Source organism: Rhinolophus sinicus, linkage group LG09 (assembly GCF_036562045.2).
Source record: "Rhinolophus sinicus isolate RSC01 linkage group LG09, ASM3656204v1, whole genome shotgun sequence".
Taxonomy (NCBI): Eukaryota; Metazoa; Chordata; class Mammalia; order Chiroptera; family Rhinolophidae; genus Rhinolophus; species Rhinolophus sinicus.
In genome coordinates this window covers 54,156,125-54,228,213 of record NC_133758.1, presented here as the reverse complement: position 1 = coordinate 54,228,213, position 72,089 = coordinate 54,156,125, and the positions used below count along the sequence as shown (strand labels likewise).

General features: G+C 37.2%; 3 protein-coding genes and 1 pseudogene across 9 annotated transcripts in view; 2 read left to right on the top strand and 2 right to left on the bottom strand.

The window, feature by feature from the left end:
- Positions 1-2,411: 2,411 nt before the first annotated feature.
- On the bottom strand, positions 2,412-5,127 carry LOC109434429 (putative E3 ubiquitin-protein ligase IRF2BPL; annotated as a pseudogene).
- An 11,786-nt stretch (positions 5,128-16,913) lies between these two features.
- On the bottom strand, positions 16,914-33,412 carry PSMG2 (proteasome assembly chaperone 2). Its single transcript, XM_019711342.2, has 7 exons — positions 33,279-33,412; positions 30,074-30,245; positions 27,269-27,327; positions 24,017-24,135; positions 22,936-23,109; positions 18,188-18,308; positions 16,914-17,356 (listed from the first exon to the last, which is right to left on the bottom strand). Exons 1-7 carry the CDS (start codon positions 33,333-33,335, stop codon positions 17,264-17,266), a joined length of 795 nt encoding a protein of 264 aa, XP_019566901.1. The 5' UTR covers positions 33,336-33,412; the 3' UTR covers positions 16,914-17,263.
- On the top strand, positions 33,334-54,647 carry CEP76 (centrosomal protein 76). 3 transcript variants are annotated; one of them, XM_074340404.1, is made up of 12 exons: positions 33,334-33,612; positions 35,049-35,204; positions 36,209-36,290; positions 36,907-37,131; positions 38,140-38,325; positions 39,748-39,845; positions 40,209-40,337; positions 45,484-45,672; positions 49,156-49,322; positions 50,380-50,713; positions 52,837-53,054; positions 53,469-54,647. In XM_074340404.1, the coding sequence occupies exons 1-12, from the start codon at positions 33,334-33,336 to the stop codon at positions 53,605-53,607; spliced, it is 2,202 nt and encodes a 733-aa protein (XP_074196505.1). In that variant the 3' UTR covers positions 53,608-54,647. The 3 variants fall into 3 exon arrangements, with proteins under 3 accessions (XP_074196505.1, XP_019566899.1, XP_019566900.1); XM_019711340.2 differs by lacking the exon at positions 33,334-33,612 and adding an exon at positions 33,675-33,993; XM_019711341.2 differs by lacking the exon at positions 33,334-33,612 and adding an exon at positions 34,036-34,499.
- A 14,671-nt stretch (positions 54,648-69,318) lies between these two features.
- SPIRE1 (spire type actin nucleation factor 1) overlaps positions 69,319-72,089 on the top strand; it is a 246,510-nt gene continuing 243,739 nt past the window's right edge. Inside the window, exon 1 of one of the 5 annotated variants that reach the window (XM_074340400.1) lies at positions 69,319-69,453. Coding sequence is in view for 4 of the 5 variants with exons in the window: in XM_074340396.1 (XP_074196497.1) it covers positions 69,918-70,257 (340 nt within the window). In the remaining variant the exon portion in view is untranslated. Of the gene's footprint in view, positions 69,454-69,489; positions 70,258-72,089 lie in introns of those variants that run through there. The other 4 variants (XM_074340396.1, XM_074340397.1, XM_074340398.1 and 1 more) reach the window with 4 other exon arrangements.

Here is a 72,089-nt window from a genome sequence, read left to right as displayed (position 1 = left end):
TTGTACAACAGATCTCTAGAACCTTTTCATCTTGTGTGACTGAAACTCTATACCCATTGAACAACAACTCCTCCATTCCCCCTAACCCCAGCCCCTGGCAACCACCATTCTACTTTCTTTTTCTATGAGTTTGATTACTTTAGATCCTTATATAAGTAGAATCATGTATTAATAGTATTTGTCTTTTTGTGATTGGCTTACTTCGCTTTGCATAATCTCCTCAAGTTTCATCCATGTTGTAGCATATGACAGGATTTCCTTCCTTTTAAAGGCTGAATGATATTCCAGAGTATGTATAGACCACATTTTCTATATCCATGCATCCATCCATGGACATATATGTTGCTTCCACTTGTTGGCTATTGTGCATAATGCAATAAACATGGGTGTGAAAAATACCTCTTTTGGGCCGGCCTGGTGGCTCAGGCAGTTGGAGCTCCGTGCTCCTAACTCCAAAGGCTGCCGGTTCGATTCCCACATGGGCCAGTGGGCTCTCAACCACAAGGTTGCCGGTTCAATTCCTCAAGTCCTGCAAAGGATGGTGGGCTGTGCCCCCTGCAACTAAGATTGAACACAGCACCTTGAGCTGAGTTGCCGCTGAGCTCCCGGATGGCTCAGTTGGTTGGAGCACGGGCTCTCAACCACAAAGTTGCCAGTTCAATTCTTCGAGTCCCATAAGGGATGGTGAGCTGCGCCCCCTGCAACTAGCAATGGCAACTGGACCTGGAGCTGAGCTGCGCCCTCCACAACTAAGACTGAAAGGACAACAACTTGACTTGGAAAAAAAAAGTCCTGGAAGTACACACTGTTCCCCAATTAAAAAAAAAAAAAAAATACCTCTTTGAGATCCTGTTTTCAATTCTTTTAAGTATGTACCCAGAACTGGACTGCTGGATCATATCGTAGTTATATTTTTGATATTTTTAGGAAATTCCATACTATTTTCCATAGTAGCTGCCCAATTTTACAACCCACCAACATTGCAAAAATATTCCAGTTTCTCCACATCCTCACCAAAACTTGTTATTTTCTAGGTTTTTTTCTTTTTAAGATTTTATTGGAGAAGGGGAACAGGGCTTTATTGGGGAACAGTGTGTACTCCTGGGACTTTTCCAAGTTGGAAGTTGCAGGGGGCGCAGCCCACCATCCCTTGGTGGGAGTCGAGGAGTCGAACCAGCAACCTTGTGGTTGAGAGCCAGAGCTTCAACCACAGCTCCGTTGCCCAGTTGCCCAGAGCTCACACTCTAACCAACTGAGCTACTCGTCCATCCTCCAGGTTTTTTTGATAGTGGCCATCTTAATGGATATGAGGTGACATATCTCATTGTGGCTTTGATATGCATTTCCCTGATGACTAGAGACATTGAACATCTTTTAATATGCTTGTTGGCTATTTGTATATCTTCTTACGAGAAATGTCTATTCAAGTTTATTGCTTGTTTTTAAAAATAGAGTTATTTGCTTTTTTTGATATTATTTTTAGGAATTCTTTATATATTCTGGATATTAGCTTCTTATTTGATATATGGTTTGCAAATATTTTCTTATTCCATCGATTGATTTTTAACTCTTGCTTGTTGCACAGATTTTAAGGTTGATATAGCCCTGTTTGTCTATTTTTGCTTTTGTTTCCTGTGCCTTTTGTGTCATATCCAAGAAATTATTCCCATTCCAATTTCATGAAGATTCTCCCCATCTCCTAAGAATTTCTTTAAATATCAGTTGAATTTATTACAAGTTACTAAGCTCCAAGGTACATTACAGTGTTCTGTTAGCTACAGAAATGTATAAAGGACAAACAGATCACATTCTCCGTGTCTAGTATTTCGCTCTACTGTTCAAAAGCATCCCTGCATCAATAAAGCAAAAACAAAACAACACGTGAAAATTCAGCACATTCACTTCAGTAGAAACAAACCCAAATATTTTCCCCCACAAACTTGCAACAAAAAAACACCCGGCCCCCTCCCAACATCCCCCTTACCATTTTGCAAAGAAAACAGAAAAACAAAACAAAACAAAACAAAATAAAGTGAAGACTTCAACACTTGGGGCTGTTTAGAAAGAAGCTGTCACCATTTCATAGCATCATTTTTTAGGCAGCAACACTGGCTTTGGGGGGAAAAAAAGTTATTTTCTTTTTGTGTGTTTTTTTCCTTTCAGAGAATGCATAACATTTACACAAATACACACCACCAGCAGCAGTCGTTGCTAAGGGTTATTAATTGTGTACCTAGGCAAACACTCTGCCACTAAATAAATGCTAACAAATACGATGAAAATGACCCAACCAATATTATATGGTTTAACACAAACCAGTTTATCCTTCAAATGAAGTTACATACCTTTGTTTCAAACTATGGAAACATACGACGAAAATAATGTCTATACATAAGACTAACTTTTTGCAGTTTGTTATATTCACAATTCTACATCTTGGGGGTGAGGGAAGGGAGGGTCGATGTGGGCAGGGAGGGGCCCTCTGGATTGGAGAGAAACTAGTCTGGGGCAAAGGAGGTGGCTGTCTTGTTCAAGGGTCTCTCTCCTTTTTCACTTTAACATCCCTAGCTAAGATAGTCGCGATTTCACCCTGCATGAAAGCCCAAGGTACGTTTGACCCTACTAGGGGTCATTTCTTGACGCTGGGGCAGTACGCCTTCCAGTGACCCCTGGGCCTTGATAACTCTTTCTAGAGCAAGGCAAACAGAATTTGTGGCTGGAGACGGATGGGCACTGAACGAAATGCGTGTCCTCCAAACGTTCGTGGCAAATGGTAAAGCAGAGGGGCCCGCTTGGCCACAGGGGAATCCAGAATGTTTTGGGGGTGCACTTGGTCCATGCCTGGGTGGGTGCTAGGTGGCGGGGGGTGCCATCTGCAAATTCAGGTCCCTGTTCCGTGAGGCCACGGCGCTGCCCGGGCACAAAAGCCGGCGATACTGGGCTGCTGTTGTACCACGCGGTCGCAGTGGTGGAGTGCACGGAACTGCCATCCTTGGGCGAGTGCGCGGTGCCCAGAGTGCTGCGGCCGAAATGAGGGCGGACCTGGGGGATGGACCGTTCTGAGGGCCGACTCGGGCAGGGTGGTTCGGTTGGAATAGGGTCCTAAGGGTTGGGGCGGTGGAGACCGACCCCCGGCCGTATGCCCCGGCGCCACCAAGTCCCCTACCAACATGGTGAGCTTTAGTGCCTCGCTCTGGTTCGCCATTCACTGCTGCCTCTGCAGCTACTTGCCCAGCTTCAGCTCGCCCTCGGTGGAGTCCGGAGGCTCGGGGTGCGCCTTTCTCTTAAGCAGGTTGGCGGACCCGAGGGGGAGGCGGGCTGCAGGGCCCCAGTCCCCGGATGGGGCACTGAGGGCGTGGCTTAGACTCACCAACGCCGTGGGCAGCACCCGGCAGCTGCTGTCCAGGTAGGGCTGCGGCAGCATGTTGGCGCCGGGCACGCCCTTCTTGAAGAAGCGCAAGGTCTCGGGCAGCAGTCTCCAAGTAGGCGCCAGTTTCCGGAGCCGTGCTTTTTCTCGTACTCCAGATACTTGAAGCCGGAGGACAGACCCCGGCCGAAGTCCTTCATACAGTCCTGGTACATCTGCTTGGCTCCCCCAGATGCCCTGGAGTGCATGTTGCCCGAGCCCAGGGGGTACTCAATGAATAACTTCAATTCGTAGTCCATGTCGGGCTTGGAGACAGCGTCCAAGGCGAAGACGCGGCCCAGCAGCGAGTGGTCCATGTTGAAGCGAACCTCGTAGGATGCGCAGCCAGCCAGCGTGAGCAGCGTGTCGCGGACCATCTTGGGCTTGTTGGCCCACTGCTCCGCGCGACTGCGAAGGCTGTCGCTCAGCTCGGCTGGGTTCTCGGCGTTAGGTTGCTTCTCCTTCAGCTCACGCTGCTGGTCGATGTTCGACACCGAACCGGACCTTTTGCCACCAGCACCCACACCCACCTCGGCCACCGAGGACAAGGTCGAAGACTACGTGGGGGACGCCCAGCGCGCCCCCGAGACAAGCGGGCCCTGGGGGGAGGGCGCTGGGGGCGCGGGCGTCGGGGGTCCACGGCTGCCCAGGTCGTAGGGCGGCGGTAGGGGCAGCACTGAGGCGCAGGCCGGATCGTTAAGCAGCGTCTGCAGCAACAAACTGGTGGTGGGGGGGACCATGAGTTAGGGGCCTCTGCCACCCCCCTGGTTGGGCAACACCGTCACTAGTCCACCGTACGTCCCGCGCCAAGACGCCACCGACGCTGACGCCGAAGACGAGTGGGGCTCGGGGGGTTCAGCTCTGGGGGCCCCTCCTCCAGTGCAGGTCTGCGGAAGCCATTGGGGGCCACCCAAGCCATTGGGCAGCCGTGTGGCGTGGCTGCTGCTTCCCAGGCCTACAGGCGGTGGCGGATACTGGAAGCGGCCGCCCTGTTCCACCGTGGCGGCGGTGGCGGTAGCGTTCAGGCCGTAGCGATCCAGGCCGGATGGGGTCGCCAGCACCGCAGGCTTGCTGGAACCATCGACATGGTTAAAGTGTTGTTGCTGTGGCTGCTGCTGCCGCTGCCTCCACCGCCACCGCCACCTTACCCCGCAGGGCCACCGTCTTGACCCCGACTGGAGGCGGCGATGGGGTGGGAGTGGGGGAGCGGCAGTCCTGGGAGCAGCCAGGTACCCGCTTCAGCTGGCGCGTGGTCTTGATTACAAACTCTAGGCGATCGGTACCCTTATAGTTGACACAACCGTGGCATACGGGTTGGGAGAAGACCCAGATCATGGCCCAGGTCATACCGGGCAGGGCAGGTCGCAGGACTGTCTCCGAGAATAGGACACTTGTGCAGGAGACTTGTTGCCAGCCCTGAGGAAGGTAGACCACCTGCTGATCTGCTGAAGGCTGTCTCCACAACACCTTCTCTGCGAAGACTGGCTGGCTGGAGAGCGAGTCCGGCAGCCAGGGAACGGGTAGGGTGAGAAGAGTTTTACAGTGTTAAGTGGTGGGTTTAGTTCTTTAATCCATTTTGAGTTAATTTTTGTATATGGTGTTAGTTAAGGGTCCATCTTTATTATTCTTTCACATGTGGATATCCAGTTTTCCCAATACCATTTATTAAAGAGACTATTCTGTTCCCATTGTGTACTCTTGCCACCCTTATTGAAGATCATTTGGATCAAAATGGCGGGGTGAGGTGAGCCTCTGTAAATCTCCCCTGGAATTTACAACTAATCGAACAATTATAACTCCACAAAGGACTGCCTGCACAGCAGACAGGCAAGACAAAGAGGCCCACCAATGAATTCACTTAAAGGTGGGCGAATTGCATGAGCGGAGGACAAGGGAAGGGAAAAGTGAGGAGACAGAGCTGCGCGGGCACGGGACGCAGACCTAGCTCAGTGCTCCGAGCTCTCTGCATCCCAGAGCTACCACAGCTGCAGGAGAGGAAAGAACTCGGACTGCTAGGGCTCGGCTTATGGCCCACAGGGCTGAGGGGACAGCATATAACACTGCTGAACCCAACATTCACGGCAGAGATCTCGGAGAAAAGACTGAGGGAAGAAGGCTGAAAACAGTGGTTTAAGCCCTCACTGCCGAGCTGAGAATGGAAGCCTTAGGCCCTGAGACTAGCCGCCCCCTCCCTACCCTCCCAGAACTCGCCTGCCCCCACCTGCCCGGTGCTAGAAACGGAACAGTAACGGTGTCAGATCACAAGAACAGAATGTTTGCTATTCTGAGAACTGTGGTCTTCAGACAGAGATTCGCAACCCAACTAGTTCCGGCAAAGGGGAGGGAGCTGTGGAAGCAGGACCCGCTGTGGTGGTGGTCGCAGCCATTGCTCTGGGCCACCTCTCACAACTGACGCTGCCCCTCGCCCCACCTATCTGGGCGGATCCCCGCAGGAGTAAACAGAACTGCTGAAACATATGGGCATTGAATCTGGTGCAGGAAGAGCTTTGGAACTTCAAAAGCTCTCCACATACCCACACAGACACTGCGCCCTGTGACCCAGGCGAACTATTAACAGAGGAGAAGCCCATCTCCCAGGGAATCACCCCATTGTGTGAGAAGCTAGAATAGTGCAGAGAAAACATAGCACTACTGTGTGAGAGAGAAAAACAGGCTGCAGTGGGAGAGAAAATAAAACATTCTAACAACAAGTACTGGAAAACAAAAGAAAGACCTCTTCCTATCAACCTGTTGCAGAAGCCATTCCTGTAGATGTATAGGAAGAGAAATAATAAATCAGTAATTGCCATGAATAACCAAGGCAACAAGACAGCTCAGAAAGAAAGTGAAAAGTCTCCAGAAAAGGAACTTAAAGATGTGGAAATATGTGACTTAAATGACAGAGAATTCAAGATTGCAGTTCTGAGAAAACTCAACGAGATGCAAGCAAACTCAGAAAGGCAGTTTAATGAACTCAGAAACACAATCAAAGAACAACATGAGCATTTTAAGAAAGAGATTGAAATTTTAAAAAGAACCAAATAGAACTTCTGGAGATTAAGAACTCAATAGAAGACAATTAAGAATGAAATAGCCAGCTTAGGTAGTAGAGTTGGCCAGATGGAGGAAAGAATCAGTACCATCGAAGATAGAAACCTGGAAATGACACGGATGGAAGAAGAAAGAGACTTGAGACTTAAAAGAAATGAAAGAACTCTACAAGAACTTTCTGACTCCATCAGAAAGAGCAATATAAGAATAATGGGCATACCAGAGGAGAAGAAAGAGAGAAAGGAACAGAGAATATATTCAAACAAATTGTTGATGAGAACTTCCCAAACTTGTGGACAGAACTGGATCCTCGAATCCAAGAAGCAAATAGAACACCTAATTACCTCAATCCCAACAGGCCTTCTCCAAGGCGCATTGTATTGAAGCTGTCTAAAATTAATGACAAAGAAAGAATCCTCAAGGCAGCCAGGGAAAAGAAGACGGTAACCTACAAAGGAAAGCCCATTAGATTATCATCAGATTTTTCAGCAGAAACTCTACAAGCCAGGAGGGAGTGGAACCAAATATTCGAACTATTGAAAGAGAGAAATTATGAGCCAAAAATAATATATCCAGCAAAGATATCCTTTAGATATGAAGGAGGAATAAAGACCTTTCCAGACATACAGAAGCTGAGGGAATTTTCTAATACACGACCTGCACTACAAGAAATACTAAAGGAGGCTATTCGACCACCATCAACAGGGACAATTTGTGGCAACCAAAACATAAAAAGGGGAGAGTAAAGGCCTGAACCGAATATGGGAATGGAGAAAGTAAGCGTGCTGAAGAAAATGGAATACTCTAAATATCAAACTTTCTTTTACATAAACTTAAGGGTAACCACTCAAAAAAATCCAGAACTGAAATATATACTGTAATAAAAGAAGAAACAGAGGGAAACATCATAGAATACCACCACACAGAAATAATAGACAACAACAAAAGGCAAAGAAACAATGGAGACACAGCCTTACCAGAAAACTAAAGATAGAATGACAGGCAATCCTCACATATCAATAATCACCCTAAATGTAAATGGACTGAACTCACCAATAAAAAGGCACAGAGTAGCAGATTGGATCAAAAACTAAACCCAACCATATGCTGTCTCCAAGAGACACATCTCAGCTACAAGGACAAGCATAGACTCAAAGTGAAAGGGTGGAAATTGACACTCCAAGCAAATGGTACCCAGAGAAAATCAGGTGTAGCCATAATGATATCAGATGAAACAGACTTCAGGGTGAAAAAGGTAACAAGAGACAAAGATGGACATTTCATAATGGTAAAGGGGACTATACAACAAGAAGACATAACAGTCATCAATATTTATGCCCCCAATCAGGGAGCACCGAAATATACCAAGCAACTACTAACAGAACTAAAGGGAGAAATTGACCAAAACACAATTATACTAGGGGACTTAAATACATCATTGACAGCTATGGATAGATCATCCAAACAGAAAATAAATAACGAAATAGCAGCCCTAAATGACACATTAGATGAAATGGACATAATTGACATATATAGAGCACTTCATCCTAAAACATCAGACTATACATTTTTTTCTAGTGTACATGGAACATTCTCAAGGATAGACCATATATTGGGACATAAAATCAGCCTCAACAAATTTAAGAAGATTGAAATCATACCAAGCATATTCTCTGATCACAAGGCTTTGAAATTGGATATCAACTGCAAAAAGAAAGCAGGAAAAAACACAAATACATGAAGATTAAACAACATACTTTTAAAGAACGACTGGGTCAAAGAAGAAATTAAAGGAGAGATCAAAAGATACATAGAAACAAATGACAATGAAAATACATCCTACCAAAAGTTTTGGGATGCAGCGAAAGCAGTTTTAAGAGGGAAATTTATCTCATTACAGGCCTATCTCAAGAAACAAGAAAAATCCCAAATAAATAACCTCAAGTCACACCATAAACAAAATTCTAGCAAATCGAATACAACAAAGCATTAAAAAGATTATTCATCATGACCAAGTGGGGTTCATCCCCGGGGCACATGGATGGTTCAACATCCGCAAATCCATCAATGTGATACATCACATAAACAAAATAAAGGACAAAAGTCATATGATTATATCAATTGATGCAGAAACAACTAGAAAAAGAAGAACAAATGAAACCCAAGGTCAGCAGAAGAAAGGAAATAACAAAAATCAGAGCACAACTAAATGAAATAGAGAACAAAAAGACAATAGAAAAAATTAATGTGACAAAGAGCTGGTTAACAAAGATTGACAAAATTGACAAACCCTTGGCTAGACACACTAAGATAAAAAGAAAGAAGACACTAATTAACAAAATCAGAAATGAAAAAAAGGACGTTGTCACAGACACCACAGAAATACAAAGGATAATCCAAGAATACTCTGAAGGATTATATACCACCAAATTCAATAATCTAGAAGAAATGGACAAGTTCTTAGAAACATATAGCCTTCCAGGCTGAACCAAGAAGAACTGAAAAATCTAAACAGATCAATCACCAGTAACGAAATTGAATAAGTGATCCAAAACCTTCCCAAAAGTAAACGTCCTGGACAGACTAGTCCAGAATTCTACCAGAATTCACTAGTGAATTATACCAAACCTTCAAAAAGGATCTAATACCAATCCTGCTCAAACTCTTCCAAAAAATTGAAGAAGAGACAGTATTCCTTAACTCATTTTATGAGGCCAACATTACCCTGATACCAAAACGTGGAAAGGACAACACAAAAAAAGAAAACTACAGACCAATATCTGTGATGAATACAGATGCAAAAATCCTAAACAAAATTCTAGCAAATCGAATACAACAATGCATTAAAAAGATTATTCATCACGACCAAGTGGGGTTCATCCCCGGGGCACAAGGATGGTTCAACATACGCAAATCCATCAATGTGATATATCACATAAACAAAATAAAGGACAAAAATCATATGATTATATCAATTGATGCAGAAAAAGCATTTGACAAGATACAACATCCATTTATGATTAAAACACTTAATAAAATAGGTATAGAAGGAAAATACCTTAACATAATAAAGGCCATATATGACAAACCCTCAGCTAATCTCATAATTAATGGTGAAAAACTGAAGCCCTTTGCTCTACGTTCAGGAACACGACAGGGCTGTCCCCTATCACCTCTGCTTTTCAACATAGTGTTGGAAGTCCTTGCCAGAGCAATCAGGCAAGAGAAAGAAATAAAAGGCATCCAAATTGGGAATGAAGAAGTTAAATTATCACTCTTTGCAGATGACATGATGCTATATATAGAAAACCCTAAAGACTCCACCAAAAAGCTATTAGAAACAATCAACGAATACAGTAAAGTTGCCGGCTACAAAATCAACGTACAAAAGTCCAATGCATTCCTATATACTAACAATGAAATCTCAGAAAAAGAAATTTAAAAAACAATTCCTTTTGCAATTGCAGCAAAAAGAATAAAATACCTAGGAATAAACTTAACCAAGGATGTGAAAGACCTATATGCTGAAAACTATAAGACATTTTTAAAAGAAATTGAAGAAGACACAAAGAAATGGAAAGACATTCCGTGCTCATGGATTGGAAGAATCAACATAGTTAAAATGGCCATATTACCCAAAGCAATATACAGATTTAATGCAATCCCCATCAAAATCCCAATGGCATTTTTTAAAGAAATAGAACAAAAAATCATCAGATTTGTTTGGAACCACAAAAGACCCCGAATAGCCAAAGCAATCTTAAGAAAAAAGAACAATACTGGAGGTATCATACTCCCTGACTTTAGCTTGTACTACAGGGCTACAATAATCAAAACAGCATGGTATTGGCAGAAAAACAGACACATAGACCAATGGAATAGAATTGAGAACCCAGAAATAAAACCACATAAATATGGACAGATAATTTTTGACAAAGAAGCAGAAAACATACAATGGAGAAAAGACAGCCTCTTCAATAAATGGTGCTGGGAGAATTGGATAGCCACGTGCAAAAGAATGAAACTGGACTGCTATCTGTCACCATGTACAAAAATTAATTCAAAATGGATCAAAGACTTAAGCATAAGACCTGACACAATAAACTGCACAGAAGAAAACATAGGTACTAAACTTATGGTCCTTGGGTTCAAAGAGCATTTTATGAATTTCACTCCAAAGGCAATGGAAGTAAAAGCTAAGATAAATGAATGGGACTATATGAAACTTAAAAGCTTCTGCACAGCGAAAGAAACCATCGACAAAATAAAGAGGCAACCAACTGAATGGGAGAAGATTTTTGCAAACAGTGCCTATGATAAGGGGTTAATATCCAAAATATACAACGAACTCATGAAACTCAACAACAAAAAAACAAACAACCCAATTGAAAAATGGGCAGACGACCTGAAGAGACATTTTTCCAAAGAGGACATAGAAATGGCAAATAGACATATGAAAAAATGTTCACATCACTAATCATCAGAGAAATGCAAATAAAAACCACAATGAGGTATCACCTCATCCCAGTCAGAATGGCTATCATCAACAAGACAAATTGTAACAAGTGTTGGAAAGGCTGTGGAGAAAAAGGAACCCACATACACTGTTGGTGGGAATGCAGACTGGTGCAGCCGTTATGAAAGGCAGTGTTGAGTTTCCTCAAAAAATTATGAATAGAATTACTATATGACCCAGCAATCCCTCTCCTGGGTATCTACCCAAAAAATCTGAAAACATTTATACATAAAGACACGTGTGCTCCAATGTTCATTGCAGCTTTGTTTACGGTGGCCAAGACATGGAAACAATCAAAATGTCCTTCGATAGATGAATGGATAAAGAAGTTGTGGTATATATACACAATGGAATACTATTTAGCAGTAAGAAAAGATGATATAGGAACATTTGTAACAACATGGATGGATCTTGAGAGTATAATGCTAAGTGAAATAAGTCAGATAGAAAAAGCAGAGAACCATATGATTTCACTGATATGTGGTATATAAACCAAAAACAACAAAAGAACAAGACAAACAAATGAGAAACAGAAACTCATAGACATAGACAGTAGTTTAGTGGTTACCAGAGGGTAAGTGGGGAGGGGGGTGGGAGATGAGGGTAAGGGGGATCAAATATATATGGTGATGGAAGGAGAACTGACTCTGGGTGGTGAACACACAATGGGATTTATAGATGATGTAATACAGAATTGAACACCTGAAATCTATGTAATTTTACTAACAGTTGTCACCCACCAATTTAGTTTTTTTAATAAGTTAAAAAAAAATCATTTGGTCATAAATGTGTGGCTTTATTTCTGGGTTCTCTGTTCTGTTCTGTTGGTCTATCATTCCAGTACCACAAATTATTGTAATTTTGTAATATGCTTTGAAATCAGAAAGTGTGAGACCTCCCATTTTGCCCTTTTGCCTTAGGAACGTTTTGGTTATTTTAGGTCCATTGAAATTGAATATGAATTTTAGGATAGTTTTTTTTTTCTCTTTTATTTCTGAAAAAAAGAAAAGAAAAGAAAAGAAAAAGATGCCATTAGGGATTTGGATAGGGATTGTATTGAATCTGAAGATTGTCTTGGGTAGTATGGACATTTGATAATATTGTCTTTCAATCCATGACACAGAATGTCTTTCCATTTATTTGTCTTTTTACATTTCTTTCAGCAATGTTTTATAGTTTTAACTGAAACAATCTTTTGCTTTCTTGGTTGTTTATTACTACATATTTTATCGATTTTGATGCTATTGTAAATGCAATTATTTTCTTAATTTCCTTTTTGGAATGTTCAGTGTTAGTGTATAAAAATACAACTTATTATTTTTTAAACTTTTGTTTAACTGTTTTTCCAGGACCCAAGAGCTCAAAGTCAAGTAGTTGTTTCAATCCAGTTGTGGAGGGCGGAGCTCACAGTAGCCAGTGTGGGGATTGAACCCGCCAACTTGTTGTTAAGAGCACCGTGCTCTAACCAACTGAGCTAACCGGCTGGCCTGTAACTTATTTTTGAATGTTGGTTTTTGTATCCTGCAACATAGCTGAATTTATTTATGAGTTCTAACAGGATTTTTTTCTGTGGAATATTTTGGATTTTCTACAAATAAGATCGTGTCTGTTAGCAGATAATTTTTCTTCCTAATTTGGATGCATTGTATGTCTTTTTCTTGCCCAATTGTTCTGGGTAGGACTTCCAGGACTATACTGAATAGAAGTGGTGAGAGTGGGCATTCTTGCCATGTTCCTGATCTTTGAGGATAAGCTTTCAGTTTTACACCATTGAGTCTGATTTTAACTGTGGGCTTTTCATATATGACCCTTATTGTGTTTAGGTTATTTTCTTTTATTCCTAATTTCTTGAGTGTTTTTATCATGACAGAATGTTGAATTTTGTCAAATGCCTTTTCTGTATCAAGATGATCATGTGACTTTTATCCTGAAATGTTAATGTGGTGTATTACATTTATTGATTTTCTTATGTTGAACCATCCTTGCATTACAGGAATACATCTCACTTGTTCATGCTGTATAATCTTTTTAAAGCACTATGGGGTTTGGTTTACTAGTGTTTTGTTGAGGATTTTTGAATTATCATCAATATTGGTCTCTAGCTTTTTAAAAGATTTTATTGGGGGAGGGGAACAGGACTTTATTGGGGAACAGTGTGTACTTCCAGGCCTTTTTTCCAAGTCAAGTTGTTGTCCTTTCAATCTTAGTTGTGGAGGGTGCCGTTCAGCTTCAAGTTGTTGTCCTTTCAGTCTCAGTCATGGAGGGCGCAGCTCAGCTCCAGGTCCAGTTGCCGTTGCTAGTTGCAGGGGGTGCCTCCCACCATTCCTTGCAGGAGTCCAACTGGCAACCTTGTGGTTGAGAGCCTGTGCTCCAACCGAGCCATTCGGGAGCTCAGTGGCAGTTCAGCTCAAGGAGTACTGTTCAATCTTAGTTGCAAGGGGCGGAGCCCCCATCCCTTGCGGGACTGGAGGAAATTGAACTGGCAATCTTGTGGTGAGAGCCCACTGGCCCATGTGGGAATTGAACCGGCAGCCTTTGGAGTTAGGAGCACGGAGCTCTAACAACCTGAGCCACCGGGCCGGCCCCGGTCTCTATTTTTCTTGTAGTACCTTAGGCGTTGATATTAGTGTAATGCTAAACTCATAAAATGCATTAGGAAAAGTTCCCTTCTCTTCAAATTTTGGGAAGAGTTTGAGAAGAATTGGTGTTAATTCTTCCTTAAATATTTGGTAGAATATTCCAATGAAGCCCTCTCATCCTGGGCTTTTCTTTGTTGGGAGGTTTTTGGTTACTGATTCAACCTCTTTACTAGTTACAAGTCTGTTCAGATTCTGCTTTTCCATTATTCAGTCTTTCTAGATTGTATTCCAACAAAGTGGATAACCTAGAAGAAATACAATATAGCTGCATTCCATATTAGTCAGAAAAGATACTTGTATCATTTCAGTGTTCTTAAATTTGTTGACTTTTTTTGTGACCTAATGTAATCTTGGAGAATGTTCCATGTGTACTTAAGAATGTGTATTCTGCTGTTGAGTGGAGTGCTCTGTATGTGCCTGATAAGTTCAAGTGGTCTATAGTGTTCAAGTCTTCTGTTTTCTTATTGATCTTCTATCTGGTTGTTCTATCCATTATTGATAGTGGGGAATTGAAATTCCTACTCTTATTGTTATTTTCTATGAGGTGGAACAATTAAGTTCACAAACTCATCCTAGAAAAAGTCTTACATACCTCATTTGTCTTACATACCTCATTGCTGAATATCACTATGGTCACCTTCGAAGTACTCCCCTTGGGAAGCTATGCACCGATGCCAGCACCTAGTCCACCCTTCAAAGCAATTTTGGAACTCTTTCTGGAATGCTCATCAGAGCTGTCATCGTATTACCCTTGGTGTCCTGAATGTCATCAAAATGTCTTCCTTTCAGTATTTCCTTTATCATCAGGTAAAGAAAGAAGTCACTGGGGGCCAGATCAGGTGAGTAGGGAGAGTGTTCCAATACAGTTATTTGTTTACTGCCTAAAAACTCCCTCACAGACAGTGCCATGTGAGCTGGTGCATTGTATGATGCAAGAGCCATGAATTGTTGGCGAAAAGTTCAGGTTGTCTAACTTTTTCAGGCAGCCTTTTCAGCACTTCCAAATAGTCAATTTTGGTTAACTGTTTGTCCAGTTGGTAAAAATTCATAACCAATAACCCCTCTGATATCAAAAAAAGGTTAGCAACATCATTGCAACAAGTTCTCGAACTTAATTGTCAGAACTCGTATTTCACTCTTCAGTTCTGTGAATGTTTGCTTTGTATATTTGGGTGCGCTGATGTTGGTGCATATATAATTTATATCTTTTTGGTGTATTAACTCTTTTATCTTTATGTAATGCTTTTTCTCTAGTGAGTTTTCAACTTAAAGTCTATTTGCCTGATACTAGTATAGCTACTCCTGCTCTCCTCTGATTACGATTTGCATGGAATATCTTTTTCTATCCTTTCATTTTCAGCCTACCTGTGCCTTCACATCTAAGGTGAGTCTCTTGTAGACAGTGGGGCTCTTTAGGTTCATTCTGTTAGGAGTTTTTTGAGCTTCTCAAATTTGGATGTCAATTTCCTTCAGATTAGGGACGTTTCAGCCATTATTTCTTCAAGTAAACTGTACCTTTTTCCCTTTTTTTCTCCTGGGCCTCTCATAATGCATATATTGGTGCATTTTATGCTGTTTTATAGGTCCCTTAGGCTTTCTCCATTTTTCTTCATTGGTTTTTCTTTTTATTCCTGATTTGATGTCAATGATCAGAATTGCTGATTCTTTCTTCTGCTTGATCAAGTCTGTTGTTGAGCCCCTCTAGCGAATTTTATTCAGTTATTGTATTCTTTAGCTTCAGTTTTTGTATGGTTTTTTTTCAAATAGTGTATCTCTTTGATATTTTTTGTTCATGCATTGTACTGATTTCATTTGTCTGAGCTCTCTTGTAGATCACTGTGCTTAAGATAATTAATTTGAATTATTCGTGATGTAATTCATAGATCTGTTTCCTTGGAATTGGCCTATGAAGATTTGTTTAACTGAGCTATGTTTCTGCCTCTTCTTTTTCTTTGTGATTGTTTTGCTGTTTTGTGCATGATAAAACAGTCATCTCTCCCAGTCTTCTTACAGGGAAGACCTTCACCAATCAGCCACACTAGAGATACTGGAGCCCCCTGAAGCCTTTTGCAGAATGCAATTTCTCTGGCTTGTATGTGTGTATTTCCCAGTTAGAGAGGTCTGTAGGTTTCTTCTTCAGGAATTTGTAATCTCTTGCTCCCTGTAGTGTCTGTCTGTGGCACTGCTGGTTCTCTGGTGCTGCAGCAGCAAGGTGCCACTCTTTCCTTTGTTCTCAGCGATTCCCAGGCATCCTAAGAATGCTGGATCCCCATCAGCACCAAGTCAGGTGAGACAGGTAACAGTGCTTTGGGCAGAGCCCTGATAAGGTGAAATGCTGGATACACATTTCATTCTTTTCTCTCCTGATGGAGAAGCTGCAAGTTGGGTGCCTTCTCCTGACTGTGCACAGCTACCCTGGCCTCTGTGGCAGTGCAGGCTCACTGGTGCTGCAGCAAGCCACTTCTCTCCCTAGGGGCCCCAAGTCATCTAATGTATGCCAATTTCATTAGTGCTCAATCAGTCAAGACAGAAACCAATCCCTCCAGCAGCCTTGGTCAATATATTATTGACAAGTTGGTGTCTCTGTGGGGAATGAGGACTGGGACTTCCTAATCCACCATATGGTTGATGTCACACCTCCCCTCCCCACCCCCCACCCACCAGTATTTTAACCAAAAGGGAAACAGAAACAGGCTATAGAACCCAGAATGATTTATATGTAACAAATCATTTTCTGAGTACTATGGAGTAGGGTGTACCCCTTAATAAGTCGTTGTCTTACAGATGAGAAAGACAAGGAATGGAGATAACATAGCCAAACATCAGATATGCAAGATCACGTGCAAAAAGTGACTGGTATGGCACTCAAAAATGAAAACATTTTATTATTTCTTTCATACTAAACTTCTTTTGAGGTGGGGAAATTATTCTGGATTATTGCATTCAGCCCAATGTAATCACAATGATCCTTATAAGAGAAAGAGGGAGAGAGATTTCAAGATGCTATGCTGCTGGCTTTGAAGATGGGAGGAAGGGGCCCTGAGCCAAAGAATATTGCAGCTTCTAGAAGCTGGAAACGGGTAGGAAACAGATTCTCCCCTGGAGCCTCCAGAAGAAACACCAACCTGTCAACACTTTGATTTAACAGTGAGATTTATGTTTTGACTTCTGACTTCCAGAATTACAAGGTAATAAATTTGTGTTGCTTTAAGCGACTAAGTTTGTGGTAATTTGTTATAGAAGAAATAAGAAATTAATACACAACTCTTGAGTTAAAAAAATCAAGACACATTTCACAAAATTACTTAGGAAATATTTTATTGTACAAAATTTACATTTGTTGCATATGATGAAAAGCATGGCAAAAACCACCTTTTGTTAATCCATTTTTCTTTGAGATTTTCTGTGAAGATTTACTTTCTAATACATTAGATAACAGAACTTTTTATATACCGTTTTCCCCTTAAAATAAGCCCTAACTGGAAAATAAGCCCTGGCATGATTTTTCAGGATGACATCCCCTGAACATAAGCCCTAATGCGCCTTTTGGAGCAAACCTTAATATAAGACCCGGTGTTATTTTGGGGGAAATACGGTAAGTTGTGTTAGCAATAAGTGTCTTGGGATATAAGGTATAAAACGGAAAACAGATCAAAAAAGCGCAGGGGGAAGACCACTACCAAAGAGCAATCTCCAAGAACTTGGCATTTTCCATGGCAAGGCAGATGCTGTGGGATTTTCACCCTGTAAATGAAGAACAAAATATTTTAATCCTTCAACTTGACCGACCACCAAATTGACTTTAACATGAAAGTATTACAAAACTCTCCTCTAGTTTTGTTGTTGTTGTTCCTTTTGGTTTTGACCCTTTTAGATGGGTTTTATTTTAAGGAAAAACAAAGTAATACATTTCTATGTCTTTATGTGAACTTAAGATAAATTTCTTCAAGTTCCAAATCATAAAGATATGCCAGATAGGCTAGGGATATAGTCCATCAAGTAAAATCGAATTAAAAAGGAATAGGGTTTGTTTTTTTTTAAATCACTGCTGTGTGATTTATATCAATTTGTTCTTGGCAGAAGCACAAATTAAAAAGACAGTTAGTTACCTACCAGATAAAGCAGCCTTATGGTACTTCTGCTATGTCTTAAGGCTCACTGATTTCCCTAGGCATGATGCTCTTATTTCATAACAGACAGAAGTATTTTAACTATATGCATATTCAACAGCTACTATTGCTCACATAGCAATACCTTGTTTCCTACAAACAAAATAAAATCCTGAATTCCAAAAAAAAACTTGTTTATTCTTGTAAGAAGCGGTCTCATCTAAATGCAACAAGAACAATGAATACAATGAAGTACTTAAGATTTTCTTCTTTTGGAAACTCAGCCTTAATGAAACACTGTAGACTATAGGTTCGTTAACTGCTCTCTTTACCAAAGTTCAGCTAAACTAAATTTTATGTACAGATATGTTTATATTTAACATAAACTTTTATTTATTTGGTCTACTTATATAGTATATAAAATGCAAGTTTATGAATCAGAGGTTTAAGCTGTAGGACAACTTACACACGGTTTGATTATCTGAAGCCATTCATTAAGATACTCAACGAGACCTAATGCATCTGGGATATTGTCTCCTTCTGAAACAAATTTCAGCAGAATCACCATTGGGATTTCTTTAAGACAGCTACAACAAATTAAAAAAAAAAAAAAATTAAGTATTCTTCTACTGATTAGGCAAGACAATGCCTCATGACAAAATCACTTATTTATCTCCCTTTACTCCAGATAAATTTGTGTTTGTGGGGACAGGACTAGGAGCCATGTAACACCCACCCTGGGCAAATGCAAGTTTGTGCCTCACACCAAGGCTGCATGAAAAACCATGCCCTCTATCCTTGTGGGCAGGACACGAGATTTGTTCTGATCTATTCCTAAAACCTACTGTAGAAGACAGTGATTTTCAGAAGCTCCATGGCAAAGAGACAGAAAGATAATATCATGTTATAATCTAAAGCAGTGAATGAAAACTGCACAGTAAAGGGGAAAAATTACTATTACTTCTTACGTGTTCCATTTATTAAGTGATTATGTGCTAAGCAATGTCTGCCTATTTCACAATTCAATCCATACAACAATCCTTGAGGAAGTTATAATTATCTCCATTTCATAAAGGAATCAGTTTGGAATCATGGGAACAAGGATAGAATACCTGTATTCAAATTCTAGCTCTGCCACTTACCAGATATGATGGGCAAATTACTTAGGGCTTTAGTATTCCATATCAGTAAAAGAGGGATAACAATAGGACCTATCTCATAAGTTTTGTGAGGTTTAAAGGAGGTAACAAAGGCAAAAGGCTTAAAACTGCCCCATACAACGCCCATAATTAATGTTAGCAATTAATTATGAGGTAACTGAGATTTAAATGGAAATATAGTTAACATGTTCAAAGTTCTATATTTAGGAAGTGGTAAAGGTGGTACTTGAACCTAAGTCTTTCTGACTCTAAAACATAGTCTCCTAACTGTTATGCTATAGATGCCTCAAATTAGTGATGAGATAGAGATATACCAATGCAAAAAAGCTTCCTCCTTGCCAACAAAAGCAAAAATCATTTCTAGCACCCTAAAACCAAGAACTATGAAAAATGCCAGAGAAAGCTGGAATGAAATGCAAGTATGGCCAGAGATAGACAAAACAAGTTGGACTGGGAAAAACAGTTAAATGCCTGTTACCATTTCTGACAGAGAAGGCTTGAATGTTTTCAGAAAAAAAAGCAGGAGCATAAATAATTGCAAGTAACAAGAAACAGGTTCAACTTTTAGACAAAGAATAAAGCTTATTGGGGTCCTAGACCATGAGTGCTAGACCCTATAGTGGTTGAAGTGCAGGATTTGGGGCAAGGTGCTAGTGATCAAATCCTGGCTCTTCCACTTACTACCCAGATGGCTTTTGGCAGTTATTTAACCTTTTTTATAACGTGGTTAATATCACTACATATCTATATGGTTATTATGAGAATTAAATGACTTAATACACGTAAGGTGCACAGAATAGTAGTAGGCACATAATTTGCTATTACCTTGACTACTACTTATATTACTATTACTATTTTCATGACTTCTTCAGGTCCTGCAGAAGTTATAATGTAGATTTCAGAGCAAGTAAATCAGTCATTCTATTTTGCAATGCTAAATTTATACTCCTGGCATTTATTATTATATAAAGAGGCAGATTTATTGGTTGAATTTGAGCAATGGTAATGGGGACATATTTTTTCTAGGGTTAGCTCTGACCAACTCTCTAAAGGCACTGCTGAGGGCACCAGAGGGATGTCCCTCATCCATCTCTCTTCATGGGAGAGCAGTGTAAATTATATGAGTTTGAGAAGCAGCAGAAGCCACTCTCTAAAAAGCTCCCCCCCCTTTCCATAACTAGCTGTTGTTTTTCATTAATTTATCCAGCACATCAATTTTCAGCAAGGAGGAAGAGTCAGGGGTAATTAAAACATACAGCAAGATGTATTGCTTAGCCCTGAACTTAGCCTCAGGTCTTACAAAACAGGAGGCTAAGGGACAAGGAGGTAAAAATAGGGATACTGTAAATGTCTACAAATCTGATGGCAGACTGTACATGGACATATAAATCAATTTATGAAAAGGACTAAAAGGAAAAAAAGATCTCATTCTAGTTTCTACCTTTACTTTCACTTGCCTTTGAAATGTCATGATTCCTAAAGACAAATCAAGAGTGATTATAGAGGATTTAAAAGACAAATGCATAAATATAATTTATGTTACTGGGCATTATAATAACACAATATAATAACATTATAATCTATGTTACTTGGCACACAATGTAACAATGTATCACGATGTAATTTGTGACAAAAACATACAATGAGTAGGGGGAACAGTATGCATGCAATTAAAGTTGTTAGTATCAATTCAAATTAGATTGTTCTAACTTTAGGATGTTATATGGAATCACCATAGTAACCACAAAGCAAGTATCTACAGAATATACACCAAAGGAAATGTGAAGAGAATCAAAACACGTCACTAAAGAAAATCAACTAAGCACAAAAGGCAGTAGTAATGGAAGAAATAAAGAACAAAAAAGCAATATGACATATAGAAAACAGAAAAAGGACATAAGTCCTTATCAGTAATTACTTTTAATGAAAATGGATTAAACTCTTCAATCAAAAGATAGAGACTGGCATAATGGATAAAAACACATGATCTAACTACGTGCTGTCTATAAGGGAGTCACTTAAGATCTAAGGACACACAATTTGAAAGTGAAAAAGATATTCCATGCAAATAGTAACCATAAGAGAGCAGGATGGCTATACTAATATTAGACAAAATAGACTTCCAGTCAAACTGTTCGAAGAGACAAAAAAGGCCATTATATATTGATAAAAGGGTCAATTCATTGACAAGATGCAACAAATATAAACATATATATACAAAACAAGAAACCCAAAATACAAGGTCAGACAATTAAGTTTGCAAACTCATCCTAGAAAAAGTGCTACATACCTCATTGCTGAATATCACTACGGTCACCTTTGAAGTACTCCCCTTGGGTAGCTGTGCACCGATGCCAGCGCCCAGTCTACCCTTCAAAGCAATTTGGGAACTCTCTTTCTGGAATGGCCATCAGAGCTATCGTCATATTACCCTGATGTCCTGAATGTCATCAAAATGTCTTCCTTTCAATATTTCCTTTATCTTCGGGTAAAGAAAGAAGTCACTGGGGGCTAGATCAGGTGAGTAGGGAGGGTGTGCCAATACAGTTGTTTGTTTTACTGGTTAAAAACTCCCTCACAGGCAGTGTCGTGAGCTGGTGCATTGTTGTGATACAAAAGTCATGAACTGCTGGTGAAAAGTCAGATCTAACTTTTTCACACAGCCTTTTCAGCACTTTCAAATAGTAAACTCTGGTTAACTATTTGCCCAGTTTGTACAAATTCATAATGAATAATTGCTCTGATATCAAAAAAAGGTTAGCAACATCGTTGCAACAAGTTTGTGAACTTAATTGTCAGAACTCGTATATGAAACAAACATTAACAGAACTGAGGGGAGAAATACAATGCTACAATAATAGTTGAAGACTTTGATACCTTACATTCAATAATGGATAGAAGAAATAGAAGATTAATAAGGAAACAGAAGACTTCAACAACATTATACATCAATTTGACCTAACAGACATATATATAGAACACTGTACCCAAGAAAGGCAGAATACCCATTTTTCTCAAGTGTACATGGAACATTCTCCAGAATAGACCATTTGTTAAGGAACAAAACAAGAATTGAGAAATTTAAAGGACTGAACTCATACAAAGTGTCTTTTCAATCACAATTAAATGACACTAGAAATCCAACAACAGGAGGAAAACTGGAAATTCACAAATATGTGGAAATCAAACAACACATTCTCAAACAATCAAGGGGTCAAAGAAGAAATCACAAAGGAAATCAGAAAATACTTAGAGATGAATGAAAATGAAAACAGTATACTAAACTTAAGGGATATAGCTAAAGCAGTGCTAAGAGGGAAATTTATAGCAGTAAAGGTCTATATTAAAAAAGAAGACATCTCTCAAATCAATAACCTAATTTTTCATTTTAGGAACTAGAAAAAGAAGAGCAAAGTAAACCCAAAGCTAGCAGAAAGAAGAAAATAATAAAGATTAATTAGAGTGGAGATAAATAAAACAAAGAACAGAAAAACAATAGAGAAAATCAATAAAACCAAAAGCTGGTTATTTGAAAAGATCAACAAAACTGACACATGTTTAACTGGACTGAGTAAGAAGGAAAGAGAGAAATCAGAAATGAAAGTGAGGATATCACTATTGATTTTACAGAAATAAAATAGGAGATATTATTTAATGAGTACAGATTTTATATTTAGAATGATGACAATGTTTAGAAAGTGGTGATGGGTACACAACACTGTGAATGTATTTAGTATCACTCAATTGTACACTTGGTTAATTCAATGTTATGTATATATTACCACAATTAAAACCAAAAAAAAGATTGTAGAGGTTGCATAAAACAAGTATCAGGATCCCTAACATGCCACACATAATAAAGCATTAAATATGGCTTTTCAGGAACTTATTCTCCTATAACCAAATTTCAATTTTTCCCTGGAATGTAATACAGTTCCTATTTTATAAATATGTTTTCAAAGTTCCAATAAGTAATCCAACACTGTCCCAATGATCTTACTTCAATTTTTAAATAAGGTGGGGAACAAATGAACAAAAAGACAGACAAACTCACCCTTCATCATAGAGTGTTTTTGTGATGCCTCCTCCAGGAATTCGGATACAAAACTCAGAATCGCTTATTTCAGGAATGCATTGGCTTTTTTCCATCTCTTCCCAGTTAAGGCTCTTTATTTTATTTTGAACACTTTTTTGCACGGAAGGTGTAAGTAGGTACCTGAAGGGAGTACTAAAAACAATCATATAATTAACTTTCTTAAAACTCACAAATATGAACATTAAGGCAAACATCAGTTATTTTAGCAAAAAATATCGTTCCCATATATTCTGTTGTACAAACAAAACACAAGTTTCAGCAGTCTACAGAAGAATAACGTAACAAATGTTGCTCTAACTTGCTATTTACATACTTAGGAGAGAGGATAAAGAGACAGTAAAACTTAAACTGAGGCAAGGTCATCATAAAAATAAATCTATTTCCCACAGCTATGCTCACTTCTGGCTATAGGCCTATTGTGAGAGTCCTAGAAATGTAATATCTTATTGTGAGAGTCCTAGAAATTAGCTCCAGTTTTGAAAGGTTACTCTTGGATGATATTTTTCATCATGATTTTATAGGTGCATAAATGATAACGCAATAGGACAGATTGTATTTCTATCTCTTGGATACTTTGTCTTATTTTTAAGAATTCAGTCTGACATGCCTGGGAGCTATACTTAAAAGAGACTGGATTTCTCGAAATGGTTGAATATATGGAAATAAATAGAAGTATCAATTCAATCTTTTAAAAATTATCAATCAATAAATCTTAGGTAAATCTTTCTCCTTTCTCTTCATCAGCTGAGCTTTGTGACATTGCCATGCACATGATACCAAACAATCAAAGCACAGTTACAGAACCATCTCTATCTTTACACCAAAGCCTTCCTTGTGCCCTAACCATAGAACTAAAAGGATCTACCTAACTGTGCTACATTCCTATTTCTTGACTTTCTTTTGCCCTCTTCTTTCTAAATTCAGGGGAGAAGTAAGGATATACATGGCTTTTAAAACTTATTTTAACTTTTTAATAGATAAGTCATCATAATACTGCCTAAATCATAACAAAACTAATTTTTCAAAGGCAAAAACATACCTGCGAAGCTGTAGATCATTACGGTGATAGGAATGACTGCTTGAAAGAATAACAACTTTGGCACAGTTACTACTTTTCACCCAGGAAAGCAGTTTTTCACAGAATGGCTTTGATTTATACTTTGTATACATTGAAAGAATAAAAAGAAAATCTAAAAGTTAGATCTTAGAGTATAATAAGAGTATTCTATGTAATAATCAACTTTATGTGATGATATATAACTTACATAGTCTAAAGTTAGAATTATTTTTAGATCCACTTACTAGTAGTCTTTAAACTGAAGGTGAAGAGTAAAGAGCAATGAATTATCTATTATGTCTTTACAATCAAGAAATAAATTAATGGTGAGGAATCTAGAGTTTTAAAAAATTCTATTCTGACTGAGAAAGGAAAATTCCCTAGTTCTCAAGTAATCTACTGTTACTTAGAAATAAACAAAAAAAGGTCAGAAGAAAACCAAAGACAAACAAACAAAAAAACCACTACATGGCCATCTATGAGATTTTCTTGCCAGAAATTTCTGATGTGAATCTGATCATGAGGAAACAATTAGGTGAATCCAGAATGCCAAACATCTGGCCCTGCTTTCTCAAAGGAGTCAATATTATGAAGAACAGAAAGACGACGAGGGCCAATTCTACATTGAAGGATACCAACCAAAAAGATGTAACAGCCAAGTGCAACATGTGGACTTTGAATGGATCCAGAATTGAAGGATATTCTGAAGACAACTGGGGATATCTGAATATGTTGGATGATACTACTAAATAATTCATTAAATGCTGATTTTCTTAGGTGTGGTAATGGTGGTGTGGTTGTGAAGAATAATGGTCTTGTTCTTGAAAGATGTGCTGAAGTATTTAGGGGTGAAATATGTCACTAGCCTACTTTTGGATTGTTTGGCAGAACAAAATTGTGCATACACACACTCAGAAAGAAAAAATGAAGCAGGTATGGCAAGATGCTGACAGTAGATTAATCTGAAATGTAGGTTATACAATTTTTTGGGGAAAACTCACTATATGGAAATAAATTAATGGTGAGGAATAATATTCGGTAAAATTTAAAATGCAGATAAGAAATGGCTAACTTTTAAAAACAGGAGGGCAGCATGGTATTATGGTTAAAAGAGGCAGACTCGGAGTCAGGCTGTCTGGTCTAGAATGCTGGCTCCACCTCCTACAGACCATATGTCTCAGACATATTTCTTAACCTTTGAGTGTTTCAGTTTTCTCAATTGTACAATGAAGATAATGTTAGTACCTGCCTCATAGGATTACTGTGAAGGCTGAGTAAGGTACATAAAGTACTTAGAACAAAATGGTCCAAAGAATCAATGATCAATACAGGTTTGCTACTTTGAAGTAATGTGGGCTTTTTGTTTGTTTTTTGTTTTTTAAGGAGGGCACAGCTCACAGTGGCCCATGTGGGGATCGAACTGGCAACCTTGGTGTTATTGGCACCATGCTCTAATCTACTGAACTAACAGGTCAACCAAAAGTTTGCTACTTTGAAATCACTATTTCCGTCTACCAAAAATTTCATTTAGAAGTGTTTGAACTGTCTATCTTAATTCTTAAACTCAAAACTGATACTACTGTGAAGAAAGAAGTATCAAAAAGCCACATGGCACAATGTAAAAATGTTACCAACTCTTACTGCAAAACTTTGGGTATCATATTGCTAACTAAAGAAAGTAAAGAGTGATTCTAATATAAATATTAAAATAATCATGACACTATTCATGATGGCTTTAAACTGTAAAAAAATCAAAGTTCTATCAACAGTACAATGAATAAATGATCGTTTATTTATACAACAGAATCTCATACAGAGGTGAGAATAAACAAACTGCCTCTTCTTGGAACAACTTAAATGAACCTCACAAATAGGTTGCTGAGTAAAGGAAGCTAGACATAAAGAAGTACATACCATAAGAGTCCATTCATATAATGACTGGGATGGAGAATGAGAGGGCCTCTGGAAATGCTGATAAATTTCTGACCTCTTGAACAGATGGTACCTTAATCCACTCAACAAACATTTATTGAGAGCTTCTCTACATGCAAAGCTCTATTCTAAAAGCTAGGGATAGTGAATGAAAGCTAGGAAGAGTGAATGACACATCATCATTTCTCTTAGGAAACTTACTTTCCTTTAGAAGTCGATACTATAGTAAATGACATGCCAGGTAGTAATGATGAGTTGTGAAGAAAACTAGCACAGGATAAGATGATAGAAAGGATGGTCGGAGAAGGCCCTTCTGCTGAGGTAACATTTAAGCAAAGACTATACAAGAAGAGAGCCATATACGTATCAAGGGGAAAAGTATTCCAGGCAAAGAAATCAGTGTAAAAACTCTGAGACAGGAATGAGCTTAATCTGTTTGAACAACACAGGGAGGTCAGTGTGGCTGAAGCATGGTGAGCAAAAGGGGGAAATAGGCAATGAACACACAGGACTGGCTGGAGATTAGATTAGGTAGAGCAGCTATCCAACAAAATTCTGCAATAATGGAAGTGTTCTTTATGGCAAGTGCTTGCCACATGCAGCTATAGAAAACTTGAAATGTGGCTAGAATGATGGAGGAACTAAATTTTTAACTTTACCTTTAATTAATAAATCAAAATTTAGGTAGTGATGTGTGGCTAGTGGCTACCGTATCGGTGCAGGTGTAGAGCCTGATAAGCCACGGTAAAGGCTATGAATTCATTGAGTGAGATGGAAAGCCATTGGAGAGTTTTGAAGAGAGAACTGATGTAATTTGATTTAGGTTTCAAGTACCACTGGTAGTGCTGTTTGCAAAGTCTATTAGGTGTGGGGAGTGGGTGGGACAAGAGTAGAATTGGGCATGAGATGACAGTGGTGCAGTGGTAGAGGAAAGAAGTTAGATGCAGAATATATTTTCACATATACATAATTTGTATGTAGATGCTACTGGTTGAAATGTAATACAAATGGAATAAACCTATAATATTCACATTTCTTAAAATTTCTCACCAATGCTAACTGAATTGGGAATATATAAGATGCAAGTTCTATGTCCCAATTTCTTTCAATATAATCATGAAATAATGGTAGCACCTTTGAGATTTTATGAGATTATTTCACTAAAGAATCAGACTTTTCTTAACGGTACATACAATAAAAAGAGCAGAAATGATTTTTGAATCTTAACTCTTAATGATACTTAGTATTTTCTCATTATATTTTACTTTCATAAACTTAAAAAGGCAAATATAACATACTAACCTTAATAAAAACAGATCTTAACTGAAGAGCCACTAGCTTCTTTGAAGGCAGTGAATATACTGCAAAGACAAAATGAAATAAAATAGTTAAAATGGAGTTATAAAAATAAAATTAACATAAAAATTAAAACTGAATTATAAGAACTTTGTGTCTAAATATTTTCAATAATTAAAATATAGAACACATGCACTATATATCATTTGGTTAAAATAAAACATTTAAAAGTACACTAAAATGTACTTGTGGGCTTTATTCTACAGAATATATTAATTTATGGAAAGTTAACTGTAAGAAAATATAAAAAATTTTTTTTTTTTCCTTGATTATAATCCATGAAGTATTCTCCTGCAAATGTCTGGCATTATGACAAATAAAATCATTCTTAAGAATGTTTTTGGTTTCTGATATTCTCCCTTCTTCTCTCTAGAGAACAACACTCATTGGGGTAAACAGATGAAGAAAATGCTGGAGAGAATGTTAGCCATATAATGCAATCCCTGGAGTAGGTACCTTTGTGTTCTTCAGGAGTTTTTCAAAGACCTAAAATAAGACGCGAAAGTTTTGTGAGTCAGCGTGTGTGCATTTTTTCTGGGAATAGGATCCTTAACTTCTATCAGATTCTATGAGGGGCCCACTTTACTAGATGCTTAAGATGGCCCTACAACTTCACCTCCAAGAATGTGAAGCTCTGATATGAACCAAGGACAAAATAAAACAGTCTCTAAGGACATATGATCCAGGCCACTGTACTAAAGGGTAAACTTTTAGTTACTACGAACAGATTATCAATAACCCTAGACTTGGGCAAATCCTTTGGTGGATCACGAGTCTCCTGTTATAAATATTTTGGGGATTGTCTTCTTAGAGTGGTGTGGTGTGGTGTGATTGGGGGCTATGCTGTATCAAGTGTAGTAACCACCAGCCATGTTCAGGGCAAAGGAGGCTAGAACAGGAAGTTTAGGAATTAGGGAAAAGGGACTAAGGCATTGGCCACTCAGGACTCTAATCTATCTCTGACATGAAGTATAACGCAAGATCTATATAGTATAATGCAAGAAGAGAATATATGTGTAGGGAGAGAACAAGCTAAGCTTTAAAATGTAAGGCATGCTACCTTCTATAATAGCAATACTCATGTTCTCCATCAGTATATCATGCAATTATTTTTTGTTGTCAATGTCCTGTTTTCCAATACTTTTTTCTTCTGATGCTTTATGAAAGCAACATTACCTTTCATGTATTCTTGCCAAAAATATTTAGCTTTTATCTAATCAGGTCTTTAGACCTAACTCCAGTTACAGAAAATACAGAGACTAGAGAAACAAGCCAAATGACACATCAGATATATGTAGAAGGTGGGACATTCTATAGGACAGTGGGTTCAGTTTTTTCTTTAATAAATCAGTTTTATGAAGGGGGAAACAGAAAGAGACTACTCTAGAGTAAAAGAGATTACAAAGGCACAACAATCAGATGTACTATGGGTCCTGGTTTGGACAAACTAACTTTAAAGGACATTTTGGGGTAAATTAGGCCAATGTGAATGTGGACAAGGTATAGAAAGTTAGAAACTGCTACTGCTAATATTGTGAAATGTGATATTTTAGCTATGTAAGAAAATGTTCTTAAATGATAAGTGATACATACTTACACATTTGGAGGTGCAGTGTCATGATATCTACAATTTATTTCAAAATATCTCATCGTAAAAAAGAATAAAGTGGATTAAAGAACTATACCAATTGACCTGCTGTCAGTTTGTGTTAGTGGAAAGCCACTGGGTCTTCCAATAGAGTGAAGCTGCATTAGCAGGTGGCATGGTGCTTAAGAGGCAGGTCTCAAGGGCCAGAGTGCCTTGATTAGAAGTTCAGTTAAACCAATTATTAATCATGTGACCTTAACTTCTCTGTGCAATGGTTTCCTCATCTATAAAACTACCTATGGGGTATTTGTGAGGATTAAATGAGTCAGTACATGTAAAATACACACAGTATTCAGCTTATAGGTAATAATAAATGGCAGTTGTTATCATTAGTTGAAATATACAAATTCTAGTTCTAATATTTTTAGTCCTTTGTCCTTTAAGGCAATAACTGAAATTCCATCTTTTATTAATAAAGCCATCTTTCCTGCAGAAATTTCAGTATTATTTCTTGAAAGTGTATTTCATTATCACAAGCTAACAACATGGTTAATAAAACAGACAAAAAACAAAACACTTCTTTATTTGTCTTTCAATCCACCAATGAATGGTTTTTCACGCTCCTCTATCACCTGCATGAATGGTTTTTCATGCTCCTCTATCACCTCTGACTATGACCTTAAAATGGTGAAACAAGACGAAGAGGCCAACAGAGGAGCTGGCCATCAAGCAAAGCAAATAGATGCTCCTGCGCTTCATGATCAACAGCTTTCCCCTTACTCAGCAATTCCACATTATAAATAAACAGTAATCAGTGCAATATAAAATGTGTTCCAATTAATCAAGCCTGATAGTCCAATGAGAATTATGGAGATTTATGGCATGGGAAAAGCATACACTACAGCATTAGGCAACTCAATCTCTCCAAGCACTACTGATACTATAGTATCATGGACTCCATAATAATGTGAGAGGATGACTGAAGCTTAGATGAAGTAGCACAAAACACATAGGACTGAGCTCAGTGAAATTCTCTTTTCCCCTTTCCCTGGTATTAGTGATGCTTACACATGTTTGCTACAAAAGAGTATCTGCAGAGTCTATGTCTAATTTAAAGCAACTCTACTTTGTAGTAGAATACAATATACTGAAGTCATACATACCTTCAGCATTTATACTGAGTTCTGTTGAATTTTCTTCTGACGTTGCATATGGATTGTTTCCAACCATTGGCACAAGACAATCAGTATAGAAGTAACCAATCTTACACATATTTAGTGTAGAAATAATCAGATCTATTGCAAGTTGGCCAACATTTCCAACGGATACTGCTGGCTGAAATAATTTTAAAAAGTGTTTATTAAGGCATCGGCATTAGCAGCACTTTGAAGTTTGGACAGACGACAATAATCACAGCACTAGTATTGAATGTTATGTTCAGGTGCATCATAGCTACCCTGTTTCCCTGAAAATAAGACCTATCCGGACAATCAGCTCTAATGCATCTTTTAGAGCAAAAATTAATACAGTAGTACCTCAGTTTTCAAACACTGACGAACATTTTGGTTTATGAACACCGTAAACCCAGAAGTAAATGCTTCAGTTTTTGAACACTCCTTGAAAGTCAAACATGTCACGTGGCTTCCTCTGATTGCAGGATCCTGAGGCCTAGCTGTTGGCTGTTTTCGAACGTTTCAGAACTCGAAAGGTCTTCCAGAACAGATTACGTTAAAAAACCGAGGTACCACTGTATAAGATCCGGTATATCATATCATATCGTGTCATATCATATCTGGTCTTATATTATAGTAAATAAGACCAGGTCTTATATCAATTTTTGCTCCAAAAGATACATTAGAGCTGACTGGCTGGCTAGGTCTTATTTTCAGGGAAACACGGTACATATTGACTCTTCTGTAGTTACAAGCGAGGTACCAGCAGGGACCTCCTCCACCTTTGTGACTACAGATTTAACACTTACTGAACACCTACTATATGTCAATCATTGCTCTAGGCACTGGGAATGCAGTAAAACAAATCAAAAGTTCCTGCCTTTGTAAAGCTTCCATTCTAGGGCGAGAATAGTTTACCTGTAGTAAACAAACAAACAAAAAAACCCAGTAAAATATACAGTGTTAAGTGCAGAGGAGAAAAATTAAAGGACTTTGAGTGTGTGTGTATATGTTTGGCTGCAATTTTAAATAGGGTGGTTAAGAAAAGAATTGCTTCAGCGGACAAGTAACTATAGACATGAAAGAGGTAAGGGAGGGAGCCATACCAGACCAGGAAAAAGGATATTTCAGCATTGGGAAAGTAAGTGTAAAGGCAGTGAGGTATGAACAAAAGTGATGTTGGGGCCGCTTTCTGTTTGCTTTATTAGCGCCTAAAGGTTGGAGTGAGCTTATTTTCACACTAAAAACACCACACACACCCATGACTTCAAATAGTCCAACTGTCAAATCTGTAACTACAGCCTGGAATACTTATCTAAACTCCAGAGCCTAATGTGTATCTCCACATGATTACGTCACAGGTAACTCACATTCAACACGTACAAAATTAAACTTTTGCCCAAAATTGTCCTCATATTTTGTATTTCAGAAAAGAGAAACAATTATTGAGCCAATTACCTAAACCAGGACACTTCTTCCTTTTCCTTTACCAACCATACCTAATGCACATCTTAATTTTATTGATTCTATTTTTTTTTCCTGGCCTTTGCATACTTTTCTGCATCCTTCAGAGTGGTCTCCCACTTCTCATTGCTGTCATCTATTGCTGGTTATCCACTGTAATCCCCTTTCCCTTCTCAAAGATTTTGCTACTTTCATTAGATCCTCACTTTCCTGTATCATCTATCTTTTCCTCACTACTGGATTCTTCCCATCAGCATATACACATACTCTAATATCTTTCCTTCTAAAAAACTGTCTCTTAATCCCACATACAACCCTAGCTACCACCTCACTTCGGGGTGTCTTTCCATAGCCAAAATTCCCCACAGTTGTCCACTAAAACATAAGCAGGAACTTTATCTCTGAATTAATGAATAACTATATACATATACACGTCTCCACCTCTTCCCCATTTATTCAACCCACTTTAATATGCTTCCCTCTTCACCGTCCCACTGATAACTTTTTTAAGGTTACCACCAATAATCTTTTAGACATTACTTTCTCTATGAACCTTTTCTTTTTCATTTTTTTCTCCAGGTAGCTCCTGCAAAGATACTTTTTCCATTTTGAGATTAATAAATATTTTTCAGGGAGACACTGTGAAATTATGGAAAATTCCCTTCCTCAAACACTATCGCACACTAATTTTGGCATTCATTGATATTTCATGCATTACAATGAAAACGGACCAAGTCATTTTTCTATTACCATCATTCTTTTTTGACATATAACACTGTATCAGTTTTAGATACATAACATGATTGACATATGTATATATTGTGAAATGATTACAATAAATTTAGTTAACATCCATCACCATAGTTACAATTTCTTAGTGTGATAAAAACTTTTAATATCTACTCTCTTAGCAAACTGAAGGTTTGTACCTTTTGACTACTTCACCCATTTCACCCAACCACCCTTCCACTCTACCCCTCCAACTGTTCTCTGTAAGCTAAGAGTTTGTTTTTTTTTCTTTCTTTTTTTTTTGTTTTTTTTTTAGATTCTACATATGAAGCTTTTAACAGGTCCATGTGTCCCGCCCCCAATAAATCCTAAGGCCTTTCTGTATCTTTTTAAAACTTCTATTCTAGCATTTATTGCCTTTATTGATTTACGTGTTTCTAATTAGACTGTAAACTCTTTGAGGACATGGGCCTAGTGTTATTCTAATATTGTCACATCATAAAACGTTTATTGAAACAATGAATTAATATGGACAGTTTTAAGAGCGACAGAACCACGTGTTAGCTACTGGCAAAAGTTGCCTTGTTACTCTATTGTAATGTTCTGGTTAATGACTGACTTGCTAGCTTAAGAATGACGCTAAAACTAGTTGAAAAAATATTTTCTAGGATAAAAAGCAAAGAGAACGTCCCGCACTACGTATGTACAACGTATCGGTAACATCAAACACATTACGTTGTACAGTCAACAAAGACCGCAAACTGGAGACTTAGATACAAGGTTTGGTGACAGCGCCAACAAAGGTTCTATTTGGACCGCCGCCTCCAGCGATAACCTCTCTACATTTTCAGCGCAGGCTCAAAACCCGAAATAGAAACCAGTACTCGCTTTCTCCCAGGGCCCGACGAAACATCCCGAGTTGGGGTGGCGGTACCGCACGCACCTCCCTAGAGGTAGCAGCCCCAAGCCAGGCTGTGAAGAGTTCGCGAAATTGGAGACTCACCATCAGGAGGGTGAAACCCGCGAGATCCGGGACCGACTCTCCGTAGGGAACAAACATGGTCGCACTGCAGTGGGAAGAAGGAGATGAGTGCCGGCCTGCGAAGAACCGGGTCGGCGGGAAAGCGAAAACCTCGAGCTCTCTAGGTCTGCGCGCTGGAACCCCTAGAGTCCCGCGCTACCCGGGCGGGCGGGGCCAGGCGGACGGGGTCCTTCGATTCCCTCGGCGCGAGGTCCTGAGAGGCCCGTCCACGTATCTGCCGCTCCAGAAAACAGAAAGGGACCTCGAGGGAGGGAGAAATGGGAGTGGAGAGCGCGCATCCGGAGACACTAGCAAGGCAAGGAGTTTGGTTGAGCTGAGGTCGAGAGGTGGGGACCCCGAGGGAAGGGGAGAGGGTGGAGTTGATCAGGCAGAGCTGGGGACAGCTCCGAGGCCTGGTTGTCCGCTGCCGTTTGAAAACAACAGTTGGGCGCCGCCGCGGACGCATCCCGGCCTCACGCTCAGCCCCGGGCTTGATGCGGCGTCGCGCCCCCGCGGGAGCTGCGCGAGGAAAGTGGTCGCGCCAGCTCTGTGCTCACCCCAGACTAACTAACGTTCTGGGGCCGGCTGGGGCACCTGAAGCGAAGGGAATCCGCGTTGAGGCGCCAGCCCCAGCATGTCGCTGCCTCCGGAGAAAGCCTCTGAGCTGAAGCAGCTCATCCACCAGCAGCTGAGCAAGGTGAGGGGCCGCGGGCGCTCTTCCCGCCTGTGGCCCTCAGTGTCCAGCCTTTTGTCCCTTGTCCCGGCCGACTGTGGCACCTGTTTGCTGGGGACTCAAGCAAAGGCTCTGGGACGCAGAGCGTGGGATGTGCAAAGCTCCGGGTTTGAAGCCAGAGGAACTGTCTAGGCTCGATAATGAGAACAAGCTCTGGAAGTGCTAGTAAGGGTCTGAGGTGATAGAACGGCGTTAGTATTATGGGACAGTTTTGAAAATGAAGCGTGTACCAGTGACTTCTGGAAGTCATATCGAATACAAGTTGTGTTTGGAGCAGGTTTATATTCAGAGGTCAGAAATTAGAATTACTTTAAGGGTGGAACTTCAGGTGTCATTGATATTGAACCAAATTGACAATTCTTAAAAGAAGTCATGAAAGAGAGCTTAGTAAGGATTTGTAATGAAAGTATTTGTGATACTTCAGAGCTCAAGAAGAACATTGTGTCTTTGAGGTGCTCAACTGAATGCAAGTAAGCTGAAGTAATAAAAGCTACCGTTTATTGTGCACTCGTATGCCAGTCTTTGTACTAAGTGTTTAGCATCTTTTATCTGAGCCTCACAATAACCTTGACAGGGCACTATTTTTTCCAGATTCATAAAAGGTAAATAAGTTAACTCAAAATTGCATCTAATAAGTTGTAAGGTGAAAGTCATAATTTGGTCCCCTCTCCTCGGTCTGTGTTCTTTTGATTATACTGTACTCTCCAAAGATTGTTTTGGTTGAATGTTATTTGTGGGGAAATAGTAACAAAGGTAGTAGATAACCAGTAGAGATTATTTCTAGAATTTGTAGTAAAAGTTTTCATCTTAAACATTTTTTTTTCCTTTTAAAAATTTCGCCTTTATTATCTTTGAATTCTGGTAACAATTTTACGTTTACTATTTGTTTGAGAAGCTTTCCTGAATTTGGTGTGCTCTCCCATTATCCTTTTCTTTGTCAGTATTTTAGAAAGAAATTAACTAAGTGGCAATATTTGTTTGCTTTGTAATGTGAATTGTAATGTGAGTTTTCTACGTAGATGGATGTCCATGGCAAAATAAGAGAAATCCTTGCTGAGACAATACGGGAAGAATTAGCACCTGATCAGCAACAGTTATCAACAGAAGATTTGATCAAAGCTCTTAGACGTCGTGGAATTATTGACGATGTGATGAAAGAACTTAATTTTGTTACTGTGAGTAATCTTGTAAAGGAGAAAATCTGAGAGTCTAAGCATATTTTGGGGCTTCTTCTTCTAGTAAAACCACTTTAAAATACGGTAGTTTTGCCTAGTAATATCCTTATTTCAAGTATAAACTAATTCTACCATAGAATGTAGATTCAATGTAGGATTATGTATCAATAAAATTGTAGTTATATACCATTCTTCTCTCTCTACAGTGACAGAATTTTCTCTTGTTATTCTCTAGGTCTGTAACTTTAAGTATATATATTTTAGTCAAACATAACCTAGTTGTTTTGCACTAATATTCTATAATTTTTAAAATTAGGCTTATTTTTAAAATAAACACTCTTGGGGCAATATTATCTATGATTAAGAAATTATCAATTCCTTTAAGAAAATAATTGTCTGCATAAGAATCTTCAAAGCTTTTCATACAAATAGGTCAGTAATGGGATGATAGCCTCACTCCCAGTGTACAAATTAGTAAGTAGGCCTTTTGAAAATGAGGCAATAATGAGAAATTGTGACCTGAATACCTGGGAAATATAATGTAGAAATTGGATGGACTTCATAGTACACCAGGGAATAAGTATTTTAATACAGCCTCCTTTTTTGGTTTTTGAGGTTTGTAAACCCATTTGGTATAAAAATTGACCTAATAACAGTTTCTGCTGTGTATGAATATCACTTCCTTATTAAAATCAGTTCACGGTACAATAATAAGCCAAATGTTATATGAGGTTTAGAGAAAGTTTGACCTTGTTTGAGGTATTAAGGATTTTTTTTTTAGCATTCTGTGGACGTTGCTTGAAGACAGTTTAGTTCCTTAACATTAAACTGCAGGACTGACTAGTTGCATCACCGTTTTTGAAGGCTTTTCATTATTTGAACTGTTTGAGGAAAATAAGGGGCTTTATCCTATCTTCTTTTGGTTCGGTTCTTAGTTCCATTATTGGCATTTCTTAACATAATTTTTGTTTCCTGATTTGTTTTGTATTTTTCTGCCTTTCTAGGACAGTGTTGATCAAGAACTTCCTTCCTCTCCAAAGCAATCAGTTTGTTTTACTGATAAACAATCAACGTTGTTAAAAAAAAGTATGTGTATTTCTTTTTAACCTTAATTTACTTGTGGATAGTACTGTCGATAGATGTGCTGTAGTGTTTGTTATTTCATAGAAAACACTTCAATTTTTTTTCCAGAATGAAATACTTATATTTTTGTGACTAATCCAAAAAGCTTCAATTCTGTTTTGCATATCAGAAAATTTAATGGATAGCACAGTGGAAGCAAAATAGGACTGCCTGTTTCTCATGTTTTCATAATATATTTTATAAAAATTGTACAACTGTGTTTTTTTAGTGGTTATGTAATTATCTCACAAGTACACTTTGCTGAGTTGAGATAATTGAGTTGGTTTGTGGAGGTGAAGGAATGGATAGTTGGATAGCAACTAAAGAACAAAGTTATCCTAAACCTTGTCTCTGACTCCTTTCTAGCTGAGAAAAAGTAGCCAGAATACAAACTCAGAAAAAGATGCCATATTATGTATCTTTTCTTCCTTGGGTGCAAATGGTCCTGGTATACAGTAAATTTGTTACTTTTTTCCCCCCAGTCTTTGTTTTTATTTCTGTCAAGTTGTTATTTCCTATTGTCTTGATCACATTCCTTAAGTTATTTGGCAGTTTCCTCATATATATTGCTACTTTACAGCTAATATTGATCCAACACGGAGGTATCTTTACCTTCAGGTTTTGGGTGGAAAAGCTTTCTTGGAACATCTGCAAGAACCTGAGCCTTTACCAGGACAAGTTTGTTCAACGTTTACTTTATGTTTACATTTTCGAAACCAGCGTTTTCGTTCTAAACCTGTTCCATGTGCCTGTGAGCCAGATTTTCATGATGGCTTTTTACTTGAAGTACACAGAGAAAGCTTAGGTAAGGAGCAATAATAAATTGTCATTTAACTGAGTAAATCTCTGAGGTTTTATTGCAGAGTAACTTTTGCTATAACAAGAAATTTATAACCTTTTAAAAAAATTTTCCCCACTGTTCTTTTCTATATAAACTACTACTACTCACCTTCTTGCTTTCTTTTTTGACTGTGTAATGGTTCGTTCTTTAGGAAGAAACATTTAAATACCTGTTAGGTTCATGGTACTATGTTAGGCAAATGCTGGGGATATAGTGGAAAATGAGACATGATTCTTCTCATTTATGAAAGACGATTCGATTTATGGTGTTATGTAACTTAAAGTTTAGATGTGAATCTGTAACTCATTATTATAACTTTAAAATTATGATACTTGATTCCTATAATTGTTTTACCCGTTTCTTCTTATAAAGGTATTTTATACATTTTAATTGTCAATATAGAAATTTTTATATTTGTAAAGTTAACAGTTATAAATTATATCTTCAAAGTTTTAGGTTATTAAGATGGCTAATGCAGCACTAAAATTTATTTCCCCCCCAGTGAAAAATGTTACCCTAATAAGGCAGTTATGGCTTAAATTGCTAGCTCCAAGGTGTTGGGTCTTTCAGTTTTGTATAGATAATATAGGGATTATTTCTGGAGGATTAGGGATAAAGGTAGTTTGGGGATTAATGTTGACATATTTGAAGGCTGTTTTATAGTAGCGTATAGTTTAGTTAAGTACTTTTAAAGAACGAACGTATCTCTTAGTGATCAGAAAATAGATATGCATTAACTATTATAGATAACTCGTCAAAATCTACCAGTGCTCTTAAAAGTTGTGATAGAAATAGGACTGTACTTTTATTCCCAGTTTGTAACATGCTTTCTGAGGCATTACCAAATTATTCTATTTGGTTTTATATAATTTTATCATTAGCATCCTTTTCAATAAAAGTATTGTTTTGTGATGGCCTAACTGAATATGTACTGTGGTATAATTTTTTTTTTTTTTTTTGGTTTGTTGCTAGGTGATGGAACTAGAATGGCTGATTCAACAACAATGTTATCGATAAGTGACCCAATTCATATGGTGCTAATCAAAACAGACATATTTGGTGAGACCACTTTAGTAGCATCCTATTTTCTTGAATGGCGATCAGTTTTGGGCTCAGAAAATGGAGTGACCAATCTTACTGTGGAACTTATGGGTGTAGGTATGATGACTAATATATCATTATTACCGTTTTTGTAGCCACAGTTTGTAAATACATTTTATATTTTTAAAATGCATTTATCAACCAAGAGGGAAACGTTGTAAAAAATAATTTTTTTAGAGTTACAGTTGGACTCTACAATGTTGTAGTTTTGGGAAATGTCTTGAAAAATAGTATGAGTGTAGAACTTCGCAGTCAATCTGGCCTTGTCTTAGAAAGTTTTTTTTTCTGAGAAGTGAATATAGAAATTTTGATGGATTTTTCTTTTTTATACTTATTTGATTATGAAGAAAATTAAGTTTCTACACACATACATACACACATACATGCATACATAAAATACTTCCATTTCAGCACAAGGCAACCCAGAATACAGTGTCTCCTAAATAATACCAGTGGCTTCCTGTAGCAGCAGTTCTTGTGGAATATGGAATAGGTATTTTTCTACCCTTTTTCCGGTGGGAAAGTGGCACTCAAAGAGGTACTAACGTGCTCAGTGTCCATATCAATGAATAGTACTCTTAGAGGACAGAGATGGTCCCTGTTTTATTCACCATTATCTCCTTAGACTCTTGCATACCACTTGCTATGTAATACATATTTACTAATACAATGAAAAACAAAAGCTGTCAGTGTTTTATGCATAAATAACATAATGGAATTACTTTGGTATTGAAACTTAGAGTCATTTCTGGCCATTGACAGTATAGCTTTAGTAATTTAGATTTTGTTAAGTCAAACTCTAAATGTGTTTTTCTTTTTCTTTCAAAAGTAGAGAAAAATGTTTTATGTAGGAGATTTATTTTCAAATGAGATACCCATTATTTGTCTTCAGATATAGGCCTAACATGATAAGCATAGTAATGACCAAGAAACAATATATTCTGATTTACCAAAGAAGTATAAATATTAAACAGTTTTGGTGTGAAGTATATTTGTTTTCTAATTCTTTAAATCCAGGAATGGATTGAAAATTTGTACTCAAATGTGATATGAAAAATGGGAAGGGATAAATGGGAATTACTATTATGAGACAAAGAGTATAACTATTTTCTGAGAATGAAGTGTTAACAGTTGCTTTGACTTTGTATTTAATGTAAGTCAGGTTGGTATTACACATTTAATGAAGATAAAAATTAAGACTCCCAAATCCTTTAGTTCCTAAAAGTCCCTTAAAATGTGATTAGGAAGCTAAGAAAATATATAATTTTCTTATAATTAGATGAAGGCCTTTGTACCAAATAAAAACTAATTTGATTGGTTCATTTTTAATATGAATATTAAGGTGATGTTGAATATTATCCTTATTCCATTTAAGTGGTGAAGCATAAAATTCTTAAAGTATTTTGGTTAGACTTTGATTGACTAAATATGTATAGTATTGAAACCTCTTAAGTTCTAAATATTTATTTACATTTATAGGTACAGAATCAAAAGTTTCTGTGGGAATTTTAAATATAAAACTTGAGATGTACCCACCACTTAATCAAACATTATCTCAAGAAGTAGTGAACACACAGGTAAATAATTCTGAATTTCTCTTCTTTGTGTATTTTTTTTCATAGTGATATATTTACCTCTTGATCCTGGAAAGCACTCTTTTTTTAGAAAATTACAGTTTATTAGTTTTAAGCAAGAGAATGACAATATGATTTGTTTTTTTTTAAATGTCTGTCTTGGGAGATAAAAGATCACTCTATTGTGTGGAGACTGGATTGTACCGGAGGAAGTGTAGAAATAGGGAAGTCAAGTAGGAGACTCTCATATATGAGATGATGGTGGCTTAGATTAGGGTGGTGGAGAAAAGTGCATAGATTTGTTACATATTTTATGGTAATTAAGGAGAATGAATAGACACTGAAAAAAATTTTTTTAATTTCAAGCTTGCTTTGGAACGGCAGAAAACTGCAGAGAAAGAGCGATTATTTCTTGTATATGCTAAGCAGTGGTGGAGAGAATATTTGCAAATTCGACCCTCACACAACTCACGGCTGGTTAAGATTTTTGCTCAGGTTTGTAAGTTGTATTAGAAAAGCTTTACACATGTGTTTGATATTTAATGTTGTATATGTAAATTTCATTTAACTTGATTTTGTAAGATGTATTTATTCCAGACAAATGAAAGTTTATTTGTAAAATAGAATGCTGATTTTTTATTACTGTCTTTCATTGATTTGGTGAGTGATATAACACAGTCTTTGTTTGATTTTGCTTTTCATTTTTAATTGTGTTTTTAAACCATTTTTTAATATATTTGATTTAAAGTGGATGAAAACCCTTTTTGTTTAACATGGAGTGTGTCCTTGATTGGTAGTACTAAATAATTACTATGGCACTTGAGATTTTTATATGTAGATTCAGCCTTTGTGTGCAGAATTGGGGCTCTGGGCATATATAGTTTTTGTTAGGGTATCATCAGCTTCAAGTCACATAGTTGTTTCAATCTAGTTGTGGAGGGTGCAGCTCACAGTGGCCCATGTGGGGACTGAACTAGCAACCTTGTTAAGAGCACTGCGCTCTAACCAACTGAGCTAACTGGCCGCCCATTGTTAGGGTATTTTTTAAAGACAAACAATAATACGTTCTATATAACCAAGATCTCTAAGCCAATGATCAATAGTATTTAACTGTAGCATTTCAACTATGTATCTCTGCCTTTATTTTTTCTGTATCCTAAGCCTGTTTTCTCTCATTAACAAATCAACGTAAAATATATGATTAGATCCATATTTTTTGTAACTTATGAGGAGCCATTCAAGTATTTTGTATGTATGCAGCCTTATATAGATGTACTTATATGAGTATAGTATCGTATTACTTTGATATGCATTATATTTCTTAGATCCTGTGCATTTGTCTAATTTTACCCTGCATTCCCTGGATGTTAGGACAGGCTAAAAGTGGTTCAATTTCTAGATGTGGAGCTTGGGAATGGGAGACCCTAGTTGACGAGTATTGGAAATGAAGGAAATGGCTTCTGACTTACAATAGTGTTGTCTGTGCATTGACTGTCTGGGAAGGCAAGGTAGCAGTGATATCAGGACAACGGCGAAGAGAAACCAATCAAAATATAACTGGCTCCCTGCTATTAGTCTGAGGTGAGGTAATTTATTTAGGTAATCTAGTTAGTCTGAGGTGAGGTAATTTATTGCCATGTGGAATCTGGGACCAGAGAAGACTGGGAGGGGTGGTAGGCGAGGGGCAGGAAGTAGATCAGAGAAATGGCAAATGAAAGAGGAGGAGGAAGAGGATAGGATATGGAGTTAAGGGAATCAAGGAAGTGAGATTTTCTTTTAGGAAATATTACTTAATTTCCTGTCTCAGAATTCATTGTGAGAAGATTTGAACCACGTAAAGTCATTTAGTCTCATGGTAACCATACGAGATTGTCAAGTGGCCAGGCATTGCCACTTTTTGTAAACAGTATGAAGGATAGAGAAGTGAAGAATCTTTTCTAAGTTCAAACAGCAACTCAGTTGTGGCAGACTATTAAATTGTAGTTTGAACTGTTTTGGTTTGACTCTTCCACCTTTTTCCCTATGTAGAGAGTAAATAACATGTTCATTTCACTTAGATTCCTAAAGGTATTTCTTACCACTTCTTCCTATATTTGGCTAGATATGAAATTAAGGAACAACAATATTTAAGGCAGTCAATCTAATTACAGAAACTGTAGTTTTAAATAAAAATTATTATACGTGGTCTGAAAAATGAATTTCCAGTGCTTCACGCACAAGAGGAAATAGTTTACAGTAGCACTATCCACCTGGAATTTTCAGTAGAATTTTCTGCAATGATAAAAATGTTCTATAGCTGTGCTTGCTGTCCAGTGTGGTAACCCCTAGCCATATGTGGCAATTGAACACAAAATGTGGCAACATGACTAAAGAAATGAATTTAAAATTTTATTAATTAAAATTTAAACAGCCACATATAGTTAGTGTCATTCTATCTGACAATGCACATTTAGAGGTTTAATATTGAAAATTTCAAGACATTTAAATAGTTTATGGGTATGTATTTAATATTAGAAATATTACTGTAATGAAACATGTAATGATATATGTTGTATTCCAAGATGCTACTATTGATGATTGGTTTAGAGCAAATGCATCTTTTTTTTTAATGGTTTCATCCCTTTCTTGTCTGTTTGTTAGTGGAGTTACACGAATATGACAAACTGGCCCACACAGGAACTGAATTCCTTTATCCTAACCAAACATCTGTAGAATTCCCAGGTTGTACTTAATCCATTGTTCTTTTTCTCCCTCACTAGCTGATTTGCTATAGTACAATAGTAATTCACTTAATGATAGTTTTTACATTTTCTGTGCAAGAGATTTTAAAATAAGTTATAGAAATTGACCTTTAAGATCATTAAATTTTAAGAAAATATTAATCACTTGAGGATTGAGGCTGTCCTTTTCAGATTGTGTTTTCAGGACCTAATATTCTTACACTACACTAGGTTATTAGTAATGCTGAGTTAATGTAAAAAAAAATCCAACTAATAGTTTTCTAATCTCTTCCAAAATTAGAATTATGATTTTCTGGTTTCAAAATCAGTGCCTGTCAAGCATTGAATGGAGCCTAGTTTGCTTCTGGATTTATTAATTCCACAATCCAATCTATCCCCTTCAATGTTTAAAAAAAAAAAAAAAATTCAGTGCCTGAAGCACTCTGCCTAATTTTCTTCTTTTCTCCTTTCTTTGTTCCTTATTTTCCTTACCTGTCCTTAGTTCTTCTTTCTATTTGAGCTCTTCTAGCTGATCCCTCTGTTTTCTCTCTATTTCTGATTCCTAAGCTATCATAGGGACAGAGAGAGTAAGAGATCACCATGAAGGTGTTTGTTTGAGTGAGTGGGGTCGGAGAGGACAGGAAAGAAATTAGTGCCTTTTAGAGTTGAGAACCATGGGGATAAGTGGAAATCATAATAGTTATTTTGCTCAGCATCATATAAAAATGCCTGATGTTTCTCACTATAATCAAATACAAATAATAGGTGAGTTTTTTTCTTGCTAAGGTATGGGATTATACTGGAGAAGTGATGTTTTTGTGGTGCAGAAAGACATCAGTGGTTCTGATACTTCAAACAGGTGGTGTTTCTGTTCGCTGAGTTAGGTCTTATTTCTGAGGAACCTTGCCATAATAGAGAGTGTTAAAAATACTCTCTAGGGGTGGCCAGTTAGCTCAGTTGGTTAGAATGCGTACTCTTAACAAGGTAGCAGGTTCGATTTCCACATGGGCCCGTGAGCTGCGCCTTCCACAACTAGATTGAAGACAACGACTTGAGCTGAGTGAGCTACCGTTGAGCTGCCGGTGGCTCAGTTGGTTAGAGCATGTGCTCTTAACAAGGTTGCTGGTTCGATTCCCACATGGGATGGTGGGCTCTGTGTGCCCCTGCAACTAGATTGAAAACGGCAACTGGACTTGGAGCTGAGCTGCACCCTCTGCAACTAGATTGAAGGACAGTGACTTGAGTTGGAGCTGATGGGTCCTGGAAAAAATACAGTTACCCAATTTAAAAATAAATAAATAAATAAAAAATAAAATCACATTAAAAAAAATAAAATCCTCTCTAAACTTTGAATACAAAGTGGCCCTTTGACTTTGTCATCTTAATAATCCTGAAGTTAAGGGAAATAAGGCCTTTTTAATATTAACTCGAAAAGCACAGTGGTGGACAGTCATCAGAGGCTCTTGTATGCACAGTAGTTACTCAGTTCAAGTGCTAGGATACATCTGTATTTAAAATGTCAGAGGTTTTCCTAAAATAATTTTCAAAACTCTGTTTTTAATTGACTTAGCTAACAAATCATTGTTTCCTGTAGATCTCCAAGTGTAATGAAAACATTAAAAATGATCATTGTTTTATTAGCTAATCAGAAAAGTTATTTGTTCTGTCTGGATATATATTACTAAATTCTGTATGATAATATGAAAGAATACTTTGGCTTATATCCCTTTTCCAGCTCCCACCCAGCTACCTATTCTTTTCTTAGAGGAAGTTTTTTTTTAAACTTTGAGAAATAAATGACAAATATATTGTATATGTTTTAAGTGTACAGTATGATGATTTGATATACGTATACATTGCGGAATGATTACCAAGATCATGATAATGAACACATCCATCATCTCACCTGTTAACTCTTTTTTTGTGTGGTGAAAATGCTTAAGATTTGTTCTCCGCAACTGTCAAGTTTATGATACTGTATTATTGACAGTCACCATGTTGTAAGTCAGATGCTCAGAACTGATTCTTCTTATAACTGAAAATTTGTATCTTTTGAGCTACGAGTACATCACTGCATTCCCCCTGTCACCTCAGCCCCTGGCAACCACTATTCTCTTCTCTGTTTCTATGAACTCAACTTTTTAAAAAAATAAAGATTCTGCATATAATTGATACCATGCAGTATTTGTCTTTGTCCAGTTTATTTCACTTAACATAATGCCCTCCGGTTCATACATGTTGTTGCAAATGGCAGGAGCTCTTTCATTGTTATGGCTAAATAATATTCCGTTGTATATGTATACCACATTTTCTTTATCCATTCATCCATTGAAGGACATTTTGGTTTCCATATCTTGACTATTGTGGGGTGGCCGGTTAGCTCAGTTGTTTAGAGAGTGGTGCTAATAATACCAAGGTTGCTGGTTCGATCCTTGAGTGGGCCACTGTGAGCTGTGCCTTCCTTAAAAAAAAAAAAAAAAAAGGAATGCTAATATCTTGGCTATTGTGAATAATGCTGCAGTGAACGTGGGTGCGCAAATATCTCTTTGAGATACTGATTTCAGTTACTTTGAATATATATCTAGGAGTAGGATTGCTAGATCACATGATAGATCACATGATAGTTCGAGTTCTTACTGTCCAAGTCTTTGGAATTAGCTCAGGGTTTGAATCCTGGCCCTGTTGCATAATGGCTGCAGCTTCAGTTACTTCAATTGTGAAATGAAAGTAATAGGATGTTAAAAGGATTAAAAGAGAAACTGTATGCATAGCACTCAGCAGCCTAGTGCTAGGTATATGGTAAGTACTTAGTGATATCCAGAATTATTTTATCCCACATTAAAGTATTCTAAGAAAATTCTGTTAAAATTGGAAATTATTAATCTGTCATTATCGATATTGTTTTTTCCCTCTTCCACCAGGATGAAAATGGGATAAATAGACCAGTCTGTTCCTATGTTAAACCACTTCGAGCTGGGCGGCTTCTGGATACTCCAAGGCAAGCAGCAAGATTTGTTAATGTCCTTGGCTATGAAAGAGCCCCTGTTATTGGAGGAGGAGGTAAACAGGAACAGTGGTGCACTCTGCTCGCTTTTCTCTGTAGAAACAAGGTATCCTACACAATAGAATTAAAAAGCAGTATGTTGTAGTTATTGTGAATTTATGGTACATTTGTAAAATAATTTACTTAGAAAACATGTACATATTGTGAACTTGAACAAGTCAGAATCTTTTCACCATTTTTGTTAGCATTGAAATATCAATTAAAAAAAAGCTTAGCATCTTTATTTTCTTGTTTAGTTTCTTATTTAATGTAATGTGATTTCTGTGAAGTAGGGAATCTTTAAGTACTATAGTGTCAGAGACCAAGATATAGAGGTAAATTAAACAGTGAATTGGAAATAGTGCTAGGACCAGAACCATGGTCTTCTAGTACTACTGATGAGTTAAAATTTGCCTAGATGATGCATTTTTTTTTTTTTTTAAAGAAAATGGTAGTACAAAATATATGGAAAAACTATTTTGGACTCATTGGTGTTTTGATTCATCAAATATAAGTATATATTTAAGAATTTGTATAAATTTATTGATGTTAATTAAACTTTAAATGAATTGATTTCATTAAACTGATTTTATAGATTATAGTATATTTCCTAATCTGTGTTCTAAAAATGTTGATGATATAAAAACAAGTCTTTAACATTCCAATTCTGTTGAAACAGAACTGAAAACAAGAAATTTATTTAATGTATTATTGTTTTGACATAATTTTGTTTAGTCCGAAGTTGTATAAGTAATATGGGTATTCACAAGGCAAAGCTTATACAGTGGAAGAAACTAGATTAGAGATTGATTTGTCAATTAGAAAGATTTTGTCTTAAAGATAATTGAAAACAGTAAAACATTTCTTATCAAAATTATTTGACTTATTCCCAAGCTATATTTCCCAAAAGTTGTGTGTATGCATTTAAACTTTTAAAAAAATTAAATTTATTGAGGGTAACATTGGTTAATAACATTACATACATTTCAGATGTTCAAATTTATAATACAACATTTGTATACTCCATTGTGTGCTCACCACTCAAAGTCTGGTGTCCTTGTATCACTATGCATTTGACCTTCTTTGTCTTCCTCGTCCTCTCCCACCTCTCTTCCCCTCTGGTAACCACCATTCTGTTGTCTATATCTATGTGTTTGTTTTATTTGGTTGGTTGTTGCTTTTTGTTTTATATCCCCTGTATAAATGAATCGTGGTTCTTGTCCTTTTCTGTCTGATTTATTTCACTTAGCATGATACTCTCAAGAGGATTTAAACTTCATTTCAAACAAAGTAAGAATGGTACATATTAAAATTATTATGTAAATAATTCTTTTGTAAAACAAATAATCACCCCTTTGATTCACTAGTTTATCTAAGTTTGTTTAAAGAGAAAGCACATCTTAAATTAGAAACTTGAAAATTATTTAAAATATTTTTCTTGTACAAACAACGGCATTACAACAGTAAAGGTGAAATTTCACCCATAATTCTATTACAAATTTATTATGTCTTTTTGTATTTTCTTGTTATGTGTCATTTCTTTCCATAATTATAATTAAGGTATAAATAAAATTTCGTGTTCTGCTTTATAATTTAGCATTATGCTTTGAACATTTTCCCATGTGTTGCTACATTTTTATAATCTCCATCTTTTAATGACTGTATAAAGTTTTCTTGAATTGATATACAAAATCTACTTAACTATTTCCCCATTGTAGGAACTGTTTTCCTTTTAAGTTAGGCTTGCTTCCAGTTTTTTGATATCATTAAGAATGAATTTTTGGGGCTGACCAGTGGCTCAGGTGGTTGGAGCGCCGTGCTCCTAATGCTGAGGTTGCAGGTTTGATTCCCACATGGGCCAATGAGCTGCGCCCTCTACAGCTAAGATTGTGAACAACGGCTCTCCCTGTAGCTGTGCTGCCATGAGCAGCCAGAGGTCAGCGTGAGCTGCTGTGGGCTACCTCAGGCTGCTGTGCTGCCATGGTCTACTGGCGAGAGCTGCTGTGAGCGGACAACAGGCGACTGACTGCCTCAAGCAGGGGATGGGGAGGGGGCAGCAAGGCTCATACCAGCATGGGCCAGGGAGCTGTGTCCTATACAGCTAGACTGAGGAACAATGGCCTGAACTGGAGCAGGGCGGGGAGGAAGGAGGGTGGGAGAGAATGAATTTTTGCATTGAATATCTTTGTATTGTTGGGGATTTTTGAAAATATTTTTAATATAAAATCTATAGAAATTAATGGGTCTAAAAGGTTGGATATTAAATTTTTCTAAAATCAATTTAATGATTATAAAATGCTATTTGTTTTATTATAGTCAATTAAAAAACAACAGTGTAGAGCCACTAATGTAAAATTTTGGGGGAAAGAAATCATCCGTTCTAACACTGAACCCAGTAGTTACATTTACTTTTGCATATTACCTGTAGTCCTATGTTTATTAAATACATATCTTCATGTAATTTTAGCCTTACTGTTTAATATTTTAATATTTTTTTCACAGAACATATTATCAGATATTTTCTATTATTTTTGTATTTCAGTTAATTTTTAAAATTCTGGAAGTAATATCAAAGAATGTAGGAAATAGAAGGGAAAATTATATTATAACCACTAATTAAAGCCGTTGTTGGCGTTTTATTGTATTCTACCCAGTCACTTTTACTACATATTTATTTCCTTAAAATGATTATATATTGATACTTGAAGTGATTGTTTTAATGTTTTTGTTTTTAAAGATTTTATTGGAGAAGGGGAATAGGACTTCATTGGGGAAGAGTGTGTACTTCCAGGACTTATTCCAAGTCCAGTTCTTGTCCTTTCAATCTTAGTGTGGAGGGCGCAGCTCAGCTTCAGATCCAGTTGCCGTTAGTTGCAGGGGGCGCAGCCCACCATCCCTTTCGTGAGTCCAATCGGCAACCTTGTGGTTGAGAGGATGCGCTCCAACCAGCTGAGCCATCTGGGAGCTCAGCGGCAGCTCAGCTCAAGGTGCCGTTTTCAATCTTAGTTGCAGGGGGTGGAGCCCACCATCCCTTGCGGAAGTTTGAGGAGTCAAACTGGCAACCTTGTGGTTGAGAGCCATGTAGGAATTGAACCAGCGGCCTTTGGTGTTAGGAGCACAGAGCTCCAACCGCCTGAGCCACCGGGCCAGCCTGTTTTAATGTTTTGAGTATTTCCCCCTTTGTTTGCATTTCCTGCTTTTTGATTTTTCAGCATGTCTGTTCATGTCCATTTGCTATTCATTTTTAAAATCTTACTGCTTTTCTTTTTGTTTGTATGTGTTCTTTATAAAGTTTTGAATCTGAATGTCCCCTTTTAAAGTGTATATGTTATGACTATTACATTTTTTAGCACTGACTTTGTAAAATAATTTAGGCTCTTCTAAATCTGGTATATTCTCTTTTCCCCACCGCGTTGTTTTAGCTTAACAGTGGACTAATGGTTAAAAGTGAAAATTTTAATAATGCTTTTTAATTGTAATTTTGTATTTAAATATTTAAGGAGGAAACAATATGAACAAATACTTAATTTTAATTCATTGTATTTTCTAGGGTGACTGTGAAGATCATGCTAACCTTCTGTGCAGCCTTCTTCTTGGATATGGATTAGAAGCCTTTGTCTGTGTTGGGACTAAGGCAAAAGGAGTACCTCATGCATGGGTTATGACTTGTGGAACTGATGGAACCATCACTTTTTGGGAGAGTTTAACAGGACACAGGTTAGCAAACTAAGTTTATAAGGATATGAAAATGAAGATGTGAATGTTTTAAATTATAGATTTTGTTTATATTGATAGTGCTCAAAGGTACAAATTGATAATTTTAGTTATTAGAGCCTTTTTGATGACTGTGTAAAAAATTATTTCAATTAAGATAGCTATGTAATTAAACTCTAAGAAAATTTGTACACCTTAAATATTCTTTACCAACATGATACTGGTAAAAAGTAAATTATATTTACTTTTTATTTTATGTAATTGGAATATGTTTTTTCTGCTGATCATCTCTAAGCCTGAAAATAAATTCAAGTTGTAAATCATGATTTCTTTTGAAAATTTGATGTCACCACCTCCTGTTGATAAATCCACTGGACATTTTTTTTCAGTCCTTTTGCCTATCATCAGATTTTGAAAAGACTTAAATGCTCCCTCTTTCCTGGACCATTCTCTTTCCTTAGCTTCTCTCATAGCACTGTCTTTCAATTTTCATTATTTTCTTTGGCTCTTGTCAATTTTCCTTTATCTTGTCTTTACTTTTTTTTTTAATTTAAAAAATTTTTTTAGTTACAGTTGACATACAATATATTAGTTTCAGGTGTACAACACAGTGATTAGACATTTATATAACTAATGAAGTGCTTTATCTTGTCATTAAATGTTGAAGATCTAAAGGCACAACCCTGTGCCCTCTTCTCATTTTTCTGTGTTCTTTTTTCCCCTGGTCGATAATCATTTTGGTTAGTCATGCCTCATAATGTATAGCTGAATTATTTAAATTGTGTTATCTGAGATAGACACTTTTGATCTTAACGATATACATAGAATATATTCTTGTGTTAAAGAAATAAAGTTGATTTCTATTTCATAAGATGTGTTGTTATTCAGTTAACATAGACTAATCAAATTATGAGAGTATAAGAAGGAAAAACAGTTATTAAACTTTAGTTCTAGGAAGCAGTTATGGCTTTATGTGTTAGAATAATATTTTTCCTAGTAAGATGCTACCTTCTTAATTTTTAAGTTCTTGGTATATAAAATTATGATTTACCCTTTTTAGATACATCCACAAATCTGCCAATCCTGATGAACCTCCAATTGCTGAACAGTCCAAACCGTTGTACCCGTATCGAACAATTGGTTGTGTTTTCAATCATCAGATGTTCCTGGGAAATTGTCAGCCCTCTGACTCAGTAGAAATATGTGTATTTGATTTGAATGATGAATCCAAATGGAAACCCATGAGTGAAGAAGCAATTAAATCTGTGTGTGCTCCAGGAGCTACAACATCCCTTCCTCCCTTTCCACCTCTATGTGCATCCACGATCGATGCTTCAGTAACAAGTAATGAAATAGAAATGCAGCTAAGGTTACTAGTGTCAGAACACAGGAAGGTAATTAAAACTGAAGTTTGTAGTTGCATGCATTTTTTTCATGTGTTTATGTATTAAATATTTTTGGCACGTGTGATAGTGCCAGTTACTGTTCTAGATCTGAACAAAGTAAATACAATGCCTACCTTGATGAAGCTTTAAGTTTTGAAAGTCATGAGAGTTAAGTTCTGAGACTCAGAAGTTTCCAAATTCACCAGTACTTCTAGAATTTATTCCTTCCTTCTGGAAATTAAGAATGGTGGACTTGTTCAGACTTTTGCTGAATCCACTGTTTGGATTTCCTCTTTGTGAAGTATTTATTCAGTCATTCCGTATTAAAAATAAATTGGGTTATATTTTTCTCATATGCATTTTTTCCCCCTGGTTTGTTTTCCTATTATACAAAATTGGGTAGGTATAAAGTGATATCCCCATTCTGGCTTTAATTTGCATCTCCCTGATTACTTATGTGATCAAGCCTCTTATTTATTAGCTATTTGGGTTTCTTCATTTGTAAAGTACCTTAACAAAGACATAAAAAGCATTAATCATAAAGGAAGAATTACTATATTTTAAGAACTTGTGTTCATCAAAAGAAACCATTGAGATAGTGAAAAGAGCAGCTTTGGACTGGGAAAAGTTATTTGCAGCACATATAACCAACAAAGAACTAGAATCCAAAACTCCTACAGAAGATTTATTTCTAATTCACCTTTGGGGGTTCCCCAATAGACTCCCCACCTTGGGTGAGTCCTGTTTTCCATGTTCCTTGAGGCCATCAAAGACATTGATTTATCAGCTGTGTTCTCAGGGCTCCCAATTACTCTTAGCTTTAGCCTCTAAAATATTCCTTACTCACTTGCTAGCTCATCAAAGCATTTAAAAGCATGTTTTGGAAAATCTGGCATCTGTAGTGTTTCCAGCAATAGGGTGGTCAGTGACCTAGTTCATTACACTGCTGGAAATGAAAGCCCCTCCTTATTGTCTCTTTCCATCACTTGTGTTGCCTTTTAGTCTTTTTTTGGTCTTGTTTACAAATGAAATCAGTATTTTGTTACATTAGAATAATTATTTTGTGTAGAAAAAGAAAATGAAACTGAGCTAGATGCCAGTGTTGATCACTAGGTAGCTAAATTGATGTTACCTGTAAACCAGCAAGTGAGATTTCTTTTTGCCTCAGGAAAAGTATGATGATTGTGGGATCTCTTGGACCTAATTTAAACCTTGAAAGTGAAATCGGGAAATGCTAAAGATCTATTATGATAAACAAACTATTAATGTTGAGAAATTTTTTATGTTTGGAACAATTTTTTAAAAATACCATGTGTCGGGGGCGGCCGGTTGCCTCAGTTGGTTAGAACGCAGTGCTCATAACACCAAGGTTGCCGGTTCGATTCCCACATGGGCCAGTGAGCTGTGCCCTCCACAACTAGACTGAAAAATAACGACTTGACTTGGAGCCGATGGGTCCTGGAAAAACACTGTTCCCCAATATTCCCCAATAAAAATTTTTTAAAAATATCATGTGTCTAGCTATCAATAGTTCATTCAGTGTTAGAAGTAAAGTCATAATTGCCTTCAGTGGTCCCTAAAAATATGTTTTAAGCTCTCTAAGGGTCTGTAGAATATCGTCTTCACCTTTTTATCTTTTGCAGTATAAAAATCAGTACTTTTTATGGGGTAAATGTTCAGTAAATATTTGAGTTTAATTATATATACAATTAGTTTGTTGATTTTTCTCCCTTACTACAGTTTAATTTATGGTAAGAATAATCAAATTAAGCAGATTCAATCTTACTAAACTTTTTAAAGTTAAGTAAAATGTGACCTCAAAGTTTACTGACACTATTCCATAGTAGGACTATTCCACATGGTCTTTTCTAATGGATATTAAGGAAGTATAGGATTTGGAGCCTTCACTAACACTATATATTGATAGTTTTTTGGTTATTTCTTTAAGAAGTAAAATCTGATGCCTGTAGTTCCTTTTATTTTTTACTTCTATGTATCCTTATAATAATAGGAAGTTTAAAAAATTATGACATTTTAAAAATCTTGGCATACATTAAGATAGTCAATATTTTTGTTATAATTGGTTTTTAAAATATTAATGAATTTCATTTTTTCTCTTTTGATTGTTATAGGATCTTGGCCTCACTACTGTTTGGGAAGACCAGCTTTCCTATCTCTTATCACCAGCTTTGGCTTCTTATGAATTTGAGCGTACAACAAGTATATCTGCAGGCAATGAAGAATTTCAAGATGCTATAAGGAGGGCTGTACCTGATGGTCACACATTTAAAGGGTTCCCAATACATTTTGTGTATAGAAATGCAAGACGTGCATTTGCCACATGTCTTCGGTAAGGTGGAATTTATGAATTCATAAATGTTTTCGGCTTAGGAACTTTAGAAATCAGTTAGTCTAGTAGTTCTTTAGGAATGATTTCAGAATCAGTGGGGAACTTCTATGACTTGCCCTCCTTGCCACAGATTGTGATTCATTAGGTCTGAAATGTAGCTTTAGATGATAGTTTGGGATACTTTTCCCAGTGATTTTGGAGCATTCTCAGTTGAGGATCTCTGATCTTGACTAGTGTAATTTTTTAAATTTATAGACTGTGAGGAAACAGTCTATAATTTGAAAAGCTCGACCATAATTAAAGAGCTGTTGGTAGCAGAGACAGGATTTTAAAATACTTAAAATATTGACTTACTTGGAAATAAGAAAGTAAAGTTTATGTTTACCTCTTGAATAAATTTTCTTTCTTCTGTAGGTCTCCTTTCTGTGAAGAAATAATCTGTTGCCGTGGAGACCAGGTGCGACTGGCAGTTCGAGTCCGAGTGTTTACTTACCCTGAATCTGCATGTGCTGTTTGGATCATGTTTGCTTGTAAATATCGCTCGGTATTATAGGCCTACAATTTCTATAAGAATATACCCATGTTTTATTGGAATTTTACATGTTGTATATTACTAGTTGCTTACAGGTTATTTTAAAAATCACAGTCTGGCTTGGATGTCACATTTCAATTTTGTATATACCTGACTGATAATGTTTGAAAAATATCATGATGTGTATATTTAAAAATTAAGGATGAAAAACTTGTATAAATCTGAGTGGAATTTAGTATAAATTAAGTGTATATTCTATTTTAATAAATGCTGCTTTGTTTACAGGTAGTCAGTAGTTTAAATATGAACATAAAATTTACTCAGTTTTCTTTGTTAATAGGTAATCAGAAAGATATTTGATGGTTTGAGCCATAGTAAAATCAATATCATTGTCACTGATTAATGGGATGATTATTTTACATAAACTCAGAGAAATTAATGTCACAATGGATTTATTTATCACATGGATGAAAAGACAGTTTGATGAATTAACGCTTTTGTGGTTTATCCATGGCCATAGGGATATTTATGATTTTCCAGAGATTTATGGGAAGATTTTAATGCAAGAGTCTTGTACTTTTCCTAGTCCAGTACTAGGAAAAAACTAGTACTGGAAAAACATAAGTATTAATAACAACAAACCTCATATGAAAGTATGTGAATAATTTATAAATATTTGTTAGTTTTATTATAAAAACGAATTAGGTATTTTAGAAAGAAATTTGTCATACCCTTTTGTTGTTATACTGATACATTTTCTGTAATTAATATTGGTAGTCTGTTGCTGATTTTCAGTGATCAAAGATTCATTCCAGCCCCTTCATCGATTCCATTTTCTGAAACCACATTTTTTTCTTTTTTTTTATTTCATTGTGATTAAAAACATCAGCATATATGTGACTAATCTAAATCCGAGAATCATTGTGTGAGGCCGCTGAAAACAAGCATATCTGAGTGACTCCATGCTTATATTTATTTTAAAATTGAGCATGTTTTAAAAGTTAATTTTAAAGTTGAGCAAGTTTTAAAAGTGAGCAATAAAGTGAGTGCTAAAAACACTACACTATAGCATTTTTGACTTTTTGTAAGAAGCTCTATAATCTGATAGGTTTGACTGTATTCAGCATCTCTGTGTACAATTCTTAATTCAGTTGCTTCATCCATTTGTCTTTAAGAAAGTAACCATATACCAGTTGTCTGTGCAAGTTATTCTTTTTTTTTTTTTTAATCTATGAGGCATTTTCTTTTCTTTTTTTTTAAATTTATTTATTTAAGTCAAGTTGTTGTCCTTTCAATCTTAGTTGTGGAGGGTGCTGTTCAGCTTCAAGTTGTTGTTCTTTCAGTCTTAGTTGTGGAGGGCGCAGCTCAGCTCCAGGTCCAGTTGCCGTTGCTAGTTGCAGGGGGCACAGCCCACCATCCCTTGCGGGAGTCGAACCGGCAACCTTGTGGTTCAGAGGACACGCTCCAACCAACTGAGCCATCCGGGAGCTCAGCGGTAGCTCAGTTCAAGGTGCCATGTTCAATTTTAGTTGCAGGGGGCGCTGCCCACCATCCCTTGCGGGACTCGAGGAATTGAACTGGCAACCCTGTGGTTGAGAGCCCGTGCTCCAACCAACAACTGAGCCATCCAGGAGGCAGCTCAGCTCAAGGTGCCGTGTTCAATCTTAGTTGCAGGGGGCAGAGCCCACCATACTCGAGGAATTGAACTGGCAACCCTGTGGTTGAGAGCCCGTGCTCCAACCAACAACTGAGCCATCCAGGAGGCAGCTCAGCTCAAGGTGCCGTGTTCAATCTTAGTTGCAGGGGGCAGAGCCCACCATCCCTTGCGGGACTCGAGGAATTGAACTGGCAACCTTGTGGTTGAGAGCCCACTGGCCCATATGGGAATCGAACCGGCAGCCTTCGGAGTTAGGAGCACGGAGCTCTAACCACCTGAGCCACGGGGCCGGGGCCGGCCCCCGCAAGTTATTCTTTTCATTACTTTAATTCACCATTGCAGATAAAATGATTTAATGTTTTTTAAAAGTTAAAATCTAGAGATATCCTAAAATTTACTTTCTGTTTTATTTTTACATATGATAAATATTTGATTTAACTTGTTTTAAAAGTCTGAAAATATCCCTCGTCTTACCAATTTTCATTGAAAATGATAATCAGATGTTTTTTGTGAGACTGATATGACTCCAGAGAATTAGCAAAATAAGAATTAAGACTTTTTTATTCTGTTGCTAAAATTACTCATAAAGCTATCAATAGAGAAAATTGCTTGCTTTTCAACTTTCAGGAGAAGCTGTTTATGAGGCACATATAAAAGGCAGACTAAGATCAAATCTGTATTATCATTGGGCTTTGCTTCTTGCCTTACTGCACCAGAGTAACACATGTATTTATAATGCACCTTTAGTATACATTCTAAAATAAATTTTCTTTTTTGTGCACTTTAATAGAGTCTGGCATGAACTAATATGTTTCTCTAACGATGATTTCTTTCAAAAGGTTATTTCAGTGCATTTATCCCTAGAATTCTGCTACTCTTACAATTTTTCTTTTTAAAAATTAAATTTACTTGTATATTTACCTCTGTAATCAAAGTTGTTTTTCTATTAAAAACATAAAATGTTTTTCTATAATGTTTCTAATGTGTTCTTTTTGACAGTATATGCACTAATGTAGTCCTTTATACCTAACATAGGAGTGTATACTTAGTAGAAGAATATCAGAAACCTGGAAACTTCATTATTCAAGCATGAACCTGTTGAATAAAGCTTATTAAATTCAGTTCCAACTACCTGAACAGTCCAAGAGCCTTTAAATTTTTTTCTAGTATTGCAGTGTACATTTTTAGATATCATCTGCAAAAACACATCTGTAACCTCTGTTCTGGAAAGTACACATATTTGAAAACCATTTTTCTACTTCTTGACAAAGACAAGATTTGAGCCAAATGAAATGTAGGCTTTATATTTGAAAAGAATATTGCTCATGAAGTAGTAATCTGTGCCAAATATCTGACCATCAGAAGGTGTTAGTTATGAACATCAATTGCTTAAACTAACACTTCTGATTTCACGATCTACTAAACAAGAAGATAGCTTAGGTTAGCCTACAATTTGCAATCTCATAATTTTTTTTTACTCATAATTTTGTACTTTCTACATAAGTAGATAATAGATAAGTACAGGAGTTAGATGATCTGTTTTTAACATGCACTAACTTTTATACCAATGAAATAGCATTGCTTTCAGCTGTGGTAGTTGAGAAATTGAGATTAGCTAAAGTCTATATAAAATCTTAAAAACAAAATAGTCAAACATATACTAGAAGCCATGCAATTTTGAAGAACCTTAACATAATTATAGCATATTCTATAGCACATTTAAAGCACAAGTTCAGTTATAATTATCAATGCATTTAAATGTAGGTATTAAATGTTTAATATTTTCTTCTGAGATTTGGTTGGCATAGTCATTGTAATTACATTTGACTTGTAATTGGTTTGTGAATTAACTCCTTGACACCAGTGTTGAAATAGTTATGGATATTAGAAGGAAAGGAAAGGAGGTTATTACCATGTTTCCCTGAAAATAAGACTGAGTCTTACATTAATTTTTGCTCCAAAAGACACATTAGGACGTATTTTCAGGGGCTGTCTTATTTTTTCATGTACAACAATCTGCGTTTATTCAAATACAGTCATGTCATCTTCTGGAACATCGTCATGTACTAAATGTGTCCGTCTGGCTGATGATCTTAATGGGTTTATTTTCGGGGTAGGGCTTATTTTCAGGGAAACATGGTAGCTGCTAGGTAGTTCACATATATTTCTAAGAAATGTAAGATTTCTTTATTTGATTCTACTGAATTTAGACTTGTACTAATATTGCAAAACATGTTTCCTAGTGTTTTTGAAGGTAGCTAGTTTTTAAAAAATCGGATCAAAACTAGAGTTTTTACTATATTTGTTATTTTTACATGTGATTTAATATTGCATGGCCTGGAATTACAGAATTTTGGACTTGATATGAATCTTAGGTCTAGTCCACTTAATTTATAGATTAATGAAATGGAAATCAGAGAAGTTATGTCCCCTGTCCAATGATACATATCTCTAGTAGCAGATCGGTTCTAAAACTAAATTCTGACTGAGTTTACCTTTTTTTTGCTGTATCTCTGCACAAATGTGAGTTTTTGTCTCTGTGGGGATGGCATTGGGTAAGACCAAGTAACCATCCAACATAGAGTATGGAAAAATTTTCATGATGCTATAGCTACTATCTCCTCCATTAAAAAAAAAAAAAAGTGCTGCTCACTCCTCAAGCCATCATTCCAATTTTCATTTCTCATTTTAGTGGTTCTACCCAAGAGGTAAGAATATGTAAGGCATCTGTCTCTTATGGAACCTACCATGCTAAAAGACGTTACAAAAATATGTAGCATGTCAAGTCACTGATAGATGAGGCCAGAATTACTTTTTAGGGAGGATGACCTAGGGAAGCTGAGGCCAATAATATAACATGTGCAATTCTATTTGGAAACAAGCAAGATTCAGTGAACGACTGAGGTACTGGGATAGTGCCCACTAATATGCATCTAGAAAATATTTTCAGTCATATTCAGTCTATTCTGAAGTCCTTTTATTTACAAATTATGTGTAATTGGCCAGTTATTTAACTTTTACAAAATCTTTTCTTTGCCAAAAAGTATGAGGGAATGAAAGTGATGATAGTATAAAACTAGGAGATGATTGTCAGAAGTTGCAAAAATCTGTTTGATTTGAACATATGCAAACAGATTTTATCACCAACTTTTAATTTTTAACAGCTTTATTGAGATATTTGCATGCCATACAATTAACCATTTAAACTATACAGTTTAGTGGTTTGTACCATATTCAGAGACACGCAACTATATCACCAGTCAATTTTAGAACATTCTATCATCTCAGAAAGAAACCCTGTACCCTTACGTATCATTCTCCTAGATACCCATTTTGTACTTTCTCTCACCCCCTAACCCTAAGCAACCACTATAGCTTCTATATAGATTTCCCTGTTCTGGACTTCCATATGAATGGAATCATAATATATAGTTTTTCATGTCTGGCTTCTTTCACTTAGCATAGTGCCTGTAAGTTTCATCCATGTTGTAGCATGTATCATTATTTCCTTCATTTTTATGGGCCAATAATGTTCCATTGCATGGATATACTACATTTGTTGATCCATTTGTCAGTCAATAGATATTTTGGTTTCCACCTTTTGGCCATTATGAATAATGCTTCTGTTAACATTAGTTGTACAGATTTTGTGTGGGCACATGTTTTCATTTGGGTATATATACCTAAGAGAAGAATTTCTAGGTCATATGCTAACTATGTTTTACATTTTGGTGAACTGCCAAATAATATTCTAAAGTAGCTGCACCATTTTTCAATCTCACCAGCAGTGTATGAGGTTTCTGATTTCTCTACTTTTTTGCCAACACCTGTGATTATCTGACCTTTTGATTCTAGCCATCCTAGTGGGTGTAAAGTAGTGTTTTATGCTTTTTGCTTACATTTCCCTGATGATTAATTTTGTTGAGCATCTTTTCATGTGCTGATTGGCTATTTGTATACCCTCCTAGGAGAAATGTCTATTTGCATCCTTTGCTCATTTTTGATTGGGTCATCTTTTACTATCAAGTTATAGGAGTTTATTATATATGCTAGATACAAGTCCCGCATCAGATATATGATTTTCTTATGTTCTGTAGGTTGTCTTCACTCTCTTGATTGTGTCCTTTGAAGTACTAAAGTTTTATAGTTTTAGCTCCTATACTTGGGTCTTGATTCACTTTCAGTTAATTTTTGTATACGTTGTGAGGTAAGGGTCCAACTTTATTCTTTTGCACATAAATATCCATTTGTCCCAGCACCATTTGTTGAAAAGACTATCCTATCCCTGTTGAAAGGTCTTGCCACCCTTGTTGAAAATCGCTTGACCATAGATGTGTGGGTTTACTTTTGTACTTTAAGTTCTAATCCTACTGTGCCAGTCCATTCTGTTGTGTCATTACCACACATTTTATCATTGCTTTGTACTAAGTTTTGAAATTGGAAAGTAAATGTAAGAGTTCTCCAACTCTGTTCTTTTTCAAGATAGTTTTGGCTATTTTGGGTCCTTTGCAATTCCATCTGAATTTTAGAATCAGTTTATCAATTTCTACAAAAAGTCAGCTGAGATTCTAATAGGGATTGCCTTGAATTTGTGGAACATATTGGGGAGTATTGCTATCTTAATGTTAAGCCTTTGATGCATGAACATGGGTGATTTTCCCATTTATTTTAAATATTTAATTTTCTTCAGTGTTTTGTAGTTTTCAGAGTATAAGTTTCACACATTTGTGAAATTTATTTCTAACTTTTATTCTTTTTGATGCTATTGTAAATGGAATTGTTTTCTTAATTTCATTTTCAAATTATTCCTTGCAAGTGTATAGATATACAATTGTGTTTTGTATGTTAATCTTGTATCCTGTGAACTTCCTGAACTCATTTATTAGTTCTAATAGTTTTTTAGTGGATTCCCTAGGATTTTCTTTATACATAATGATGTAATCTATAAATATAGTTTTACTTATTTTCCAATCTAGATGTCTTTTATTTGTTTATTCCTTTGCCAAATTACCCTAGCTAGAACCTCCAGCACAGTGTTGAGTAGTGAGAGGCCATCCTTATTTTGTTCATGACCTTAGGGGAAAAGCATTCATTCTTTCACCATTAACTATGATGTAAACTGTTTTTGTTTTTTGTTTTTGTTTTTTACAGATCCCCTTTATCATGTTGAGGAAGTTCCCCTGTACTCTTAGATTTGTTTGTTTGTTTTTATCATGAAAAGATGTTAGATTTTGTCAAATGCTCTTTCTATGCCTATAGAGATTATGCGATTTTTTTGTTTCTTATTCTATTGATATAATGTATTATATTAATTGATTTTCAAATGTTAAACCAACCTTGAATTTCTGGGGTAAGTTGTGTTTGGTCATGGTATATAATTCTTTTTATGTGTTGCCAAATTCAGTTTGCTAGTATTTTGTTGAGGACTTTTGCATTCATATTCATAAGAGATACTGGTTTGTAGTTTACTTTTCTTGTGATATCTCTGTCTGATTTTGGTATCAGGGTAATACGGTTCCCATCAAATGAGTTGGGAAGAATTCCCCCCACTTCTGTTATTTGGAAGAGTTTTTTAATAACTGGTATCAATTCTTACTTTAATTGGTAGACTTCAGAAGACTTTCTGGGCCTGGGTTTTACATTTTGGGTAGTTTTTTGATTACTAGTTCAGTCTCTTCACTTTTTAAAGATCTATCCATATTGTCTATTTCTTCTTGAGGTAGTTTTGGTAGTTTGTATCTCTAGGAATTTGTTGATTTCATCTATCTAATTTTGGTGTGCAGTTGTTCAAGGTTTCCTTTAGAATCCTTTTTATTTCTATAAGGTTAGTGGTAATGCCCCCTTCATTTCTGATTCTGAGTTGGAGTCTTTTCTCATTTGTTTTCTCAGTCAATATAGCTAAGGGTTTTCAAAGAACCAGGTTTTGGTTTCATTGGTTTTTCTTTGTTGTTTTTCTATTACCTATTTCATTAATTTCCACCCCAATACTTATTGTTTTTTTCCTTGCTTTAGCTATACTTGCTCTTCTTTTTCCAGTATCTTAAGGTGGAAAGTTAGATTACTGACTTGAGACCTTTTTTTTTTTTTTTTTTTTTTTTTTTTTTTTTTTTTAAAGATTTTATTGGGGGAAGGGGAACAGGACTTTATTGGGGAACAATGGTCAAATTGTTGTCCTTTCAGTCTTAGTTGTGGGGGGTTCTGTTCAGCTTCAAGTTGTTGTTCTTTCAGTCTTAGTTGTGGAGGGCGCAGCTCAGCTCCAGGTCCAGTTGCCGTTGCTAGTTGCAGGGGGTGCAGCCCACCATCCCTTGCGGGAGTCGAACCGGCAACCTTGTGGTTGAGAGGACAGGCTCCAACCAACTGAGCCATCCGGGAGCTCAGCGGCAGCTCAGCTCAAGGTGCCGTGTTCAATTTTAGTTGCAGGGGGCGCTGCCCACCATCCCTTGCGGGAGTCGAGGAATTGAACTGGCAACCTTGTGGTTGAGAGCCCGCGCTCCAACCAACAACTGAGCCATCCGGGAGGCAGCTCAGCTCAAGGTGCCGTGTTCAATCTTAGTTGCAGGGGGCAGAGCCCACCATCCCTTGCGGGACTCGAGGAATTGAACTGGCAACCTTGTGGTTGAGAGCCCACTGGCCCATGTGGGAATCGAACCAGCAGCCTTTGGAGTTAGGAGCACGGAGCTCTAACCGCCTGAGCCACCGGGCCGGCCCCCTTTTTTCTTTCTTGATGTAGTCATTTACAGCAATAAATTTCCCTCTAACTACTGCTTTAAGTGCATTCCAAAGTTTTGGTATGTTGTTCTTAATTTTCATCCATCTCAAAGTATTTTCTGATTCCCCTTTTGATTTCTTCTTTGATCCATTGGCTATTTAGGAGTGTGATAATTTCCATATATTTGTGAGTAACCCAATTTCTCCTCCTGTTACTGATTTCTAATTTCATTCTATTGTGGTTGGGGAACATACTTTGTATTATTTCTATCCTTTTAAATTTATTGAGGTTTGTTTAATGACCTAACAGAGTTTATCCTGGAGAATGTTCACACATGCAGTTTTGAAAAATGTCTATTCTGTTGTTGGACATCAATAGATGTCTGTTAGGTTTAGTTAATTTATAGTGTTCAAATATTTCCTTGTTGATCTATCCATTAGTGGTTCTACCCTAGTTGTTCATTAATGAAAGTAGAGTATTGAAACCTGCAACTATTGTTGAATTGTCTATTCCTTCATTCCTTTCAGTTTTTGCTTAATGTATTTGGTGCTCTGTTATATATAATTGTTCTCTGCATATATCTTGTTATCATAAAATATTCCTCTTATCTCTAATAATATATTTGTTTTAAAGTTCATTTTATCTGATATTAGTATAGCTTTCTTGTGGTTGCTGTTTGCATGATTATTATCTTTCTCCATCCTTTAACTTTCAATTGATTTGTATCTTTCAGTATAAAGTATACCTCCTGTTGAGGGCATATAGTCAAATCTGGGGTTTTTTCCCACTCTGACAGTCTCTGCCTTTTGACTGAATCATTAAAACTGTTGACACTTAATGTTATTATTGATACAGTTGGATTTATGTCTGCCATTTTGCTTTTTGTTTTCTTTGTGTTTCATGCCTTTTTTTGTTCCTTTATTTCTACTTTACTGCTTTCCTTTGCATTAACTGAATATGTTCATTTTTTCCTCCCTTCTTCCGCCTCCCCCCCATACACCTGCCCCAGTCTGGTTCAAGCCATTATTTCTCAGTCTAGTGGTGTGGGACAAAGCTCTCTGGCCCATGCTGGTATTATGAGCCTTGTGCTCCCCCCAGCTTGAGGCAGTCAGTCACTGGTTGTCGGACGGCCACTCACAGCAGCACACAGCAGCCCTCGGCTGCTCAGCCTAGCCCGGGGCAGCACACAGCAGCCCGTGGAAGCCGTGGGGAGCTTTGGCTGCTCACGGCAGCGCAGCTCCAGGGAGAACTGTTGTTCACAATCTTAGCTGTAGAGGGCACAACTCACTGGCCCATGTGGGAATCAAACCGGTGACCTCGTTAGGAGCACTGAGCTCCAACCACCTGAGCCACCAGGGCGGCCCAACTGAATATTTTCTAATGTAGCATTTTAATTTCTTTAATAGTTTTCACTATATTTTTTAGTTTTCTTTTTAGTGGTTGCTCTTTTTAGTGGTTTTCCACATACATCTTAACTTACCAGAATCAAATTTAGAATTATACTAACTAAATTCCAGTGATATATGGAATTTTTAATTTTTTAAACTAAAGTTATAAATGATTTTTCAGATAAAACTTGATTACTTTCTTCTGGCAATACTGTGTTACTAAAACTAGTGTCTTTGGATTAGTTCAAAGATGTTAAGTTGGAATCTTCAGTTTTTAATACACCTGATTGTAAGAATCAGTTAAATAGCTAGTATATTACAAGTAGAAGTTTTAAATGTGGTATAAGAAATTAATTCAAAAGTTACTTTTTTGTAATTGTCACTGGCAATATTAGGTTCTTTTTCAGACATTTTCACAATTAATTGAAGTCTTTTTTGAAATATGTCTTTACTTGGTATATTTTTCTTCTAAAATATGTATAAAAGACAATTCAATAATTTATTACTTAATCACTGAAAAATGCTAGTTTTTATGTTGTGAACTGTATAGGTAAAACTTAACAGCAAGATACTGTCGTAATTCTCATATCTGACTTGATAACTAGGACTGCAGCAAGCTGATCTTTGTGGGCCTCATTTGCCTTTGTAAAATCGGGATTATGGGAGTTGACATGCCTAGAGTTATGGATCTGTATTAGATAACCCTTTGTGATCTTTTAATAGACTTCTATTTATAAACTATTCTTAGTTATTTTATATATTTTTAGGTGCTTTGAAAGAATTTTGTTTATTAGTGTTATATTAATCTACTTTAAGACAAATTTAAGTGTTAATACTATGCTATTGGGCTTTTAATTACGTCATGTTTATTTTCTTGCATAATGACATGCTTTCTCGAGTGGAAGAGAAATAAATGGAGGTATATAGATAGGTCACTGAGAATTACAAATATCCCTAGGTATGCTTGTAGGAATGTTGTATAACTGAATGTCCTCTATTTTATGTGTTAAAAGAATAAAGGTTGTGAACAGTTGGCCTACATTATCTGGGTGGTTACTTCAGTGCTCTGTTTTAGCTGAGGAAATTTGGCCCAATATTTATAATCCTACAATGTAAATTAAAAATTGCTTCTGCTAAAAAGAAAACATGAATACTATATAATTTAGTTAAGACTGACAATGTCACGTGCATTATGACAATATCACAGTTGAATGACCATTACTTATCAAATCTTGCAAGGGAATAATTTTAATACCATTAAAAGAATGGTGTTAGGAACTTTGTTTAAAATATTGTCTTATGACTTTAGCGAGTCATGTTTTCATGAATTTCAATGTCAATGATTTTTTTCCAATGCAACTTAAAAAGGATTACAATTATTAATTATTAGACCGAAAGCGGGAGCAAGGGTTACACTTCCAGTTCCTGAGAGGAATGAACATGCATAGCAAATAAGAGAAAGAAAGACACTGTGCTCCATTAATGACTGTTGAGAAAGGATCAAGAGGACACAGGAATTCAGGTTAACAGTACAGTTCTGAGAAAAACCTGAGGGAAAAGCACAACTAAAATCTAAGGACTAGAGCCCTACCTATACTCTTCAACAAAAATTACCAAGGCAAGGCTTGAAGTATGTCTAGAAAGTGCTGAATTCATTGCTTATTTAATTGAATTAAAAAGTAAGCCCTATTTGTGTTGGTTGCATGTTGACCTTGGAAGAGAAATGAGCCTTTCGCAGAGTCAGAGAAGAATACTAGAGCCAATAACTGCTCCAGACTTCTACCTGTAGATTAGGGGGAAAACACAACCTTATTGAGCAACAAGAAAGGATCATCTTTTTTGTATAAAGGTCAGCCAAAATTATATAATGTTAGTTTGAAGAAAATATTTTAACTTAGTCTCATCAACAAAGTATGACTTCAGTCTGAAAATGGATTCTTTTTCTGTAATTTATACAACCTCAAAGTCTGGTTTCTAAAATGTTTTATTGAGAATTCTACATTTTCAAGCAATTATTGTCAAACATCAAAATTTTGCTATCAATAAAGATATTTCTGTGCCTAATATTGTTTTCTATTTCCCATTGGAATTAAGAAGTAGGCCACTGTTTATTCTAACTTTTGAAATCTGATGAGAACTAGGTAATATGCCTCAAAAAGAGGATTTGTAAAACTTATGTTGGAAGTATATTTGAATTACTTTGACAGCTAGCAGTAATTTGGGGTAAGTCACTTAACCTCTGTAGACTCAGATTTCTGTAAGTGTAAAATAGTGAGTGGCTTGGTCTAAAATTTAGGTCTTATCCATACTGAATCTTTTTAACTAATTGAAGCTAATTCTACTTAGATTAAGAATCAGAATACCATCCCTCCTTGGTGGTATAAAATAACTGTTTCAAAGGAGACTCACACTATGATGGTGAAACATGCCTATTGTTCTACTACTTTCCAGAGTCGCTCAAGAACGTACTGTTCATATATTTTACCTTGTTCTACTTTTCCTAAATTTTTATCAGTGGATATGTAACTTGATCTCATCAAGTTAGGATAGGTAAATTTATTAACATCAGATGTTATAGAATGAAAATGTGGAAAACACCGGTGTAGGATAGATATAACTTAGTAAAAGGGCATTAATGGATATTTTCTAAATGTTTTCCAATAAATGTATATTTTTGTCATGGGAAAGAGAAAGTTAATATTTACAAGTTTATAGGCCAGTAGAAACTAATTTTGTTATGTTCTTATCTGGCCTATATACATGTACTTCTAGTTCTGCATATAAGGTCACATGCTAGTTTTCATGACTAATTTTAAAGATTTTTGGTTAATAGTCATTCTGATTACCAAAATTATAATAGATGAGTTTCAAATTGCATTTAAGATTGTTGGTGGAATTAGCCTCCCTGGAGGAGTGATTATTGACAATGCTTTGAAGGGGATGGAGTCATATAGATCACTTTAAGGATAATTGGTACTAGGAGATGACAGCTGTGGTGAAACTTAAATTCCAGTGAAGTCACAAGGACCAATTGAGGGAAATGGGGCATCCCATCATTCATTTAAAGTGTATAAAATATCAAATGTTTAATCAATCATATTTGTATGTACAAATTTTAAAGCATATGCTTTTTATGTACTCATGTTTGGTGGAGTGAGGGATGAAGTGTGAGGACTTTTTCCTTGCTCTGTGCAAGTTTAAAGAGACATAGTATAAGTAAAAAGAGCTGAGCTGGTCAGGAGGCCTGTATTCCAGCTCCACCTCTTTCATTTACTAGTCCTGCCTGTATTTTCTCATTTGTAAGGTGGGGTAATAATATCTGACCAAGTTGTTTAACTGAAGAAAGCATTTTGAAACTATAAAATATCACTATAAAATTATAAGGTATTATAACTGTGGGCAATGAAAATTTAGGTTATAACACTGAAAAAAATATGCTGTTCTATTTTTTCCTTTTTGGTGCACTTTTCTAGGTGAATGTGCCTCTTAGGAGCAATTGTCTGGGAGTGTCTGGGATAAGCTTGGGCTGCATAGGCAGATTGTGCCCCCTGAAGGCGGTGCTCCCTGAAAGACTCAGAGCAGCTCAACCAGCATGTCCAGAGTATGAAGCATGAAGTACATTTATTCTGCAAAAATGATAAGTAAATATAACATTAAAAAAAACCTCAAGGATTCCATTTTTTAAATAAGTACAACAAAAATCAATGAAAACTAAAATCATACTCAGAGTAACACATGCCACCATTTTTTTAACAGATTCATTGTTCTTTGAAAAAAGATGTTTAAATGTTGATTTGAATTCTTTAGACATTTTAAATATATAGAACAATTTTTAAAAAGTGGTGAAGCCACAGAATAAAAAAATAAAATCAATGACAGAAATTGGGATAAAATATACTGTACATAAAGATATTTGAATCTTTGAATTGAAAATGAAAAAATGGGAAGGTGCCAAGTTATTCCATAGTGTTACTTGAATCCCCTGAGACTATATTGACCTCTGATAGCCTTTGAGTTGTCAGCAGTCATTTTCTAAGAGTCTTGTGATGATGGGTGGTGGGACTTATCAAAATTTCAAAGTGTTATGATAATCATATAAAATACTAGAATTATACTGTCTGTACAAAAAAAACTGATCAAGTGTTCAGGTTATATAAACTAGATTTATAATAGAAGATAGCTAGGATTTTAAAGATTTACCTTTTATTTTTTCTGCATACAGAAGAAACATCAAACAACTTTCTACTTGTCATCTTGTAGAACTTAATTCCATATCAGCTCACAAATGCAATAAATTTACATAAGAAAGGAAACAATCCTTTCTAATTCTTCAAAACAAATTCACAACAGAAGGATTTTTTTCCTTTCTTAAGTGATAATTTTTAAAAATACATTTTGGGAAGAAAAACATTATGGCACTGAATCACAAGAAGGTTAGTTTCAACAAGGGTTTTCATGAATTTGTATTTGACAAGAAAAAAAACCACCCATCTTTTAAAGGTAAGGTTTGGATTTGTTTCCTTTCTTCACTTCCACTCCCTTTCTTGTTATCTTTACTTGGAGATTTATTTACTGCCCTATGCCAGGGTTAATTAGTTCATGGATTCCTTAGTTGATTAATTCATTTAACTTGTCTTTTTGGGGTAAGATAAGGACAAACTGTAATTGATTTTTGGCTGTAGTTGTTCAAGTATAACATAGTAGCAATATCTCATAAGGACAGAAGATGGTGGTGTTGTCCCTAAAAGTAGATCATTTTGCTGTTTTCCTGCATTGTTGAAAGGATTTTAAAGCCCTCTGTTTATTTTCGAAGTCCACATAGGATCTAAACTTTTAAAATAGCAAATTTTGGGGATGTATTTTCCATGTTTTTAATCGAGGTTTTATATATCTATATATCTATCCATCCTTTCTACATCATATAAGGAATTAGACCTCAGAATTTTGGCACACATAGACAGTGCATTTTTACAAGTGGGGTTATGAATCCATAACTGATAGGGTTGTTTTCTATCTCTTGTAGTGAAATTATAATAAGGTGCCTAGGGAGAAGGTTTTTTCTTCCCCCCTTTCAATTTTTTTTTTTAATTAAATTTATTGGGGTGACAATTGTTAGTAAAATTACATAGATTTCAGGTGTACAATTCTGTATTACATCATCTATATATCCCATTGTATGTTCATCACCCAGAGTCAGTTCTTCCATCACCATATATTCGATCCCCTTTCAATTTTTTACCCTTCTTTTATATTCTTTTTGTTCTTTCTTCTCCCCACTCCTGCTGTGTCCTGTGGTATTTTAAGCATTAATAATGGTTGTAATTTCTGCTGCACGATGCAATTGTTGAGAGTGCGATATCTTTAAGATATTATTATAGATATATTTCTTAGTTCATGCTTTCAATTCTGTAAGGTTCTCACACAGGACTAGCCTCAGTGGATGTTACCGATGAAACTCATTGTTTTATCTAAGAATTGTCTGTTTTATTGCATACTTAATGAGTTCAGCAAGACCTGGGAGTATTTTTTATTCTATGGCTAATTGCCCTCAGTTCAATTTTGCTACTGTGATCTCACTTCCACATGTATGAACAGAATGGGTTAACTGGCCTATGATGACAGTGGTTATTGGAGACATTATCTTACGGAGTTGTACGAACATTACAAATGAATCCGGAAGGACGCTGAAACCAACGTCTGCAAATTATTTACGACATGCTTATATCCCAGGCCCTGATCTATGCACTTGGGAGAAGTCAGTAAACAAAACCCATAAAGATCTCTGCCCTGATGGAGTTTACACTGAAGTTGGGAGAAGAGGAGGTATTCAGAAATGAACAGACGTCTAAGTAAATTATATAGCATGTTGATGGCGATAGCTATCAAGGAAAAAAAAAAAAGCAGGGAACAGGGATGAGGGCGGGACGAGGTCCGGGGCAGTAGCAAGTCGGCAGGTCAGGAGCAATCGCAAAGAGGCTTGAAGGAGGGTTGGACAGGGCCCAGCGGGAGGCCCTGAGCAGGGTCCTGCGGTGGGCGAGTAGGCTGCGGGGCCGGGGTAGCCCGAGGCCGGAGCGGTTCAACAGACCTTTAAGTTTTTAGGAATTTACTCTAGGGTAGGTTCGAATTCCTAATTACACTTTCAGCAAACCAGTTAGAGGGTGACTCAGTGACCCGCCCGCTTTGGCAGTGGTAGTGACTGGGGTGGGTGCGGTCAAGGCCGCGGCAGAGCACCGGCGGGAACCCCTGACGGTGAGGACCCAGGCGGAGAGGCTGCGCGGCCCCTGCACTGAGCGTGCGGCGGGCGCCGGGCGGGACACGCGGACGCCATCGCGTCGCTACGGGCTGGCGGTGGCGGCGGCCTGATCTGGATTGCCGCGGCGTCCTAGCCGCCCTCCGCTTGCCCACGGTCGCCCGGACTCTCGCCCAGTCCCCAGCCTGGTCCCTTGCGGCGGCGCGCGCCGCCGGGTTGGGCGGGGCGGTTCCGGGATGAGGAGGCGGCGGCGCGCCGAGACGATGCTCCGCAGCTGAAGAGACGCCGGCACACGGCACGGCGGCCAGCGCAGCGCCGACCCGCGGGATGTCTCAGCCGGCCGGCCCTGCAGGCGGCGGGGAGCCGCGGGCCGAGGCAGCGGGCGGCGAGGGGCCGCCGGACCCCGGGGAGGCCGCGGGCGCGGCTGGAGGTCCGCAGGACTCGTTAAGCCTGGAGGAAATCCTGCGGCTCTACAACCAGCCCATCAACGAGGAGCAGGCGTGGGCCGTGTGCTACCAGTGCTGCGGCTCCCTGCGCGCCTCGGACGCCGGCCATAGCCAGCCCCGCCGCCGCGTGCGCTCAGCCGCGCAGATCCGCGTCTGGAGGGACGGCGCCGTCACCCTGGTGCCCGCCGCGGGCGACGCGGGACAGCTGCCCACCGCTGCGGGTGAGGCCGCGGACTCGCGTGCCCCCCACCCCCGGAAAACCCTCGCCACTGGTCCCTTTTCCCTCGCAGTCCCCGGGCCCTGCCTTTCAGCCCCGCGACCACCTCCCCCCATCTCCTACGGGAGAACCCCTGCTGAAGGCCCCTTTTTTCCTCGAAGTCCCCGGGCCCGGCCCTTTCGCCCCGCGACACCCCCATCTCGTACGAAAAGACCCTGGCCGCACGCGGCCCACTTTCCCAGCCGGCTCTAGGCCCTTGTGCCTCATGACCCCCACTTCCCCCCCCCCCCCCAGTTTCCTCCCTCCACCTCCCCCTTCCACCTCCCACGGGAGACCCGGGCCTGGAGTCCACGGCGGAAGGCTGTACTGGCCGAGAGCGGGTCCCACGTAGGTCAGAGCATGGGGTGCGGGGCGGACAGCGGCACAAAGGGTCTGTGAGGAAGGCGTGTGGGCGGGCCTGGGCGTGCGCCCCACTGCAGGGCCGCTGACCTGCCAAGGGTGCTGGTGATTGTATAGACTGTCATAGGACAGCTGCCCTAGGCTTGTTTGGGAAATGGTGTGGGTTGGGTCCTATGGATAAGCTATGTATGCATACTTAATATGTCCTGGCTGTTTACTTGTGGTTACATTTGTGATGTGATGGGTGCTATAAAAGGTTCACGTGAGATCTTGTCAAGGATAGTTAATTCTGGTGTCAGGAAAATCACACCTTTTGGAATGAGTAGTCAACTAATAGTAGTTTTTAAAAATTGGCAACAGTGTTTTTCGTTTTGGAAATATAAGGAAATCTGAGCCCTGAGGGGATTTCTGCTATTTTGAGAAATAAGGGAGACTAAATAATGATTTTAACTTATAAATTAACTATTTACCTGTATAATGAAATTTGTTAATTTGTGATGAAAAAACAAGCTTGTAAAGTAAAAAGTTGACAGGATGTCAGATAAATAGATAAAATAGATTTTAGGTCATTGTCTAATGTAAATTATTCCAGATTATCACCTACACATCAACATATAGCTAGGGCTTATTCAAATATTTATTGATGATGAAGAGGTTGATAGTATGTTTTTCCTATCAGTTTTTATCTAATTCAGTCTTTTGAGAGGCAAGTATGTTAAAAACATAGAAAAATAATCCACCCTCACTTTTAGAAAGTCGATGGAAGTGTCAAAATGCTTAAGGTGTAAAATGTAATTCAGAACTAGTCAGTAAAATGACATTTAATGAAAATCCCTATCTAAATTGATTAAATAAAGAACATTCAAGATTATGTTGTCAGTTCTTTCAATTCTTCCAGAACATTTATTTATTTTTAGTGTCAGGTAAACAAATTTTGTAATTTTTATTTATTTTAATCCAGTCTTTATGATTCTTCCAAATTATTTCAAACATTTTTTAGTTTATTTGATGTGTTTATTGCTTTTAAACTTGGACTTTATATTAGTGGGAAATACTTACAATATATTTCCAATTTATTTATAATGTATCAATATGATATGAAAAGATACACTTACAAAACAGAGCAAAGCCATGCCTTGAGATCTAGTGTTTCCAGAGGAAAATGGTTGTGTGCAACCTGCATTTAGAAGCAGCACTGTTAGTGGTGATTTCCGGAAGGAACAAAAACCCCAGTTTACATTGTCTCTTGAACTTAATCCCTGAAGAGTGTAGTTTAAATTATATTTGTGGACCTTCAAAGACTATTGGATTATGGTGGTAGTTTTTTGTAAAAAATCAGAACCTTATGTTGAAATGAATTTTTTTTGCATTATTAACATGAATGATAACATATTGACCTCAATATATTCTATCTTTATGGAGAGAATAGTAGAGTTA

What these genes read in the sequence shown, in the direction of transcription:
- CEP76 (XM_074340404.1), top strand. Translation starts at nt 33,334, where the DNA reads ATGGTCGCACTGCAGTGGGAAGAAGGAGATGAGTGCCGGCCTGCGAAG. An exon ending in ATCAACGTTGTTAAAAAAAA is followed by an intron (nt 36,291 to 36,906) that starts GTATGTGTATTT and finishes GCTACTTTACAG; the next exon opens with CTAATATTGATCCAACACGG. An exon ending in TGTGGAACTTATGGGTGTAG is followed by an intron (nt 38,326 to 39,747) that starts GTATGATGACTA and finishes TTACATTTATAG; the next exon opens with GTACAGAATCAAAAGTTTCT.
- PSMG2 (XM_019711342.2), bottom strand. Translation starts at nt 33,335, where the DNA reads ATGTTTGTTCCCTACGGAGAGTCGGTCCCGGATCTCGCGGGTTTCACC. An exon ending in TAAGATCTGTTTTTATTAAG is followed by an intron (nt 24,136 to 27,268) that starts GTTAGTATGTTA and finishes ATGTATACAAAG; the next exon opens with TATAAATCAAAGCCATTCTG. An exon ending in AATGATCTACAGCTTCGCAG is followed by an intron (nt 23,110 to 24,016) that starts GTATGTTTTTGC and finishes GATTGTTTTTAG; the next exon opens with TACTCCCTTCAGGTACCTAC.